Below are 72,089 nucleotides of genomic sequence, written 5' to 3' on the forward strand. Positions count from 1 at the left end.
CCTGATAGGGTAGGCTGTGAAGATGTGCCATCGTCCCTAGGTGAGCTGGACAACTGACGGTAAGCGTCTGAAGGTCCTTGGTCGCTCATACTGACAACTAACAAATTGTCAAATAACACACAACAATAATACATATATGCACGTAATTCCGTAGATAATTTCCTAACATATTGAATAATATTTTGGTGTCAGCGGAACACTGCTGAGGCTGAATCAGTGGCTTAGCTCTGATACCACATTCTGTCGCAACCCCCATCCCCTATTTACCCGGGAACGGGCGGCCGCGGCCAGTTTCAGTGGTATCGGTGTTTCATCAGGACCGTAGTTAGGAAATATTTTATCATAGTAAAATACCACACTTTTATAATATTAAACACGTGGGAAATTCCTAAGTTTTTAGTACACACATTTTCATAGGGATAAACCCTATTTTATTTAAATAAAAACATCTCTTTATTTTAGGTAACTTTATAGCCACTTTTCCAAGCCTTCAGTGCTGTCCAGATGGCTTCTATTTGGCTTTCACATTTTATTACCTGAAACGCGTTAAAAACATTTTGTCAGTGGGAAATACTGGTGAGTGAATCCCATTTAATCAAGACAGGTAAAAACCGTTTACAGTATTGAGGGCGGTTGTGCAATTACATTTGTTTATTTTCTACTTTAATTACCACCCACGGTACTGTCAACCCGACTTGTGGTCATGTTACTACTCACAGTGTAGTAACAAATTTTGTATACAAAACCCCAACATACCGACGATAATTGTAGAATACAAATAATAAATCACTATTTAATATAATGTAAATCAAGTGAGGTTTTGTAAAAACAGTTTGCAAAAAGGAGGATTACTCACATTGTTATCTTCGGGTTTTCCTTTGTGATTTCCCGGTGATTATCTATTAATTACACAATGCACATGCGTTAGTATAATAAACCAATATTTACATTAGTAATACCCTCCTCGAGACAGAATTCCAACGACTACGTCGGGCAGAACCTTGACAGCCGTTACGGAACCCTAGATCAATCGGGCAGCGTATCTAATACTTAATGGGGGTTTATGATACTTACAACGAGGCAGAACTTCGTTAATTAGGGGTATATTGCCTGGGTATAGTGACTACTATATATAAATTGAGAGAGAATTCGAGGGAAATTAACGACTGTAAACTGAAGCCTGAGCTCTCATTATATAGGCCTGATCGGCCATCCCTCGCGCCCTGTGAAAATTCAGGGGGGTCTTACGCGCCCCGCGAACTAGGGGTGTAGACCCTAGCCTCGTCGAATCACAAGCATAGCTCATCCGGGTTTCCTACCACGTGGCGGGCTAGGGTTTCGCCACCCGTCACTTGGTCGCGGCCCACGTAGACTCGAGAGTAGTCTGTCGCGCCCCGCGACAGACTCAATTTATTATTTTTATTTTATTTTTAATTGTATAAAGGTATTTTGGGCCTGATTTTCATATACGGAGTGTATTTTAGAACGTATAGGGGTACTTTAAATATTTTTAGGGTGTCAGAATTATTTTTGGAGGGTTGTTATAATGGGAGGTGAGTGTTTTGATGTGTCTAACTTTGTTAATTGTTCAAGTTCAGTCAGTTTTAGTACTGATTTTGGGTGGATTGTTGACTCATGTGTTAGTCAACACATGGTTAAAACAGATAAAAATATGATTAATGTTGTGGATGTATTTGAATTTAGTATTATTGTTTGTCATCCTAATGGGATAAGTGTTAAAGTTTTAAAAATTGGTGATCTAAAACTGACTGATGATATGTTGTTGAAGGATGTTTTTTATGTCCATGAATACTGTGTGAATTTACTATCTGTGTATAAGTTGAATAAGGATAATCATGTGTCTGTTATTTTTAATGAGAATAGTTGTATATTACAGGATTCTGGTTCAAAGAGAATACTGGTGAATGGTAGTCAGGATAGTGGTCTGTATTTTGTAGGATGTTGTGGTTATAATGTTAGTACTTGTTTCAATAGTTTTGTGAAATCTTATACTTGGTATAGTAGGCTAGGGCACCCTTCAGATAAGGTTTTGGCAGTGTTAAAACAAAATCTTAATATAAATTCTAGTGATCATGGTCGTTGTGATATGTGTCACATGACAAAACAAATTAGAGTCCCATTTCCTTTAAGTGAACATAAATCAAAAGTTGTTGGTAAGTTAATACATTTAGACTTATGGGGTCCTTATAATGTGACTAGTTATGATGATTTTAAATATTTTTAACTATTGTAGATGACTACTCTAGGTCCGTGTGGTGTTATTTTTATCCAACAAAACTGAGGTTTTTGAAAACTTAAAAGATTTATATGAACTTGTTTTGACTCAGTTTTAGAAACAGATTAAAGTTCTTAGAAGTGATAATGGGACTGAGTTTGTTAACAACCAAATGAATATTTTTTTTTTTGTAAAACGAAAGGTATTATACATCAAACCTCTTGTTCCTATTCACCACAACAAAATGGTGTGGTGGAGAGGAAACATAGGCAACTTCTAAACATAGCTAGGGCCCTGATGTTTAGGGTGGTCTGCCTTTAAGACTTTGGTCTGACTGTGTGGTAACTGTTGTGTATCTCATTAACAGGTTGCCCTCTTATGTGTTGAATGGTAGGAGTTCTTTGAAATGATGTTTGGATTTAGACCCTCTTTATCACATTTAAGGAACTTTGGATGTTTGTGTTTTAGTACAGTTTTACATGAATCTGATAAGTTTGCATATCATGCTGATAAATGTATTTTTCTTGGTTATTCAAGTGTTAAAACATGGTATAAAATGTGGAGTTTAGATAGTAAGAATTTTTTTTTTCAAGGGATGTAAAATTTTATGACAATGTGTATCCCTTTAAGATTAAATCATTTGATAACCAAGAATATGTTTCTGATAAAAATCTAAATCATATAATTTTTTTTTGAAAATGTTTCATCTGAAGTTCCTAAACCCAATGATGAAGATGGTACAAATGGTTCTCAAGATCCTATTAGTGATGATCAGCAATCATTGTCACCCTCTACATCAGCACCTGTGTCTGGTGTTGATACTGTTCAACAATCAGAACAGGAGAGCAGTAGTGGACAGGGTAACAATGTGGGGTAGAGGACACTATAGGCTCAAATGTTGAGACCAACCAGTCTGAGGGTAATCAAAATGTTAGAAGATCTTCTAGAAATGTTTCTATGCCTAGAAAATTTAATGACTTTGTTGTTGAGGGCAAAGTAAACTACGGTATAGAAAAAATTGTTAGTTATGCTAATTTATCATACGAAAATATGTGTTTAGTTGCTTCCTTGAATAAAACTGTTGAACCTACCACTTATAGTGAAGCTGTGAAAGATGATAGGTGGATAGAGGCTATGAACAACGAGATGGAAGCTCTTTATAGGAATAATACTTGGGTTTTGGTAGATCTTCCTAAAGGAAGAAAACCTATAGGTTGTAAATGGTTTTATAAAATTAAGGAGGAAACTACCATTTTGGTCCCTGTGGTTTGGGCACTTTTGCCATTTTAGTCCAAATCTCAAATTTTTTAAATCTGGGTCCTTGTGGTTTCACTTTTATTGCCATTTTGATCCAAATCTCAAATCAGGTCAGATTTAAAAAAACCTGGTTTTTGTCCTTTTCCTCAGGGGTAATTTGGTCATTTCTTTTATTATTTAAAACAATTTATTAATTAAATTAATTAATTCTAAAATTATAAAAGAAACTTAGCAGCAGATATCATCCCCCAACCCAATATTATCTTCTCCAACCAGAGAGAGAGAGAGAGTGACGGTTCTGGCAACAAAAACCTCATTTCCGGCGACGGAAACCCTAACGGAACCCTACCGGATGTTGTTTCACTGGAAAACCGTCGGAAATTAGCGGAAAATGATAAACGATCAGATGCGGAGGTTTCTAAGAAGCAGATTACTGGTGGCGAACAGGAGAAAAAGAAGACTGTGGTGAGTGGTGGTGATATCGATGATGATTGGGAAGGTGTGGAGACGACGGAGTTAGATGCGGCGTTTTATGCGCCGACGAAGTTTGTGGCGGCGATTGCAGCGGATCGGTCGGCGCAGAAGGTTTCGAATGATTTGCGGTTAAAGTTGTATGGATTGGGGGATGATATTGGGTGGTGATTGCAGTTGTTAGAGGCGGTGTTGATTGCAGTTGTTAGAGGGTTGAATTTAGGGTTTTGATTTTGGGTGGATTTGGTTGATAGAGGGTTAAATTTAGGATCTTGATTTTGGGGGAAAGGGGGATGATGATGGTGATTAGGTGATGTTGAGGAGGGGAACGGTGGTTATGGTGAGAAGAGGGAGATGGTTCCTGTGGTGAGAAGGAGGTGGTGGTGGCAGCTGTGGTAAGAAGGGGGAGGAGGTGGCGGTGGCGGTGGCGGTGGCGGTGGCGGTGGCGGTGGTGGAGTTGGAGACTTGGAGGTGGCTGTGGTTTCATCATCTGTCATCAGCGGGTTTTGCAATGGGGGTGGGGTGTTCGTTGCAGGCCGTGGTGGTGATGGGGTGTTCGTTGCAGGTCGTGGTTGTGGGGTTTGTATGACAGAGGTTTATGGTGTAGATGCAGGTCGTGGGGGTTATGCAGCGTCATGAATGGTTGTCTCAACGTCTCCGGCAATCATTTTTCTGCTCGTGGTGCTGGAATGATGGCGATAAATAGGTCTGATTTTAATTTAGGGAAGATCAGGGTTGGAGAAGATGATGTTGGGCTGGGGGATGTTATAATAAACAGGTCTGATTTGTTAAAATAATAAAAGAAATGACCAAATTACCCCCGAGGAAAAGGACAAAAACCATGTTTTTTTTAGAAATCTGATCTGATTTGAGATTTGGACCAAAATGACAATAAAAGTGAAACCACAAGGACCCAGATTTAAAAAGTTTGAGATTTGGACTAAAATGGCAAAAGTGCCCAAACCACAGGGACCAAAATGGCAGTTTACTCTAAAATTAAGTATAAATCTAATGGGGAAGTAGAAAGATATAAGGCCAGATTAGTGGCCAAAGGGTTTAACCAAAGAGAGGGTATAGACTTTGGTGAAACATTTTCACCTGTTGTGAAGATGGTTACTGTTAGAATTGTTTTGAAACTTGTTGTTAATAACAATTGGCCTTTGTATCAAATGGACATAAATAATGCTTTTTATATGGTACTTTGACCGAGGATGTGTTTATGACCTTGCCTCAGGGGTATTTTACAAATGATAATACTAAGGTGTGTAAATTAGTCAAGTCTTTGTATGGTCTTAAACATGCTCCTATACAGTGGAATGAGAAGTTAACTACTGAGTTAACTTCTATGGGGTTTGTTCAAAGTGTATGTGACTATTCTTTGTTTGTGTTGTCTAAACAAGATTTGTTTATTGTTCTTTTAGTCTATGTTGATGACATAGTTGTGACAGGTAATAACAAAACAGAAATAGAAAAAATTAAAACTTGTTTAAGAGAGAATTTTCAAATTAAAGATCTTGGTTTACTTAGATACTTTCTAAGTTTTGAAGTTTTATATTCAGATGGTTGTATTTGTTTGTTACAAAGAAAATATTGTCTTGAGTTGTTGAATGAGTTTGGTTATTTGGGATGTAAACCAGTTACAACACCAATTGAGCAAAGTTTTCTTGTTACAAATAAATGTGGAAAAGAACAAAAGTTTTTGGAAAATGTTAATGGTTTTCAAAGGTTAATAGGGAAGTTAATATATTTGTCGTTGACTAGACCAGACATCAGTTATAATGTTCAATTCTTGAGTCAATATATGCATAGTCTGTGTCAATCTCATCTTGATATAGCTCTAAGGTTGTTGAGTTACTTAAAACTATCACCTGGAAAAGGTGTTAGTTTTAAGAGGTCTAATAGTATGGTGCTGTCAGGTTATGTTGACTCTGACTGTGCCAAATGTCTTAAGACCAGAAGGTCTGTTACTTGGTTTGGTATATTTATGGGTGATACACTTGTGTCTTGGAAATATAAGAAACAAAGTGTAATATCCAGGTCTACTGCAGAAGCTGAGTACCGAGCTATGTGCTCAGCTACCTGCGAAATAATGTAGATTTTAAATGTGTTAACTGAACTAAAAAGTTAAATATAGTCTGCCTGCTAAGTTATACTGTAATAGTAAATCTACTATTTCTATATATCAAAATCCTGTGTTTCACGAACGAAGAAAACACTTTGAGATAGATTTACAATTTTTGAGAGAAAAAATTGAAGCAGGAATTGTTGAACCTAAAAAGGTCATACAGATGTGCAGATAGCAGATATATTTACAAAGGGTTTGAGTGCAAGTCAACATCAAACTCTTTGTGAAAGTCTAGGGTTATATGACATGTTTGCCACATGAATTATGGGGGCATGTTAAAATAAATAAGTGCAACTTATAATTCATGTTGCAACATAATTTTTGAACGTGTTATAAAGGTTGTTCAGTTTTCTGTTATGTTGTTATATAATAAGGGTGTTAAGTGTACAAGTGGAAAAGTTTGAGGTGCATCTTGATAGTTGTTGGGGACGATGTGATGGAACTGGAAACATGGAGGTCTAAAGTGAAAGTATCTTTTCCATTGATATAAAAAGGTTAAGATCTGTATTATTGTTATTCTTTCACCTCTAGATAGTTATGTTATGTGACATCTGTGCCTTCACGGCCATCAAACAAATACCAAATCAATGAAATATTGTGTTTCATACTTGGGATTTATATAAATATGTGTATCATTTGCACATATCAATTCTTGTTCGATTTCGAGCTCTGAATCCCTTTCTAGAAAGTTATACACAAATTGATGCGTAAACGTAATTAGTTTAATGTGACAAACACTACGGAACAGTGACATGGGCTTAACATACCTTAATTAACCTTTACATAACTTAGAAATAAGTTTTGGAAGGTTTAGTGTGTCGAAATCAAGTTTATTCGCTTACAGGGACTAATTTCGACAAACTGCGAAAGTATGCCGATGCATACTGTAACGAACATTCCGAAACATGATCATAAGTTAAACATGCCCTAAATATCCTTTACATAGCTTAGAAATAGGCTTTGGGGTGTTTGGTACGCAAAAATAAACTTATTTGATCAACAGGGACTAAAAGCGTCAAAAAGTGCATAAGTTTGCATTTTCGCGCATATCTTACGTTTTGAATATATCCGGACACCCAAAAATTGATGTAATCATTAAAATATTTTATTTTAGTGATTGGCATGACAAAATTCCATTCGTCGCATAATTTGGATCATTTTTCGCGTCCGTTCGTGTTTCATCGTAATTAACCGAACAACGCAACCGTACGGCCAAACGAACTGACATCCGAGATATTTTTGAGCATGTTTTATGTTCCCTATACTTTAACTTCATTTTAGAGCCTTGAAATGGGGTTAACTGGGCTTAAATGTGCCAAAAAAGCATCAAAAACCACGATTTACAACTCAGGAGGGGCACGTAAGACTCTTACTGAGTCTATGCGGGGCGCGAGAGCCCCCAGACCTGCAAAAATCAGTTTTCAGCAAAACCCAGCTGTTCCTTTGGTTTGCACATGGTTTCTTGAGTCTATGGGCTTGTTTTGGGGCACCCATGGTATTATAAAACAGGGGCTACACATGTAAGGCTTGGATTAAAGCTCGTTTATCGAGGAACGATCCTAACGGTGGCCCGAAATCTATAAATACCAACCCCATTTTCATTTCAATTCACACTTGATCTGATTTTATGCTCTAAGTTGAAGCTTTATGCTTCATACCTGAGTATTTAGATCAAGATCTTCCTAGCTTGGACCTCTTGTAAGTTTCTTTCATGTTTTTATGCGTTTTTAAGCGTAAAAGTCAAACAATGTTTGACTTTCTGCTTTGACCAGTCAATGGTCAACACGAAGTTCGTTTGAACTTCGCAACGTGAGCGTAATCACGATGGTTATACTCCCTTGTGACTATACCTACTGATTACCACGTTGATTAGGTGTAGTGACGAGTCATAGTTTCGGTCAAAATACACATTTATGCGTATTTTGCAACCAAACTATTCTTGGGTATCAAAACCCTTTGTTTTGATATCAAACTTGTGTTCTAACTTCGTTAAACATATTTTAACATGTTTAACTCGTCACTTTAGGTTTAGTGCTTACATAGGGTCGTAAGCTAAGCGGTCTAAACAACCGCTTAGACTTTCAAACCCGACTCGTTTGGTCGATCATTAGGATCCGACCAAACATATATTGTGACCATATTTGTATAGCGAATAACCTTCCGAGGTTATACCTTTGGGTATCCCTGAGAGGGATTAGCTTTGGGTAAATCGTGGGTATTCCTGCGAGGAATATGTCTTTTGGGTAAATCTGGAATGTTGGATAATATACTCATCCCATTAAAGACCCTCCGTGTTGTTTGGTTACCTGAGAGGTAACAAGGTATTAGTTGGTAGCGCTACTTAGGTTTGGCACCCTCACCCCGTACCTGAGAGGACGGGTGTGAACTAATGACCTAGTTATGACTAATGCTTTGATAGGAGCATTGGAGAAAGGGTAATGTAAATCAGGAGCCGTCTTGTATTCGGGGTATTATCAACACTAACTTCAATGGACTAAACTAAACACTTGGTAACCAACGTTTTCGTAAAACTATGAACTCACCAGCGTTGTCTGATACACTTGTTGCATGCTCGCAGGTCGTTAGGTACTTTGGATGGGAACTTGCTATCTGGATGGCTGGAGTGGTCATGGGTCGCAGTGCTTGATTACGCGTGTCTTATTTACTAAATTCATATACATTGAGTTTTGAAACATTTAACAATGAATTGTTATTTGCTTCCGCTGTCACTATTTAACTTGGATTATATTTTATGAACGTTTTATAATGAATGGAACTTTGTTAAACATATTATTGTTAGTTCAATGTGATTGGTGGCTAGATCCTTGTACGTCACACGCCTAGCGGGGGTTACCGCATGTGGTATTTTGGGGGTGTAACAGTTTGGTATCAGAGCCACTGGTTATAGTGAACTAGGTTTTAAAACGTTTTATAAAACCAGACTATAACCAAACAGTTCAGGAAGCGACCATGACACTCAGCTCCAGATTGCAAGGTTCGTCTTCTGTTTACTTTATTACTTGTTTAGTAGTCACACACTTACAGTTTGCATGAAACAAAATACTAGATACTATGGTGACTTGATGGTGTGACCATACTCTTCGACTTTTGTGATTCGTAATCCTGTAATATCTTTCATTGTGCTATTTGAATGTGGGGGAAACTTTTAGCGCAAGTTAAGAGGCACTGAGATAAGCATGCAAATTGTCTTGTTATTATGGGTGCACATATAATAATAACGTGAGGTGCATGTAAGTCCCAGTGAGGCTTAACGAGTGTGAGAAGGGTTCTGCCCTATTGTTTGGTGTAAACTTGGTAGTTTGTAGATGACAACGTGAGACTTGACCCTTACCTTATCTCGACTCTTAAATTTGTTCCCTCTCCTTGTATAGTATCATGAGTGGACGAGGTCATGGACGTGGTGACATTGCGATGACCCAGGCTGAGCTGACAAACCTGATTAACACGCGTGTGGCTGAGGCTTTGGCAGCCAACCAAGCTGGTACAATACGTGCCAAATCTTCTTTATTCTTGTGTCGTGTACACAACTCTTACCCCTGTGTTGTATTTCCTTTCGTCCATTATGTCACACCCCAACCGATGGCGGAATCATCGGGGCGCGACACTAGGCGAATCAGATTGCTCAAGAGAATCCATAACAACTGAATTGGGACAGTATTTAATACGTTTATTATCCCATACTAATAAACAATACATTCACATAAGTTATCACAGATTTCTTGTCCTCTCGAACAATACAAATCCGACAACGTAGATTTTAGGTGAGTTTCTAGACTTCCTAGCTTGATTTGATGTAGACTGCAACTAAACCTGCAACATACGTTAAAACAACGTCAATACAAAAGTATTGGCGAGTATACAAGTTTTGGTAAAAAGTGCTGCGAATTACCAAATACATAACAAGATACCTCAACATATATGCATGCAAGACAGATACTACCAGCTAAGTCACTCGAGCTGCTATTGCGATTGCTATTCATCCTAACTAGACCCTGTCGGGTGCTATAGTACTATACTAGTTAAGGCGGGACCTCGCGAGTATAAGTCCTAACACATATGTAACTAGCACCACGTGTAAATATGCATAACAGTTATTCGCAAGTGAAAACAGTTTGATTGATTAATTTGTTTTGATAAGTTCGATTTAATAGAAACGTGTGTTACACCCAAAATGCGATAAAAAAGGGTTCGAGTATACTCACAGCGATGATGGATTGAAGGGAGCGCGTCTGAGATTAGCCTGATTACACAGCGATTACGTAAGCGATGAACAGTGCGTTAAACGGTGGCAGTGAACCAAGTGTCGGATGGTAATCCGATCGGATGGCAATCTGATCGGATGGCTATTCGATTGGATTGTCACCTCGTTTGAGGATGTGTTTGTGTGTGATGGTTTGCCTTTTTGAAGTTTTCATTGTATCATTTTGAAAACAGAGAAGTATCTCTACCTTTCAGGTCGGTCGATCGGACAGCGGTCCGATTGGTAGGACACTTTAGTGAGAACAAGTTCACAACAGTTTGTCACTCGGTCGGATTGCAATCCAATTGGGTGGCAATCCGTTCTTACTGGTAATGCATTGAACATGTTGAGAATTGTTTAAGTTCCAAATGTCACACGATCGGACGATCGCTCGATCGGACGGCAATCCTATCGGGTGGTAATCCGTTTCAGCGTTTAGACCCTTTGAATAATTGGAGAAATAGTTTAAGTATGGAACCACGTGCAGCCCGATCAGACGGCCGGTCGATCGGGTGGCAACCCGATCGGACGGCAATCCGTTCTGATGGTCTGATCGTTCTAACACTTGTTTCTGTTTGAAATGTTGTAGCTTTGAATGAGACGTTTTGATATCTTGCTTGAACAACAGGACCCTCATCTCGTCCCAAGTGACCTGGCCGAACAGGAATCACCCTAGTCCGAACAGTTCACGGTTCGAGTCGGTTGTTCATGTTCAAACCCGAAATCAACATCTCTCCCAGATAGAATTAAGATCTGGAGCTGATGCATCACTAAGAATGAGTAGAGGATCAGAACAAGCTCCGATTCCATCAGGTTCGAGTGCATTGAGTGTAAAAGAGTTGAAAGAAAGTTAGGAAAACCATCTTTCAATCCTTTTCACCATGAATATGTTCAGATCTATGCAAGATCTTTGTTTATTCATGTGGAAATCATTCAGATCTAAGTTGTTCTTGGTGGGTTGAAGCCAAAACATGAAGTTCATAAGAACACCATGATGACATTATCCTAGAACACCTTAAATCTAGTGATTTCACGGTTAAAAGTTAAGACTCAAAGGTTAAAAAGATGAAGAAGTGTGTGTAGATGAAAGAAATACAATATTGGAGTTAAAAACTTACAAGAATGATGAGGAGTCGAGAGGAAAAGCCCCAAAAGCGTGCTGGTCGAGTGAGAGCTGTCACATCACTGTTCAAGTGATGTGACAAGTGTTATTTATAGGAGAAGGGGAGTGAAGGGGAAGAAGTGCAACGGATCGGATGGCTGTCCGATCGGGTGGCAATCCGATCGGGTGGCAACTCGATCGGATGGCCACCCGATCGAGCGGTTACTCGATCGGTGGTCTCCGGCGAATGGCGTTTTGATGTTTTGTTTTGTTCGCTAAGCGTCGCGATAGTTTGGTTACACATTTTCACACCCATATTCATATATTTATTATAATTAGTCACATAGGGTCGTATAAATATCCACATTTCAAAGTTGCAATACAATAACCGGGTTTCGTTTTGAATATGCGTTCTCTGCGACGCATCATAGCTATCGAGGAGGGTAGAATAGATCCTCACTCAACATCATCGTGAGCGTTAGTGTGTGTGATGCGATGTGTTATAGCGATGAAGTATGCGTAATATGCGAAAATACTGAGAAATAGCAATGTATGCGGTATAGCTACATTATGATCCGAATCTCTGGTGCTAGGCGTAACGAGTATAACGAGTAGTAACAACGCACGAACGTGCGGCTTGTTACACATTAGGTCAGCAAGCGAATCAGAATCAAAACAATCCACCTGCTTATACGTTCAAGACGTTCATGGATTGTATGCCACAGATCTTTAGTGGGACTGAAGGGGCTGTAGGACTCCTGCGTTGGTTTGAGAAGGCAGAATCGGTGTTTGCGATGTGTAATTGTCCTGCTGGGGACAGAGTGAAGTATGCTACAGGCACACTCGAGGATGGTGCCCTGACATGGTGGAATGCCCAGGTTCAGATGTTGGGCATTGAGATGGCAAATTCCACTATTTGGGATGATTTTAAGGAGTTGATGCGGGAAGAATACTATCCTCGTGACGAGATTCAGAAGCTTGAGAACGAGTTCTACGATTTGAAGATGGAAGGATCCGAGATCGAGGCTTACACTAAACGATCTCATGAACTAGCAATTTTGTGCCCTAACCTGTCTCGACCTCCACACCGACGAATTGAGTTGTATCTCAAGGGCCTAGCATCAGCTGTAAAGGGGTATGTCACTGCTGCAAACCATAACAATCTGCCCCAGATCATCCGTTTGGCACATAAGATTACTGACCAAGAGGTCGAGCGTGGCTCATTGCCGCCTCGTAAATCTGCTACTAACATTGCTGCTACAGCTACCACACCTGCTAGTGATAACAAGCATAAATGGAATGATGCCGACAAAGCAACCAGTGCCAGTCAATCTCAGAAAAGGCCCGACAACAGTACCAATCACAGTTTCAGCCGTCATCTTCTGTGAATCAGAATCAAGGCAACAACTCGAATCAGGGTTCCTACGATGGAAAGCTACCAAAGTGTAATAAGTGTGTGTTTCACCATCGCGGACCGTGCACCCGGGTATGTCCAGGTGCAACAAAGTGGGTAATATGGCCAAAGATTGTAGGGTCTGGCTTCCAAAACAGCCTCAGCAGCCGCAGCAGTCGCAGCAACAGGAGAGGCAGCAGCCTCAACAGATTAGGGAAATCGTAAGGGCTGTTTTTAGTGTGGTGATGAGGGTCATTTTAAGCGGGATTGCCCTCAGCTTAATCAGAATGCTGGCAACAACATCAATACTGGGAATGACAACAATGGGAATAATGGTGGGAACGGAGCACGTGGAAGAGTTTTTACTATTGGCGCTAGGGAAGCTCATAATGATGGCAACGTTATGACCGGTACGTTTTCTGTGAACGATCTTTTTGCTTCTGTTTTATTCGACTCTGGTGCCGATTGGAGTTACGTGTCTTTGGGGTTCAGTCGTCAGTTAGGGTTGACTCCCACACCTCTTGTAAATAAGCATGTAGTAGAATTAGCAGATGGTAAATCGATAGAAGCTTCTCATGTTCTTTTTGGTTGTAAACTTGATCTCATGGGTCAAGTGTTCGACATTGACCTACTCCCCGTTACCCTTGGAAGTTTTGATGTGGTCGTTGGCATGGACTGGTTGTCCAAGCATCAAGCAGAAATTCTCTGTAAAGAGAAAGTCGTGTGTATCCCTCTTCCCAGTGGGGAATCCTTGATGGTTCAAGGGCATCGTAGTGGGGAGATGGTTGGTATCATATCAGCTATGCAAGCGCAGAAGTGTCTACGCAAGGGATATCCTGCTACTCTAGCACTTGTCACTAATACTTCGTCTAAAGAGAGAAAGATCGAGGATCTGCCAGTCGTACGTGAATTTGCAGATGTGTTTCCTGAGGAACTTCTTGGTTTACCTCCTCATCGCCAGGTGGAATTTTAGATTGACCTTATGCCAGGAGCAGCTCCGATTGCCCGTGCTCCTTATCGTCTTGCACCAGGAGAGTTGCAAGAGCTGTCTAACCAACTTCAAGAACTATTGGATAGAGGTTTTATCCGACCCAGTTCATCGCCTTGGGGAGCCCCAGTTTTGTTTGTAAAGAAGAAAGACGGGACTTTTCGTATGTGTATAGATTATAGAGAACTCAACAAGGTGACAGTCAAGAACCGCTACCCTTTACCGCGTATTGACGACGTGTTTGACCAGTTGCAAGGGTCAAGTTTTTACTCAAATATCGATTTAAGGTCGGGCTATCATCAGATGAGAGTTCGAGAGGAGGATATTCCTAAAACGGCTTTTCGAATGCGGTATGGGCATTATGAGTTTTTAGTTTTGCCGTTTGGGTTGACAAACGCGCCAACAGTCTTCATGGACCTCATGAATCGTGTGTGCAAGCCATATCTTGACGATTTCGTTATTGTGTTTATTGATGACATCTTGATCTACTCAAAGAGCAAGGAGGATCATGAGCGGCACTTACGTCTTATTTTGGAGCTCCTGAGGAAGGAGCAACTTTACGCGAAGTTTTCCAAGTGTGACTTCAGGATTCGAGAGGTACACTTCCTTAGTCACATTGCTAATGAATCAGGGATTCACGTGGATCCTGCTAAGATTGATACTATCAGGAATTGGGCGGCACCAAAGAATCCTTCGGAGGTGCGACAATTCCTTGGTCTCGCTGGGTATCATCGAAGATTTATCAAGGATTTCTCGAAGATCGCTCAACCTCTTACCTCGTTAACACAGAAAGGCGTGGTATATTCTTGGGGAACAAAGCAGGAGGATGCTTTCCAACTTTTGAAACAGAAACTCTGCAGTGCGCCGATTTTGTCTCTACCTGAAGGAACGGAAGATTTTGTGGTATATTGTTGATGCAACGCGAGAAGGTGATAGCTTATGCTTCTCGACAATTGAAGGTTCCTGAAAGGAATTACACGACTCACGACTTGGAGTTGGGGGCCGTGGTTTTCGCGTTGAAGATCGGGAGGCACTATCTGTACGGTACCAAATGCACCATCTACACCGATCACAGAAGCCTTCAGCATATCTTCGACCAGAAGGATTTGAATACGCGACAGCGTCGCTGGGTAGAACTTTTAAACGAATATGACTGCGCACTCAAGTACCATCCGGGTAAGGCTAACGTTGTAGCAGATGCTCTCAGCCGAAAGGAATCGAAACCCAAACGTGTTCGCGCCTTGCAGCTCACTGTTTACTAAAATCTTCCTGATCAGATCCGTTCGGCTCAGACAGAAGCATTGAAGGAAGAAAACTATGAAGCTGAGTATTTACGGGGCATGGAGAAACTGTAGGATCGTTTGCACGACCAAAACGAGTCGTTCAGAAGAGTTCTAATTAATACGAGAGGCAAAACAAACGTATCGACTTTGAATCAGCTTGATTTACCCACAGAATCACTTTTAATGTCTTGTATATTGATATAACAATGATTTACAACGTATAGACACTTCGGCAGCACCTCGGTACCGGAATCAGATCGATACAAATGAAATCACCAAGGCACGTATTTATAGGCATACCATTCCGCACGAAACAGTTCACACGAAATGGCTAGTATCCATTTCGTGCGAAATGGTCATCTTCCATTTCGTGCGAAATGGCTATCACCTACATAATTCTTGTTTTCTCATATAACATGACCTGATCTATCATTCTATTTACAAGACTCGATACAAGACGAAGTCGACAGACATATGCACCAACAGACTTCCCCTTAGATGTTGACGAAGTCTTCAGTGTCGAGTCTTCAACGTCTTCAGTCTTTATCAGTCTACTTGCTCTACCAAAGTATCTGACAGTGTAAGCATCCTGAATCTCTCTCTTCTTCTCTCTCTCTTTCTCTCTTCCAGGATGTCAATCTGACTCTATCTTCTCTTGATCAGATCTCTTGATTCCTTAAGTTCATCAGCATCAGCAGCTTCTGTGAACTGCATGATTCAAACTAGCTCTCTATCATTCAAACTCCCCCTTGAATGTTGATCCATAATCTGTATCTAGTTCTTGTTCTAGGATCATGACCTGGCTTCTGTGAACTGCATGATTCAAACTGGCTCTCTATCATTCAAACACCACTTGTTGGATCGTTTTCACAACCAAAACGAGTCGTTCAAAAGAGTTCTAATCAATACGAGAGGCAGAAACAAACGTATCGACTTTGAATCAGCTTGATTTACACACAGAATCACTTTTAATGTCTTGTATATTGATATAACAATAATTTACAACGTATAGACACTTCGGCAGTACCTTGGTACCGGAATCAGATCCATACAAATGAAATCACCAAGGCACGTATTTATAGGCATACCATTCCGCACGAAATAGTTCACACGAAATGGCCTTGCCATTTCGTACAAAATGGCTAGTATCCATTTCGTGCGAAATGGTCATCTTCCATTTCGTGCAAAATGGCTATCACCTACACAATTCTCGTTTTCTCGTACAACGTGACCTGATCTATCATTCTATTTACAAGACTCGATACAAGATGAAGTTGACAGACATATGCACCAACAGAAACGACTTGAGAAGTGATCAGATGGCCTTTTCTATTTTATGGAGCAGATATGGATTCCGTTGTTTGGTAACCTTAGAGATCTTGTGATGGACGAAGCGCACAAGTCTCGATACTCTGTACACCCAGGTTCGGATAAGATGTATCAGGACCTCAAGGTTTTGTATTGGTGGCCGAAGATGAAGGCTGACATCGCGACATACGTGAGTAAGTGTTTGGCTTGTGCGAAAGTTAAGGTCGAGTACCAGAAACCGTCTGGGTTACTGCAACAACCCGAAATACCTATGTGGAAATGGGAGCCGATTGCTATGGATTTCGTCACTGGTTTGCCAAGAAATCAAAATGGAAACGATACCATCTGGATGATCTTTGACCGCCTCATGAAATCTGCACACTTCCTTGCGATCAAGGAAACGGATAAGTTTTCTCAACTCACTGCTGTTTACCTGAAAGAAGTGGTTTCTCGGCATGGGGTGCCAACTTCTATTATCTCTGACCGTGATCCGCGCTTCATTTCGGATTTATGGCAGTCGATGCACAAATCGTTCGGCTCGCGTCTCGACATGAGTACTGCTTATCACCCACAGACGGATGGTCAAATTGAGCGAACCATCCAGACACTTGAAGACATGCTGTGAACATGTGTAATTGATTTTGGTAAGGGCTGGGAGAAACATTTGCTGTTGATCGAGTTCTCCTACAACAACAGTTACCACACTAGCATTCAGGCAGCTCCGTTTGAAGCATTGTATGGCCGGAAATGTCGTTCCCCTCTCTGTTGGGCTGAGGTGGGTGACAGCCAAGTCACAGGCGCAGAACTTGTCCTTGAAACTTCTGAAAAGATTGTACAGATCAGGAACCATATGGCAGCAGCGCGCGACCGTCAGAAAAGCTACGCTGACAAGCGTAGGAAGCCTCTGGAGTTCGCAGTCGGTGACCGTGTCATGTCAAAGGTCTCACCCTGGAAGGGTGTGGTGCGGTTTGGGAAATGCGGTAAGCTCAATCCTCGTTATGTTGGGCCATTCAAAATTTTAGAAAAGATTGGTAAAGTGGCCTACAAACTCGAGTTACCTGCTGAGTTGGGTAACGTACATGATGTGTTCCATGTTTCACAACTAAAGAAGTGTTTGTCTGATGAAACACTCGTGGTACCGTTTCAAGAGTTGAAGATTGGCGACAAATTGCAGTTTGTCAAGGAACCAATAGAAATTATGGACCAGGAGGTCAAAGTCCGTAAGCATAGCCGAATTCCGATTGTGAGAGTTCGTTGGAACTCAAGGCATGGATCGGAGTTCACATGGGAACGTGAGGATCAGATGAAGCTCAAGTACCCACTTTTATTCCCGAACGACAAGTCCAAGTCTGGCAAATCTAAACCTGGTGCAACTGGTGAATTTCAGGACGAAATTCCAAATCAAGTTGGGGATGATGTGGCACCCGCGAAAAATCCACAGTCATCCTGAATTAACGTCTTGCTGTTTTGAACCGCTTGTCAAACTTCGGGACGAAATTTCTTTCAAGTTGGGGATGATGTGACAATCCGATATTTTAAGGTCTTTTCCTTGCACTCGATGACTTCACAAACCTGTCCTTACGATTCGATGCACGTGGTGTTATGTGTAGTTTGTTTGAGCGATTAATGTTTTATGATTGGGTGTTAAATGCTATGTGTAATGTTGGATTGCTTTTATGTATGAGTATGTTCAGTTATTAAAGTGTTGTGTTAAACAAGTTTCCTTATCACAAGTTCATCCCGACGAAAGTTGGATGTTTTGTCGAGACTAGTTTCGCCATAATGGGCCTTGGCCCAAACTCATTCGCGGCCCAACCTTGTTTCGTATAACCTTTTATATTGTAACCTAGTGCCATAAAAACAAACCCTAAGAATCTTTCCCCAGAAACTCTGTGCGAAGGCAATTGTAGAGAACCTCAAGCATCTTCCATCTCGATCTATCTAAACTTTTCGGCGTTATGGTTAGTGTAAAACCCTATTGTTTGATGTAATCTTGATGTGATGATTTTGTGTGTAAGGTTAGGGTTTTCATAAACATTATGAACTTAGAATCGTTATGCTAAGAATCGGGTGATTTGTATATGGTGTTGCTCTTATGAGGGTTGATAGATTCTGTACAACTTTATGATTCTATTGTGATTCACTGATTTCGTGTAGGTGGTTGATGTTTTTAAAGCTTCATGAAACTGTTATGTAAAAACAGTTTCAAATGACGATTGATTGTTATGATAGCAATGATAATACGATTAAGGGGATTGTTAATGCCTATTACATGTTAACTTGAGGATTGGTTGATGATTGTATTGAAACTGTTATTGTTACTGATGATTAGGGTTCTAGGAGAACGAGATGTTGTAACTGATTGAATCAGTTAATGCCTTGTTGAGTCTGTAACTGTTGTGTTCGATGAACCTGGGTAGACTTTCGTCATAGTTGAACTTCACGAAAGTAAGGAGTTTCGTCACATGGGATGTCGACGAAAGTAGGGGGTTTCGTCACATGGGATGTCGACGAAAGTTCAGTGTTCCGTCATATGAGATGTTGGTGAAACTTAGGGGTTTCGTCAACAGGGTTTTTGTCGGAGAGGTCTTTCGTCGAATGGTGACTTGTTTGGGTTGGGCTTGGTTAAGGAGCCCAGTTAAGTTAATTGTGATGATATATCTGTGTGTTTTTCATAAGATGTGAATCTGTATGATAATTCAGTAAGTGCTACATGATAACATGAATATTAAAGTTGGTTGCAAACTGTGTGATTTTCTGTGTGCAAACATGTAATGCGAATGATTATGAAACTGATATTGTCTGGTAACCACGGTAGGGTTGGTTGATTAACTGGATCGGGTAATTAAAACATACCGAGCAAACCAAGGTGAGTTCATTCCTCTTGAGCATACGTCCCGGTGGTTGGGACAGTCTTTGGGTATCCCTGAGAGGGATTGGCTTTGGGTAAATCATGGGTATTCCTGCGAGGAATATGTCTTTTGGGTAAATCTGGAATGTTGGATAATATACTCATCCTATCACCATTAAAGTCCCTCCGTGTTGTTTAGTTACCTGAGAGGTAACAAGGTATTAGTTGGTAGCGCTACTTAGGATTGGCACCCTCACCCCGTACCTGAGAGGACGAGTGTGAACTAATGACCTAGTCATGACCAATGCTTTGATAGGAGCATTGGAGAAAAGGGCAATGTAAATCAGGAGCCGTCTTGTATTTGGGGTATTATCAACACTAACTTCAATGGACTAAACTAAACACTTCGTAACCAACGTTTTCGTAAAACTATGAACTCACCAGCGTTGTCTGATACACTTGTTGCATGCTCGCAGGTCGTTAGGTACTTTGGATGGGAACTTGCTATCTGGATGGCTAGAGTGGTCATGGGTCGCAGTGCTTGATTACGCGTGTCTTATTTACTGAATTCATATACATTGAGTTTTGAAACATTTAAACAATGAATTGTTATTTGCTTCGGTTGTCACTATTTAACTTGGATTATATTTTATGAACGTTTTATTTAATGAATGTAACTTAAACATATTATGGTTAGTTCAATGTGATTGGTGGCTAGATCCTGGTACGTCACACGCCTAGCGGGGGTTACCGCATGTGGTATTTTGGGGGTGTGACAGTTTAAGTAGTCACTTTTTACTTGCCATACATGACATTTGTTTACACATTACATGATTTACATTTGACAATAGACATGGTTTACACATAAACATTTGACAATTGGTTTAAATAAGACATTTTTGGTGGTTGTTTGGGTAAGTGATTTAAGTAACGAGGCGTGTGTAATATGATAAAAGCATGGTGGACACGCCGCTGGTACTTCCTATATATAAGTGCTTTTATGATATTACACATCGTAGCGTTATTTAAACCATTTCAAGTTAGACATATTACATTTTACACAAATAACATATTTTCACATAAACATTGGTTTACAAACAACATATTTTATGCAAACTCATTTTTCTTGGTTATGTATTTATCTATGCATCTTTCTTTTATATCACCTGATTTCTTATCACTGTTTGTATGAATTATAAAAGAAAACATTTTACAAGGTTCATGACTAACTTTTGTTATACATTTTCTTTAAACTTACAAGTCATGAATCCTATTTTAATAAAACCTATGTATCTTACAGGTATTTTTATGCTGACGTACCTATTTTCACATGTGTTTTCAGGAGAGGATGCATAGGATTGATCAAGATACACTTAGGAGGACTTGGGCCTTAGTGACAATAAAAGATGCAAGACTAGTTAATTATGTTGTGTTTCTTTGTTTTTAAGACATTGTAACCTCTTTTAATTCAATAAAACAAGACTTCAATTTCCATGTGTTATGAAACAATGATTCTGTTACAACACTCCCCGACGATTCCGCCGCGATTTGTTGTTTTACGCAATCGGGGTGTGACAGAAGAGTTGGTATCAGAGCTCATGGTTATAGGGAATTAGGTTATTAGTAATGCTTTGACCTAGTCTATAACCTTCCTAGGACCCTAACGCAGTTTACTTACGTTTAGATTCTAAAACAATACCGTTACCTATCTTTAGGCGACAACCACAACAGGAACACAAATTTCAAATCCGCTTTGAAAACCAATCATCTGTTTTAGGATGATTTATTATAAGGTTTTGAACCTTCAAAGTTTTCAAAATCACGTCAAAGTTGGGTCTTATAATGTGAACATGTGCACTCTGGAAGGGTGGATGCCTGTACTCTGAGTTTTCTGTCTAAGGCTAGTGTGTTCGTACAAATCCAAATAATCGGACCAGTCACTCTTACCTGGGAACTCTTGGGGTGAGTGTCCACTTATAGGCTAAAGTATGTCTTCGCGATGCATTAGTATGACCCGCTTACTTTGATTAGTCCCCGTCTCATTTGTTTGCCTTAGGTAACAAACAAATGATCGCAATTTTTATGCGTTGTCATTCTATTTTGATTATCCGATAACATTTCACTTGTTTCCTCCTATGTCTTTCACTTCCTCGAGAATGTCTCTTCATCGCAGCAACACTTAGATGTCCAAGCAGGCTACCAAATTTGCCCAGCGAATAGGAATAGTAATCCTGAAGACTGCTGAATTGGCTGTCGCCATGTCTCGTCTCATGGATGAGACCACCCAAGAATCACCGAAGGAAACAGAAGCCAAGCCTTCACCAAAATCAAAGAAGCGTAAAGCTTCAAAGAAACCCGCAGCAGTTGCACCAAATCAAGCGGGGCCTAGCCAAGTGGCAACACCACCAGCCAAGAAGCCATACTTGGGAACTGCTCCATGGTGCAATCGATGCAACCGTCATCATCCGAATCACATACCCTGCTTCAAATGTACCCATTGTGGATGATGGGGACATTTGGTTGACGTGTGCCGCTTTGCTACCCAAAACAAAGTTGTTGCAAATCCTACTGCTGCTCAACTTCCTGCAAGGAAACCTTATGTCGGTACTGCGTCGATGTGCAACAAATGTAATGCACCTCACCGAGCTTACCTGCAGTGTCGTCTGTGTGCTTCATGTGGACGACTCGGTCACCTGGCAAATGCTTGTCAATTCAACCCAATCCAAGGTGGTCCAAACCAACCCCAAGTAAACCCTGCTCAAGCTCATTTACCGTCTGGTACTTGGTACAACTACGGCGAGACGGGTTATTTCAGGAACCAATGCCCAAGGTTTGTCAATACAAATCTGACCCAGGGATGAGCATTTGGCTGATTAGAAGATGCTGCTGCTTTGAATAATTTGAATCTTATGCTTTTGTTTCTTTTGTTTTTCTTGAACTGTGAAATAATCTGTTTTGTTTAATAAATAAATTGTTGTTCACAATTCTGATGTACAAGTGTAGTTACATGTGTGTATGGCATTTCCCCTATGATACCTACATCAAGGAACTATGTTCTTTACAAACTACTCTTGTGATTCTCCCTTTCAAGTGATCGCTCATGATTTCTTCGAAAATTTTAAGTACTCGTTTCATTCTAAGAAACGAAGTACAGAATATATCTGACAATTTTAGACGATTACTCAAAATGTCACTTTAAATCCTTGGTTAGATAACTAAGGGTATTTTTCGACCTCATACCCATATCATTTCATTTCAGTTCCATGATAACATACATAGTATATATTTTCAAAAACAACCTTCATGATTTCAGAATATTTCATATAGTTTGAAAACATTTTTAACATAGTATATTTACTTAATATATCAAATGCATGATTTCAAAAGCATCATTCATGTTTTCAAAAACCTTATACATAATTTCAAAATTCATCTCGCATGATTTTAAAACATTTTATAAATATACTTACCTAATACACCTACCTTATGATTTTAAAAGTATTATGTAAGGTTTCAAAAACATTAAACACATTTCTAAAAGAACCCCATGCATAGTTTTCAAAAACATTTTGCTCATACATTGACTTAACCTTCAAATTTTGCTTCATACGTCGCCTTGGCATATCTAGCGCCTCAACTTCATGAGCATTTTACCTCATGTTTTGACTTAAGCACGTCTAGTACAAGGTTTCAAAACATCTCCCACTATTCAAATTCCAAAATCCATATAGGATCTTCTTATCTTCACAATTAGATCCTTGTGGATGATTATCACTCAAATCGGAGTCCTTAATTGAATTCTTTGTATGCCTTAATACATATATTACGATTCAATAAGGACAAAGCCGAATTCCTATTAAGATCTTCCTATCTTCATAGTTAGATTCTTGGAAATGTTTAAAGTGCCAAATGAAATCCACGGATTGGATTCCTGGTGTGCTTTAAATACTCGTGTTCAAGTTAACAAACAAATTAACAAAATGATAACAAATTAAAGAACAAGATAAACAATTATGTGTTTTTGTGTTTTCTTTTATGTTTTGTGTTTTTGTGTAATCTAGATATTCGTTATCCAAATCCTCGTAGAATCTTCCCTATCTTCATATGAGGGATTCATAGTAGGATATTCAAAAGGTACTACCTTAAATCCTTAATGGGCTTCTACGTAATAGTTAAGACCCTTGGATTATATAGTACCATTCCATGATTCAAAAGAGACCCTTTGAGTGGTCTAGTCAAAAAGATTGATTCAGGATCAGGTTAAGAATGGCATGTGATGCTATAGCTGAAAAGACTCCTTGGTGGTCTATTTAAAGAGATCATTTATTGATTTAATTAAAAGAACCCTAGGGAGGGTCTAGTCACAACCATCACAGGTTCGTTCATTGTTTCTTCCCCAACACATTATAAAATGCACTGTGTGAACTATGCAAGGAATTACGTAATTATGGATGCGTACATAATTATGAAATTCAGTGCACGAAAACCACAGTAAGATTTATCATGTGTAAGAACCGATAGTGGCAATAATAACAAAACATGAACAATGTAATGGAGATACGGTGGACGTACCAATGGCGATTCATATACTTGTATATAAGTGTCCCTCTTACACTGCAAGCATGATGTTATATAAAGTTACTAGAAGTTTAGAACTCTAACCAGTGTTGTTTTATCTTTTCGACTTCATGTTTCGAGCTCTCATAAGCTTCCTCTAAATAAATTTCGGGACGAAATTTCCTAAAGTAGGGGAGACTGTGACATCTGTGCCTTCACGGCCATCAAACAAATACCAAATCAATGAAATATTGTGTTCATACTTGGGATTTGTATAAATATGTGTATCATTTGCACATATCAATTCTTGTTCGATTTCGAGCTCTGAATCGCTTTCTGGAAAGTTATACGCAAACTGATGCGCAAACGTAATCAGTTTAACGCGACAAACACCCCAGAATAGTGACATGGGCTTAACATATCTTAAATAACCTTTACATAACTTAGAAATAAGTTTTGGAAGGTTTGGTGTGTCGAAATCAAGTTTATTCGCTTACAGGGACTAATTTCGACAAACTGCGAAAGTTTGCCGATTCGTACTGTAATGAACATTCTGGAACATGATCATAAGTTAAACATGCCCTAAATATCCTTTACATAGCTTAGAAATAGGCTTTGAGGTGTTTGGTGCACAAAAATAAACTTATTTGATCAACAAGGACTAAAAGCGTCAAAAAGGGCATAAGTTTGCATTTTCGCGCATATCTTACATTCTCAATATATCCGGACACCCAAAAATTTATGTAATCATTAAAATATTTTATTTTAGTGATTGGCATGATAAAATTCCATTCGTCGCGTAATTTGGATCGTTTTTCGCATCCGTTCGTGTTTCGTCATAATTAACGGAACAACGCAATCGTACGGCCAAACGAACCAACATCCGAGATATTTTTGAGCATGTTTTATGTTCCCAATACTTTAACTTCATTTTAGAGCCTTGAAATGGGGTTACGGGGCTTAAATGTGCCGAAAAAGCATCAAAAACCAAGATTTACAACTTCAGGGACCTAAACTGCAAATCTGCCAAACATTGGCTCAGGAGGGGCGCGTAAGACTCTTACTGAGTCTACGCGGGGAGCGAGAGACCCCTAGACCTGCAAAAATCAGTTTTCAGCAAAACCCAGTTGTTCCTTTGGTTTGCACATGGTTTCTTTGAGTCTATGGGCTTGTTTTGTGGCACCCATGGTATTATAAAATAGGGGCTACACATGTAAGGCTCGGATTAAAGCTCGTTTATCGAGGAACGATCCTAACGGTGGCCCAAAATCTATAAATACCCAACCCCATTTTCATTTCAATTCACACTTGATCTGATTTTATGCTCTAAGTTGAAGCTTTATGCTTCATACTTGAGTATTTAGATCAAGATCTTCCTAGCTTGGACCGCTTGTAAGTTTCTTTCATGCTTTTATGCGTTTTAAGAGTAAAAGTCAAACAATGTTTGACTTTCTGCTTTGACCAGTCAATGGACAACACGAAGTTCGTTTGAACTTCGCAACGTGAGCGTAATCACGATGGTTATAGTCCCTTGTGACTATACCTACTGATTACCACGTTGATTAGGCGTAGTGACGGGTCATAGTTTCGGTCAAAATACGCGTTTATGCGTATTTTGCAACCAAACTATTCTTGGGTATCAAAACCCTTTGTTTTAATATCAAACTTGTTTTCTAACTTCGTTAAACATATTTTAACATGTTTAACTCATCACTTTAGGTTTAGTGCTTATATAGGGTCGTAAGATAAGCGGTCTAAACAACCGCTTAGACTTTCGAACCCGACCCGTTTGGTCGATCATTAGGATCCGACCAAACATATATTGTGACCATAGTTGTATAGGGAATAACCTTCCGAGGTTATACCTTATGGTCACTTCGTTTAGTTAGTTGTATGATAGGTAATTTGTATGCCTTAGGAAAATGACCAAAATGCCCTTTTTACGCATAAATTCATTTTAAGCATATGTAACCTAAACTTTTACATCTAAGATGGTTAGGTAACATTATTAGACATGTTAAGGCATATAATACTTGTCATAGGACTAGTTAGGCGGTCCGAACGCGTTTTACGCGAACGACGCGTTAAAGTAGCGTAAGCTACCTAAACAAGTTGTAACGGGTCGTAAGCACTTAGGTTAGGTTTCGATTTAGAATGTAGGCTTTGTTAAACCATATTACATGAGTCCCTATACTCATTTGGTTTACGAAACCTCATTTTATCTGATCTTTCGATTTAGGTCTGGTTATTAACATAGTTACCTATATTAGGTGCCGTTTGATTTCCGTGATCCCTCTAGCTTTGCTTGGTTGTTATTCAAGACTTCTAAGCATTCTCAGGTGAGTACATAGTCCCCTCTTTTACTGTTTTCAAATGTTTTGGGGTGAAACACATGTGCCTACTTGTTATTTTCGTGTTTTTCATGCTTTTGTATCATATACTTGCTATGTTCATTAGTACACATATAGTACATGATTTCATTATGTTTTGCTATGTATGTTCTCTTAGCATGCTAGCACATTGATTTTTATATTACATTTTTGTTGCATATGTTCACTCAGCATATGGACACAGTGATTTACATTGCATTTTTGTTGCATATGTTAACTCAGCATATGGACACATTGTTTTACATTTCTACTTTGTATGTTCATTTGGCATATTTAGTACATTATTTTCATAAAACATGCTTACACTTGGTATGACATTTGGTTTGTTTTAACGGGACATAAATACATTCATTAACACCGATCATGCCGCTCGGTAGTAGGTAGTGGTACCATAGGACTTGACAACTCCCGTTCCTGAAATCCTAGGTTTGTTTGGGTGGAAGGAATGACCGAATCCGAATTCATTGGTAGACCTTTGACTTGTTCTAGGGTTTACCTTACATTCGCAAGGCTTGGATGTAGGCGTTAGGACAATACCGCATAGATGTTTGTATCAGTAAAGCATGCATTTATTTTACAAAACATAACTTTTGATTTATTCAAATACTTTGTTTTGTGCATTTTTACATATGGTTTAAGTAGTCACTTTTTTCTTGCCATACATGACATTTGTTTACACATTACATGATTTACATTTGACAATAGACATGGTTTACACATAAACATTTGACAATTGGTTTAAATAGGACATTTTTTGTGGTTGTTTGGGTAAGTGATTTAAGTAACGAGGCGTGTGTAATATGATAAAAGCATGGTGGATACGACGCTGGTACTTCCTATATATAAGTGCTTTTATGATATTACATATCGTAGCGTTATTTAAACGATTTCAAGTTAGACATATTACATTTTACACAAATAACATATTTTCACATAAACATTGTTTTACAAACAACATATTTTATACAAACTCATTTTTCTTGGTTATGTATTTATCTATGCATCTTTCTTTTATATCACCTGATTTCTTATCACTGTTTGTATGAATTATAAAAAGAAAACATTTTACAAGGTTCATGACTAACTTTTGTTAAACATTTTCTTTAAACTTACAAGTCATGAATCCTATTTTAATAAATCCTATGTATCTCACAGGCATTTTTATGCTGACGTACCTATTTTCACATGTGTTTTCAGGAGATGAAGCATAGGATTGATCAAGATATACTTAGGAGGACTTGGGCCTTAGTGACAATAAAAGATGCAAGACTAGTTAATTATGTTGTGTTTCTTTGTTTTTAAGACATTGTAGCCTCTTTTAATTCAATAAAACAAAACTTCAATTTCCATGTGTTATGAAACAATGATTCTGTTACAACACTCCCCGACGATTCCGCCGCGATTTGTTGTTTTACGCGGTCGGGGTGTGACATGTTATCTCTCTCGTTGTACGATTAGGGTTTGTATTCTCTTGTTCAGATCGTTTGTGATCTGGTTGATCTCTTGTGAGATCCAGAGGTTATAGTTTGTATAGATCAACTGATTTTCATCATTTGATCATCTCTTTGTTTGTATTGGTCACAGATCTCACATATTGTGAGATCTAGGGTTTCAGGGGGGGGGGCTTCTGGTTTGGGTCAATAATAAAATATTTGTAACATTTTTGTCGCTATTTCTTTTATTCTGTGTTGATTTCATACCATTTTACACATACACTTGATCCCAACAAACAAACAAACACTTGATCCCAACGTGCATCGACCATTTTTCTTATAACTAGTTTAGTAGAAGACCCTTCAACCATGAAACTCCATTCGACGCATCTGAACACGATCCCTCACTTGGGGTGGACCTTTACTCTTTCTAGTAACTCTCTTTTAGCTATTTGGAAACTTGAACAGAACACGCTACTCCTCGCAACTTCATGGTGCATTGTATAACACTTTCGGGAACAAAGATCTATGCTCACAATCTTGACTAGCGATCATGCATCAGTTAGATGATTGTCATACCCGAAAATTTGAAAACCCTAAACTAATAAATATTGATTTGTTATGTCAGTTCCAAAAAAATTAAACACATTGCAAATTCGACAACACTATTATGGTTTTTTTAATTGTTTAATTTATATAGTGGAGACGATGTAACAATAATGTATTATCACTCTTTATAAATTAATTATATACTAAGTATAATAATTGAAGTTGTAACAAATTTAATTAATTACACATGATTCTAAGTTTACTTTATGTTTTAATTTAAAACAAATACCTTAAGGACTTAATGTGTAAATGTTCTAAACCTAGGGGTGAAATATAAAACTTGAATTAAATTCATTAGACTTTTAGTTGTACTTAGAAGGAAACCGTATGAATTCCGTTTATAACTTCCGTAAACGGCGACAATACACGATGGGGAATTTTGATTAAATTGATTATTGTTCGGATCTGTGACCTATGATTATGATGGCGGTCATAAACAAAAGGGGTCTCGCAAGTTTCAGACGCACTAATTCCGATCACCACAAATCGCCACAACCAGTTGCCGCCACGAATTGGGTCGCTACCACCCCTGTCGTGCTACGCCGCCACAGTTTCACATTTGTCATCAGCCCCGACTAATGTTGCCACCACTATCACTACTCCACCATGATCACCCTCGTACCACCCGCTTTTTTTTATTTATTTAGTATTCTTTATTAAATAAAACCTCATAAACCAGAGATGATTACAAACTAATGACAGGTAGACGAGCAACAAGTTGTGCCGCCACCCGCTTTCCGTTAAGTGAAACATGATTTACGAACAGTCGCGTCGCCGTTGTTGCATCTTCGCCACAAACCAGTCCATTGCCGCCGCCGTTCGTTTCTTATTAATCATCTGACAACTCTATTCGTTGACCTCCGGTCAACCCTGTTTGGTTATTAAGGTAATAAATCGATCCGTTTCGTTAATTTGTTAACGTACTCGCTTAGTTAGTTTTGTGATTGCTTTTAGTTCCCGCGACTAATATATCTAAATAAAAATTTGAAATAAAAGACATAGGAGCATTGTATGAAACAGGAACATATTTACGATCTCTTTGTTTAAAAAATGGCGAAACATGATATTTGATTTTGGCCAGTACATGGGTTTCTTTTGGGTTGCTAACAATAAGAAAATAAAAGAAATAGAAGTGATGTGTGCATTAGGGTGCATTTGTTGTTTGTGTGAACTGTATGCATGTCTGTGTTGCATGTGTCATATGTGTGTGTTAAAATTATATTAAATACTACGTGTGAGAATGTATTGTGCATGCATGTGAGTGTCTTCAATTTGTTATATATATTGTGTGAGTATTGTGTGTTATATATGTGTGCACGATGGGTAAGTGTGTATGTATGTCTTATTATTAGAGTCTTAATAAATTATAATATATAAAACAAAACAATTAAATTAACTATTATGAGTGTTAAACAGAAAGTGTATTTTACTATCAGGTAAATCTGGTTTGTGGTCGCCGGAAATTTAACGAACGTTATTTTAGCCTAAATGAATTTTAACAAAACTAATCAAGATAAAAATATATCAGATCTAGGTTGGCAATATTTTTAAGGAGGAATCAATTTTGGATTTTGCTTTACTTAGCTGAATCAAGGTACGGATTCGTGACCTTTTACATCGTAGTAAAATTTTATTTAACGACTTCTTTGTTTTTCTCCTCATAGTATTCATCTTTAACGTATCCGTTACTTTGTAGTGTGGATCTTCGTCTCTGTCTCAAAGTTTGATTTTCATGATTTGATACTAGTACTCGTTTGATATGCGATACATTATATGAGTCGGTTTGTATATGTTTGTTTAGTAGTGAGTTGTAACATGTCATACCTCAGACTTGTACTCATGGTCGCATGTTCCTGTCATTATTATTTTCAGTTGCGTGTAAATTATTTACAAGGCCTTAATATATGTACTCTGTCACCCAAGCATGTCTGGCTTGTCGTTTGGGCGTCAACGACATGGCACTTATCGTGACAGAGCGTAATAAAAGTTCACGGCGTCTCTAGCTTGTGCTTGTGTAGCACCTTGGCCACTAGAGGCGTATAGATCGATCTTAGCTCTGAGTTTGAGTTTGTTTGTCTGGAGATGGAATACTAGGTGCACGCCACACTCACCATCTCATAGGTGCATGGACTAGCTAGCTGTGTACCAGTCTGTTTGTTTGTAGCTTTGGGTGCTTCTATGTTACACGATTTGTCCTGTTGATACACATCTGTCATGTAAGTTAGTATATGTTTCTGTATGTGAATATGTTCAGTATTTGTTCGGATATGTATGATATGTTTGTACGCGTCTGATTACACTTCCGATCATGTATCGGGTTATGCTTCCGATTAGGTTCAGTATATGTTCTGACATGTCTGATATGTTTTGTACGCATCTGGTCATGTTTCCGATAGCGAGTTAATCATGCTTCTAATGATGTTCAGTATCCGATTATGTTCTTTATTAGTTATGTCTGTTTTGACTCAGTGTCTGTTTTTCTTTCATCCCAGTATGAATCTCAATTTGAATTTCGATTCCGTGTTATACGTATAGTTTGTATCTGTCAGTACCTGTATTCAGTATCTGATTCAATTATTTTCTATACTTGTCGTTGAATCTGCCTTTGTTCATGTCAATTCTCTCGATCAGTTTAATGAGTTTTGTAAGAATTAAATTATCCTACTTTTGAACTTAGGTTATCCAATTATTTGGTTATTGAATATAAACCTCCAAAGCTATAAAAATAATTGTTTTTATTATATAATCACTTATAAAGTATCGTTAATTAATAGATAATAATCTTAATCAAACATTTATTTAAAGGTGATAATTTCAACAGTTCTTTTCTTTTAAAGGTTAAGGGACTTTTAAATGGTATTCAAAATGTTTCGGTTTACGTATTTGTTTTCGTTTATGTATTGCTTTCCCACACCGTTTTACAACATTATCATAATTATTACATTTTGAGATCCAAGTTATTTGAATTATTCTATTTCTTAAACGTAAGTTTTCAGAGTTAGAAAATTTGTTACTTTGCCTAATAATGATCCGCTATGGAATTTGATAAATTATTTTATTGATTAAATTCATACGTTTATCTAAAGAAAATAGTTTCGCCAGGTATCTTTTTTGACAATTATAGTATTATTTAATGTTGTTCAAAATATTAGATAATCATTAGTATTTAATTTGTTCAAACGATTCATGTGATAGGTCAGAAAATCTTCTTATATGAATACTAGGTTAGTTAAACGATGTTTTAAAATAAGTTCGTTTATACAATATAAATTGTTTTAGTCATCATGGCCAACGATGTATTCAATCTCAACAACAGTTTTGTGTTTGGTTCGGTATCAGTGATGTATATCACTTACTTTTGTTTTCGTTTCAGTTTCCGTTACAGTTTCAGATCTGTCCGTGTGTCAGTTTTTGCATCAGTCATGTGCCTGCATTTGTTTTCAGTAATCGTGCCAATGTCTGTTTCAGTTCGGTCTCAGTTCTGTTGCTTCCGCTGATATGACTTTACTTGTACTGTTGATTTCTCCGTTAATGAGCAATTTTTGGCTCAGCCGTTTTTTTTTCTTTGTGTTTTTCCTATTTGTTTTTCAGGTAATATAGAATGATATGGGATTTCAGTGAGGAGATTTAGGAAGTTGCTGGTTAAGATTATTTATTTCAGTAATGTAATAAATGTAATTAGGACATTTTATTTAATGGTATGGATTAGTTTTTAGTTTTGATATATGTAAGAGTGACACGTCAGCCCTATTCGGGTCGGGGTGTTACAATGATACTCACCCGCCATCATTGCTCAACCATCTTTTAAGAATTTATAATAAAGTAATTTTCACACGCAAAACTACTAAAAGGGTTAAACTTGTAACAAACGACAAAATAACAGGTATTACGTACAACTAAATCACTATTTAACTATTTAATTTCATGCATTAGACTTAATTACATTATGATTGAGTCTCATAAGTCTAGAAATCCCCAGGAAATACATTACATTTTCATCTTACATAATCGTATTCATTGTGTCGCGATGTGATAAAAACTATTACAATAACCTTTGGTAGATTATCCAAATAAAGTATTCATGCCAGGAAAGTTCTGGTACTCCCTGAAATGTCAAGTATAGGACATATAATCATATCCAACATGAAACATATATAAAACCCTATGTGAGGAAACAAGTTTACAAGATATTATTTTCCGGAAATTGCATAAGTTATAAATTGTCCGAATCCGAGCTACAAAACTACAATTTCAATAAACCGACTACAAATTCATATTGATTAGAAACAAATATGATCATAAGCTAATATAATTATCCTAAAATGATATCAAGAGGATTGTGTATATTTTAAGGGTATATAAACGTTATTTACCAAGTAATGTTACATAAGTGACCGTTAATTATTCCGGAAACATAAATAGTGTCGGTTTAACATCCAATTACCAACTAGACATTAGTAAACTAGTTAAACACCATCACACCTTATTATCATCCTACATACCTAATTAACATAAACTACATAAATATCTAGAAATGGAATTCAACACATGTGCTAAAACAATGAACAAATTAAAAACCCACATCCTATACCCCCTTCTTATTTACGGTCATGGTGAGGGCCCTACAAGCCCTCACCTAGTGTTGATGTGGTATGATCTTGCAAGATTTGAGAGAAATGGTATGGTATTGACTAAAAGTAAACAAGACCACAAACCTTATCCACATATCATTCTCATTTCATGAAGATCAAAACACATAATTACACATTTCCCTCTCTAAATTTTGGCCTCTCCCTCTCTCTACTCTCTCTCTCTTCCTTTCAAGCTTCTTTCAAGAATCCTAAGGGTTAAAAGTGAATAACATGAAGATCTAAGGAGGTTACAAGTCTTGGTGATCCTCTAAGAGCTTTATACCAGGACTAGGAGCTTTTTATCTTTCTCATCGTCATCACAAGATCATCCCTAGCCTTAGTGCTAGCTGGAAGTCTTCACAATCTACCATTATGCTTCTTATCATGTGTAGATCCATAAAGCACAAGTTGATCATGTAAAAACCTTGTTTAAAAATACATGAAAAAACCTAATATAAACAACATAATCTAACTTATATAAGTGGTCTTGTGTTGTTTTTGTATTGATCTATGTTGTTGATGAAGTTGTAAACATAATGAACTTGCAAAATGTTGTTAAAATGTAGATCTAACAAGATGCATGAGTAGATCTAGCATGTTATATAATTAAAAGTTGATGAACTTGTTAAAATACAAGGATGATCTTGAAAAGGGCTTTTTTTAAGATGTCAAAGGTTTATGAAGTTTTATATAAGTTCATATTCATAATCTTTGGTTTTAAAAGTAAATAAAAGTTATTTAGCTTAGAAATGTTTTGAAGAGTAGATGAACATGGAAAGTGGTTTTCTTAAAAGTTCTAGTATTTTATAAAAGTTCATGTTCTTTAATCTTGTTGGAAAATGTATAAGTTGTTGTTGTGAAGTTATAAAGTTGTTGATAATGATTTCTGGACACTTGATGATGATTATTGTAACATTCTCATTTTTATTATGTAAGAATTATAGGTTTGTTTAAATTTATTAACCACTAGTAACTAGTTTTATTTTTAATATAATTATTCGACCCAAATAGTTTTAAAAACTATTTAATATATAGTTGGTTGGAATGTTATACTAATTAATTGGCTTGTATATGGGTGACTTTTCTATTAAAATAAAAGTATATAAAAACTTATATTATTAGACAGTTAGATTACGTGTAAGTTGACTGTTAGAAATATAAAGTACCTAGACGGGCCTAAAAACCGTTTAATGATTAAATTATAAAAATACATTATATTTAAACTTACTCCGTTTTTAATGAAACTTGGTTCAAAATGTAGATACAAATATTCTCATTCTAAAGACATATTCATTGTTTTATAAAACGTCATATTTTAGAAGTTATACACGCCAAATAAGTGAAGCAGCTGAATTAATTATAATATATAATTAATAAAATAATAATAATAAAACTTAACCTTTGAAACTTATCATGTACGTAGACATATGCTACGTGTATGTTGACTCAAGATATTGCGTGCTTTCAAAGTTGAAGAGTTTCAATTATAAATAGAACTAATGTGAGCTTCACTTTGGCTCACCAGTTTCTTTTCTTTCTTGATGTCGCCCTCACAGTCTCTATATTCTTTTTTTTTTCCTTTTTCTTTCTTTCACCCAAAATAATAATAATAAAATCCTGCCCCGTTTTAAGTGTTTTAACCCCTGATCACTGATATTCTTTTCGATTGATCGATCTGGAGCTCCATAACACATGTCAAGGCTCTGCCCGACTAAGTTCGTTGGGGTTCTGTCTCGTGACATAGGGATAAAGTTGAACTGGGTTATTATATTTAACGCGAGTGCATTATATATTTTATTAAATAGCTCAGAAGTTATACCCAAGATTCTACCAGGAGGCTTTTAGTTGAACCCTAAAGTTACAAAGTGAGTCCATTCTCTTTCTCACAGTTTGTGACTCATTCTCTTTTTCTCTCACTATTTGTGAAACATTATTTAAAATACTTTACAAAACCCTAAATGTTTATCAATGCTATGCTTACAGTGATCAAATCTTTGTAAGTGCACAACCTAATTCAGTCTTCATTTAAATACATTTTATATAGGTACTATTAATACATATTATCACATTAAAAGTAGGTATTATCACACTAAAAGCACCAAATATAGAATTTGTGCAAGCTAAAAATGTTTAAATACATTTTTATAGGTAAATGTAAAACACTATATACAATCTATCACTTAATAGTGAAGGTTATCTAGGTACAATAGAATCAAATACACATGATGATCTTAAGAACAACTTAAATACCTGTGTTCTTCGTAGGTTCCTACAGAAATTAAAATATACATATCAAATATGTATATAAAATATAATATATAATTCTAGGTTGTATATTGCAAACGTTACGTTAAATCTACATTTTGAACAAATAATAATATATTAAATATATTAAAATAGATTATGGCTTTGTTATTTAAAAATAGTATTATACTTAATGGTTAAATATGATTTAAATATTATATTTAATATTTAAGAGTGATACGACCACAGACACTAGTTGAGAGAATGATCAACAGTGTTATGACCCCATTCACTAGTTGAAAGAATGATCAACAGTGATATGACCACCGTCACGGGAATCGCCCAGTGACAGATACTTTGAATAATAGTAAGATATAATTACTAGATAAATTCACTATTGGACGAAAGTGAGCCAATGAGTGATATGACCACTGTCACATCGGAACTGTCATCATGTGACAAATACTGATTGAGTTGGGTAAATATAAACAAATATAAATAGTTTTAATGCTGTAAAGTATAACAATACTGTAAAGATAATAGAAGTCAGCTATGGAGCACTGAAGGCTTAAATAAAGTGGCTATAAATACCTGAATAAAAGAAGAAATTTATGTTTTATTTATTTATTTATTTGGGTTTATCCCAATAAAAACAATTAAATATGGGTTTTAGCCCACTTGTTTTATATTAAAAGTTTGGTGTTTTAAAACTCTAAAATCATTTGATGAAAAAAAATTCGCTGCGCATTTAATAAACACTGATACCATCTGACTGGCTCACGGCACCCGCTCCCAGGGTGGGGTCGGAGGCTGTGACAATCATAATAAAAAGCAAAAACATAATGTTTTAGGAGAAACTGTGGCAAAATTTTCTAAAAATATAAACATGATTAAGGTGTGATTAGCAAAAGGATTTGAAAGGTTAAAAATGGGTTAAATCACTAATCGTGTTTATATAAAATTTTGGTGGAAAAATGTAAGTAAAGAAATTAGTGTTTACAAAATACTAGAATGGATATATATATATATATAGGGGATCGCTAAAATGAAAACCACCTCTAGTTGTAAAAACCATGAGAACCACTTTATGGCCCTTAGATCAACTAGATGGATGGATGTGATTAAAAGTAGTTAATATTAATATTAAAATTTTTTTGTCTTATTATGTCTTTAATATTATAATCCAAAAGGGTATTTAAGTAAAATAACTCTATTTTGTCTTTTTATATATATTAATTTTAAATTACCTTTTTTGTCCTATTCATTAATTACTTTTTGTTACTTTTATTTTTTAAACATAATTTCTTTATTAAAAACATTTTTAAATTCAGATTTTTTTTTAAAAGATTTTTATACTTTTTACAATTTAAGTTTTACGTTAAACTTTTTACGTTTTTTTGACGCGCCGTTTTTAACGCCGTTTTTTAACGCGCCGTTTTTTTTACGTAACGCGCCGTTTTTTTACGCGCCGTTTTTTTTACGTAACGCGCCGTTTTTTTACGCGCCGTTTTTTTTTAAACGTAACGCGCCGTTTTTAGGGCCATAAAGCATTTAAGCGTAACGCGCCGTTTTTTTTACGCGCCGTTTTTTTTTTACGCGCCGTTTTTTTTTACGCGCCGTTCTTTTTTACGCGCCATTTTTTTACGCGCCGTTTTTTACGTTTTACGTTTTACGTAAAACTTACGAAAAAATTTACGTAACACTTTTTACGCTTCACGTTTTTACGTTTAACGATAAAAAGTTTACGGTTTACGTTAACAAGTTTACGGTTTAATTTTTTTTTTTACAAAAACGTTTTTACGCAAAACCGAACGCAACAGAAAATCACCGTTTTTTTACGTTAAATTTTTTACGTTTTAACGCGCCGTTTTTTTACGTTTTACGTTAAAATTTTTACGTTTTAACGCGCCGTTTTTTTACGTTTTACGTCAAAAAAGTTTACGTTTTACGATAAAAAAGTTTACGGTTTACGTTTTACGTAAACTTTTTACGTTTCACGTTTAACTTTTTACATTTCACGTTAAACTTTTTACGTTTTACGTTCTACGTAAAACGTTTAACGTTCTACGTAAAAACGAACGCACCCAGAAAATCGCTACTCGATAGGTGTCTCAGATAGATTGCTATCATCATCGACGCCTCAAAAAAAATATACGTTAAACTTTTTACGATTTACGTTAAACTTTTTACGTTCTACGTAAACTTTTTACGATATACACCACGGGGCACCACCAGCATCGCGCGGGCACCACGGGGCACCATCGCGCGGGCACCACGGGGCACCATTGGAACCACAAGTCTAGAACCGAGACCGAGCCGAAGCCAATGGCGGCTTCAATGTCCAGCTTGAATTCAAGTTACTCAACATCCCACTTGAATGATACACCGTCTCTGGAATCCAAATCCAATTTCAAAAATCAATATAAATCACACCCAATCTCAATTAAAAAATAACAACCTAAATTAGTAATTTTGCAACCCAATCTCAAAATTCAAGATAAATTATACCCATTTCAAAAAAAAAAAAAACTAAATTAATAAATCTGCAATCTCAAATTTCAAAACATATCATGCCCAAATTGCACAAAAAAAACCCACTTACTTTTTAATTGATGAAAACTTTGGTCGAGCTGGGCTCTACCGGTTTCAAGCATCTCAGACACTTGAGAGTAAACCCACACCTGCAAACCGCTCGTCGGAGATAGAACGTGCCGGCTCAGTCGGAGAAAGAACGTGCCGGTCACCATCCTCGATCTCTCTCGTCGGAGAAACAAACCCAAACCTGCAAACCGGTCACCATCCTCGATCTCTCTCGTCGGAGAAAGAACGTGCCGGCTCAGTCGCCATCACCACAAACCGCACCACCACAAAACCGCGATTCACCGTTCATCTCCGAAATATCTGCAGCCACCATCTCTTTTGCAGATCTGTGATGGGATTGCAAATCAGAGGGGTTTTGGAGGATATTAGAGATGGGTTGCAGATCGGAGGGGCGCTGGAGAAACGAGGGGGACGCCGTAGAAACGAGAAGGCAGCCGGAGGAGGTGAGGTGTTTGGGGTCGCCGGAGTGGGGGGTGTGGCGGCGGATGAGGGGCTTCAACATCATCTGTATCATCATCATCGTCAACGACGGGAGAGATGGGTTTGGGTTTGGGATCGCCGGTGGGGGTTTGGGTTCACCGGTGTGTGTATGTATGCTTGGTTCAAAAATGGAGTGACAAAAGAGATGGATGAAGAAATACAGTTGGCAAAAATGGATTAAAAAGAGGTGGAGAGAGACAAGTTCTTCTGAACGTAATAAATGAGGGGAGAGAGTGAAATGACATTTAATGGTAAATGACCAAATTACCCTTTTGAATGGCAGAATCTAATTGGTTGAGAGTGGTTCTCGCGGTTCTTACAACTGGAGGTGGTTTTCATTTTAGCGGCTCCCTATATATATATATATATATATATATATATATATATATATATAGAATTGCGCTAAAATGAGAACCACCCCGAGTTGTAAGAACCGCGAGAACCACACTATCCGGGTCGCCGTTTACCACGATTTTTTTTACAACTAGATGTGTGTATTATAAACACATCCGTAAAAAAAAAAATTTTAAACGCCGCGCCCGAGGGGGTAGTTTTTTACACCACAAGTTTGGTGTAAAAAAAAAAGAAAAAAGAAAAAAAAATAAAAACACCAAACTTGTGGTGTAAAAAACTACCCCCTCGGGTGCGGCGTTTAAATTTTTTTTTTACGGATGTGTTTATAATACACACATCTAGTTGTAAAAAAAATCGTGGTAAACGGCGACCCGGATGGTGTGGTTCTCGCGGTTCTTACAACTCGGGGTGGTTCTCATTCTAGCAGTCCCCTATATATATATAGAGAGGGGCTCATGCGAGAACCACTCTTATTGTGAGAACCGCGAGAACCAATGTGAAAACAACCTAAAATAGCTAAAAAAAACCTAACCCCCTCCCCCCCAAAAACCTAAACCCCCCTACCCCCCCAAAAAAAACCTACCCCCCACCCCACCCCCCAAAGCTAAAATGCTAAAAACTAAACCCCCAAAAAACCTAAAAAAATCTAAAAAAATAAAAAAAAATCTAAATTTTTTTAAATATTTTTTATGCTTAAATCGCTACTTTTAGTGGCAATTTTTTTTTTTTAAAAAAAATTTAATTTTTTTTTGCTTCGAAAAGTAGCGATTTTTATATAAAAAATATTAAAAAAAAATTTATGTGATTTTAGCTATTTTTAGGCATTTTTTGTTGTGTTCACATATGTATGAAAGTATGATTTTTTCTATTCTCCTTTGATAATTGGAGGATTTTTTATTGAGGGGAAAAAGAAGGATTTCTTTGTCTACCTTACTTTCTTCATTTTTCCTTATATCAATAACTCAATCAAAATGCAATTATCTCGACGGAAAAAAATGTCTGTTATGCTTAATATCTTTAGTTTGATCTGTCTTAATTCTGCCCTTTATCCGAGTAGTCTTTTCTTCGCCAAATTGCCCGAAGCCTATGCTTTTTTTAATCCAATCGTAGATGTTATGCCAGTCATACCCCTGTTCTTTTTTCTTTTAGCCTTTGTTTGGCAAGCTGCTGTAAGTTTTCGATAAGATCTTTAATAGTATACTAGAAAATTCATTTTTTTTTGATAAAAATGATAACAATCGAGAAGATCAAATAAGTCTGACAGTATGAACCTTCAATTCAAACATTGAAATTTCGGATAGCCGCAAAAAATCCGGCTCGCCCCATTTCCCGATTTTAATCCTTTTTCTCCTTTTTTTGGCGAAATACCTTATTAGCTTAGGGTCGCTTACAATATCTAATTGTCGGTATGAAAGTGATTTGTGGTAATCAAAGACTCTTATTAAAAATTTCAACTTCATTTGAATTTCTGAACATTCTTTTCTATTTCTATAATTCATTTATTGGTGTCAAAATAGGATATGTGATATAAAAAGGAGGATCTATTATCTTTTCTTTTCTCGTTTTTTTTTAAATGATCTTGGAGGTTGTGTAATGCTTACTCTCAAACTTTTCGTTTACACAGTAGTAATATTCTTTGTTTCTCTCTTCATCTTTGGATTCCTATCCAATAATCCAGGACGTAATCCTGGACGTGAAGAATAAAATAAAAATTTCGTTTTTGTTGCTTAATTTTACAATTTTCTTAATATTTTATTTTAGCTATTCCACACATTTCACTAGGAAAAAAAAAAATAAACAGGGATTTGCTAAATTTGAAAGAAAAAAAATAGAAAGTCATCAACGGAAACGGAAAGAGAGGGCTTCGAACCCTTGGTACGAATAACTCGTACAGCGGATTAGCAATCCGCCGCTTTCGTCCACTCAGCCATCTCTCCCAATTGAAAAAGATAATTACTATGTTACATTACACATCAAATAAGGATTAAAGAAAGTATTTCTTTCACATTCTTTATCGTTATTATAGAATTAGCAATTCCATTTAGATGCCCGAAAGATCCAAATAGAAAAAGAAATAAAGAAGACCTTCTTGCTTTTATTTTGTTCGAAGCGCCCTTTTGGCCTGTCCCGGTCAATACCCAGCCGGGCCTTTTTTTGTTCCAAAAAATTTCTTTTTTATTTATAGGCAACATACTCTAAATAGCCAATTTTGTATCTTTATAACAATTTCCGTTCTGGGGTTTACATATACTTATCATTTTTATTATAATGGAAATTGAGAAGGATTTTTGATTCAAAAGAATCAATTAAGTATGTATCAATTTGTATTTTCTTATGTCATTAGGTAAACCAAATTTTAGATTCAAATCCAATAATCATTCACGAATTCTCAGTCAACGAATAGTTAATGGTTCCCATTTGTCATCAATTTTGGTTTTTTTGAGTGAAAATATACATTTTCTTTTTCAATATAAAAGTGAGGGGAAGCTTTTTGGCATTGTGTGTTTTGAGATACTATATAATCAATCGAAGGGGTAGATCAAAGACAATCAAAAGGGGAAAAATGGTTTCTTTTCTAATTTTTCTAAATTAAAAAAAGGATTAAAAACAGGATGCAATTACAATAAACTAAAATTTAGTAATACAACCCAAAAGGGAAATTTTGATCCTATTGTGTATCGTTTTGGCGGCATGGCCGAGTGGTAAGGCGGGGGACTGCAAATCCTTTTTCCCCAGTTCAAATCCGGGTGCCGCCTCATCAACAAACGAATCGAAATCTCTTATTCTGTTCTGCTGATATAACTCAACCAAATTTTATCCAGTAGAACAGAATTAGGGGACTATTAATACTTGATTGATTCTAAACATCCGTTCTGGATATTTTGTAAATCAATTTTTGAATCGAAAATGAAAAGAAAGATTGTCATGGTCGAAGCAAGACTTCCCGATTCCTTTCTACTATTAATGTAATGTCTACTGATTGGGTTTGGATAGCCGGCAGATAATTTAACTACTGGTTGGGGGAAGTTCTTTCTATACTATAATCTACATATATAGACTCGCGAGAATCTCTGAGTGTTAAGGCATTCAATCACTATTAGATTAGATTGAGATGGATAATTTCCTTTTTTATCGAAAATAAAAGGTGAAAAATTTTTTTAACCCCTTGTCAAAAGTATAATATACTATCTCTCAACTCCTTCAGAGAGACAATCGGGAAAGGGTACGTATTAGATCAAATAGGAAAATTTTGTAATAGATAGCAATTGATCTATTTTTACTTTGAAGGGCAATAAAAAATGAATGGACCCTCTTATTTATTTTATTACTAGATGTTCCATTAGTAACATTCCTTTGTAATGTTATTTTTTATTTTACTTGTGTTTAGTCTTTCCCGATTAGAAATAATATAGGAATTTTTGAAATGGATTTATTTGATTGGTTCATCAATAGTGTTCGGCCAGAATCCCTTTTTGACTCTGGACCATTAATTCTACTATTATTAGTGAGCAATAATGGAATAATTCTATCATAGAGATAAGTGACATAATTCACATGGATATAGTAAGTCTCGCTTGGGCTGCTTTAATGGTAGTCTTTACATTTTCCCTTTCACTCGTAGTATGGGGAAGAAGTGGACTTTAGAAGCACTCCTAATTTAGTTGAGGAATGAAACGGTATCAATTGTTTTATAGATCGTTCTGCAACGCATTTTTTATTTGAAAATTATTTCAATTCAAATCAAAATATCTTCATTTTCAAATTCCATTGGATTCTAGTGGAGAAATATATTCTATAATAGTAAAACAATTATTTCAGATTCATCGGAATAAATAGATGTATCAAACGAACTAGAATTGGGTTCTACGTCAATTACATATATGGATTAATAATTACATCTATTGAAGATAGAAGCTAATATTGAAGATAGAAGCTAATATAGTATACCAACTTTATTAGAAACAATTTTATACACTATTATAACACTAATAGAGAGTATGGTAAGTAAGAAATAAATTTCTTACTTACAATACTCTCGGATCTCATAGAAGACCCCCGATGATAGCCCGTTGATGTCATTTAAGACGTAAAAATAGAATACTTTTCATTTGATTTCTTCAACTATTGATAAGAATTCAGAAGTCAAGTTTCATTTAAAGTAATTAATCATTTTGACTGACTGTTTTTACGTAAATTATAAGTAGAAAAGCAGTAGGAACTAAAATGAACAGTGCAGTAGCAACAAATGCAAGAATATTTACTTCCATAATCTCATCGTTTTTTTTATTTCACAATAACTCAGGATTTAATCCCATAGAGATGATAAATCTTTCACCTGTCAATTCAATGATGTCACACCCCGATTTCCACATGTTACACCGGTGGGCCCGGTGGGGGATTATCGTGACGTAGTTGGCAACAATACAGTCAAACAACACAATATTTAAATGCACAGCGGAAGCAAAAGATAGATATATTTCAACTAAATATTATTGTAATATCATGTATCACAAATAGTTGAAAATAATCCACAGGGGATCAAAATAAATAGGAACATTGTTCAACAGTTTGACGTCCAAGCTTGCGAGACTTATAGTGGACGCTAGGAGAAAGCCAACCTAGTTCGCATAGTACCTGCAGTTAACCTTTTTGGGAAAATACATCAGTTTACACTGGTAAATACATTCAACCGACACTTTTGAAAAAGGTTTAATAAAATTGATTTGAATGCACGTGGCACAAACTTTCATAACTTGGGATAATTATTTAATATCATACTTGTAAACGAATTACATGTTTCTTATGCGTTCAGTAGCCCGATCCGTAGTTCGGATTAAAGATCAATAGACACCACATTATATATATTCATTTATGCACTGACGGGTGTACGCCTACACCCCGTGCTCAGGTCGTGGCCATCTCGTAAGATGATGCCAAGGATATCCGGGACATGGTCATTAACCCCCCAAAGGCTTTAAGCAAACAAAACATTTCAAAACAGAGCATATCAATAATTTAACCTCTATTCGATTAAAGATTCAATGCTGGACCAAGCGGTATTCTATATACCGTACACCAAGCCCGTATAAGGGAAATTAAGTTAAAAGTATTTACCTTTGCAAGTATAATTCACAAACAGAAAGTGCAAGTAGCTTTTACCGGGTCTCCTATTCTGGAACGAAGGTTTATAATAACCTATTAGAATCCTAACGGGACTTTAATTAAGCCTAAACTTAGACCGGTTAGTTTAACGAAAGATAGGTTCGAACGCGAGATTTAAGCGAAACCGGAATGGAAGGTGATTTAGACCCGACAAGTCTGAAGACTTGCATAATATGGGTAATCCAACCACATTCTGGATTTTTGAGATAAAAACGACAAGGTTTGACCCGTTCCGGCTAATTTATGTAAACTAAATACATAAATCGAACCGAACGCGTAATTGGCGTAACGGGTAACCGCAAGAGTCTTAAACAGGTTTCCTAAGTCAATATGCTCTAAATATGTTGTGATATCAGTAGGATACCTTCCATTATGCCCATAACGAGTTTAATCCCATAATGCACTCCGTAGGGGTATTTCGGTCATTTAAAAGATTATAAACAAGATTATTTATGCTTCTGATGTTCGGGTCTGAAGAAAATCAGTAAAACCACTTATTTTAACAAGTTACATCAGTAGGTAATAAGTCTTTATGATAAAAAATGGTTTTAAACCCAAACTATGCGTTTAATACGCGTATAAAGTCGTTTTAAGCGATTTCCGGGTTATACAGGAAATCTGAGTTTTCTGATCAGGTTATAAAGTTCAAAATACTTTATTTATTATTTAAAATCAGTAGCAACTGGATTCGTGTCAAAATACTATGTAGAACTCATTTTATGCCCGAAAAGGGTATATTCGGTATTTACCGAATCAAGGTCATAACCGTAGGTTACGAGCAGGTTAAAAATAATTAAAAATCTTTAAAAATCCCAAAATATTATATTACATCAGTGTGTAAAAGGTTTGGTGTCGAAATTGGGGTTTAGATAGGCTTTATGCTAAGTGCGCCGTTTAATTAACAAAAGTTTCTTAATTGCGTTATTTAGCATAACTCCTATTCTAGACCTCGAATTGACATGAAATTTTAAGGACATGTTTAGAAATTAGTAACTAAGGTTATTGTTCTTTCACATATCCAAAATTCTCGTTTTAAGGTCAAAGGGCATTATGGTCAACATTTAAGCATTTAACGGAAATGTGCAAATGACTCGGACCAACATCGAACCAGCCACAGAGGGTTATACCATCATGTAACCTGGTCCTAAGGGAGTCCTAAGGCATTTCTAAGTCATACTAAATCGGGTCAGAACTGAAGTCAAAGCAAAAGTCAAAGTTTTGCGACTTTCGGTTCCGAACCGGGTCAAAACAGTAAATGGTCGGATCAAACACGCTTAGACCAGTTCTTATACTTATTATCAAGTTATATGAGTGACAAAACAGGTTACATGACATCTAAATTGTTAATTATGCGTTAAATCGAAAATTAGCATTCTGTTAACTTTTTCTAAACAACTTTGACCTGACATTTGAACTAGTTAGAGTGGGAATCAGAGGGTGCCCTTTTAAGGGTTTAATGCCCACATAATTACCAACATATAACTACCTTTGATTCGACTAATCACTGGACCATTTGTGATTAATCGTTAAGTCAACCGTTAATTACGACGGATTGACTTTTAAGCTAAAACTAAGCAAAAACTTAACTAAGAAGGGTTAAGCACACTTACTGAAGTCTAATGAACGACCAGAGATGCTCAGAGAGAACTCTTGAGCTCCAGAGGTGATCAAGAATGTAGAATGAATGTGTGGTTACAAAGGTTGCACTTAATGGCCTTTTATAGTGATCTTGGATGCATTAGATCATGCCACACAACTCTACAAAGGATCCCAGATCATCAACAAGTGTCTCTGAGGCCTAGGGGTCGTTTAGGGGGCGCCCATGCTGTTGCAATAATGTTTAAAGTCGGTTAAAACACCAAACAGTGCTGCCGCCCACGTATCCTTCATCTGGGAGTCTGACGCGGCCCGCGTAAAGTCCTTCTAACCTTTACGCGGCCCGCCTGAGACTTGCTGTAAGATTTTTCAAATCTCTTACATTATTGCAGTTGGCTCTTGGTTTTACGGAGGGGTAACTTTGCATTTTGGGCCTTTCTTATTTACGTATAAGGGCCTCGTGACTTTTACCCGTTGTGTTAAGTCCTCGGTTACTTTATTATTACCCGAAAAGTCTTAACTTTCAACGTTGACACTTTCAACCCCTCATGTACGAATTCGATCATAACTTTCTTATTTGATAACGAAACTTTATGAAATTTATATCGTGCATTCTAGTGAGCATAGTTTACCATTACAAAGCCTCGGGTTTGATAAAGGGTCACTAAGAGGTATGACTTAAACATGTTGACACATTTAACCCCTGTAGTTTGTAATTCCTCACTTTCTTCCACATTTAGTTCCGTATGATCCATAATTCATTCGTTTGAAGGTACGAGCATCATGTAGGGTTACTGTAAAGTATATTTATCCCTTGTTGACATTTTGAACCCTTGAATTCACATAGTTTCTACGTTTGTCAACTTTAGTCCCTCTATAGTATTCATTAACACGTTCCAGCTTATGACACGTGTCAATACATTATAGGACGTAAATTTTCGAGGTGTTACATCCTCACCCCCTTAAAAGAAATCTCAACCTCGAGATTTACTGAAACAAATAAGGGTACTTTTCTTTCATCGTGGACTCTACCTCCCACGTGTACTCGGGACCTATACGGGCATCCCATTTAACCTTTACAATCGATATATACTTCCTTCGAAGCTTTTTAACCTGTCGATCCTCGATCGACACAGGTTTTTCAATAAACTTCAAGCTCTCGTCTATGTGCACATCTGTATGCGTTATAACTAGTGATTCATCAGTGAAACACTTCTTCAGATTGTAGATATGGAAAACATTATGAATACTACTGAGCTCTTCAGGTAAGTTTAACTTATAGGTAACTGATCTGACATGTTCGATGATCTCGAAGGGTCCTATGTATCTCGGGCTTAACTTGCCTTTCTTACCAAATCGCATCACTCCCTTCTAGGGTGATACTTTAAGCAATACCTTGTCACCTACCTCGAAGTTAAAAGGTTTACGCTTCAAATCTGCGTAGCTTTTCTACCGATCACGGGCAGCTTTCAGACGGTCATGAATCTGGACAATCTTGTCCGTCATTTCAAAGATTATTTCAGGTCCTGTTAACTGGACATCACCCACTTCCGCCTAACAAACGGGCGTTCTGCACTTTCTACCATACAAGGCTTCGAAAGGCGCAGCCTTAATGCTCGTATGGTAGCTATTGTTATACGAGAACTCGATTAGTGGTAGGTGGTTATCCCAACTACCACCTAAGTTGATCACACATGCACGAAGCATGTCTTCCAAGGTTTGGATTGTACGCTCACTCTGTCCGTCCGTCTGAGGATGGTAAGCTGTACTGAAGTTTAAGCGCGTGCCCAAAGATTGTTGGAAACTTTTCCAAAAATGTGACGTGTATCTGGTATCTCTGTTAGAGATGATAGACACAGGCACGCCATGCAGAGATACAATCTTATCTACGTACAATTGGGCTAGCATGTCGGAGCTATAAGTCTCCTTAATGGGTAGGAAATGCGCTGACTTAGTGTTGGTGCACTTGTGTCTGTACTTTGTCTGTATTTTGTAATGATATAAAACGATGTCTTTTGTTAGTCTTGTTTACGTCTTTTGTTGGTTTGTATATGTGTTTTGATGTAAGTTTGACCAAGTCAACCATCCTCCTGGTTTGACTTGGCCAAACAGTTAACACATGGTTTGTAAGTTGTTTGTGTCGAAAGATGAGTCATCGAAGGATTGTTTATATCCTTCGATGAGCTCGAAGGATAACCTTCGATGGATGTAGATGGACCTCGAAGGATATACCATCCTTCGAGGTATATGTGGATCCTTCGGTAGGTGTCTGGTCGATAGATGATCCTTCAATCTGTCTTTCTGATCCTTCGACCAGACAATCTGTTATGAGTATATATAGTCTTGTAATGGGTTCACTTCACAGTTAGACAGAAAGACAGTTAGACAGAAAGACAGAAAGTGTGTGTGTGAGTGAACTAAGTCTTGTAGAGAGCATTTTCAGTTTGGTCAAGGGCTGTAACCGTGTCCACTGAAATACAAGAGAAAACTTTGATATCCCGTGTGTCTTCCTTTCTCTTTGTAGCTTGTGTTCTCATAGAAACTACCAGTTTGCATTCTAGCTTGGATTCCGCACTTGCTAGTGTGTTAAACATAACAAGGATAAGGTTTAACCTCGACCTCCGGGGGACCTACAAGTGGTATCAGAGCCGTGGCTCTTTTCCTTGTTAAAAACCGAGTTTATACAAGACTTTGGAGTGTTTGGACAAAACTCACATGGTTTAGCACCCGTTTTTAGTGTTTTTCTTGCATTTCTAGACGTAAAAACGTGTTCTAAACTAACCGGGTGTGTTCAAGGACGGGTTGGGTAACTTAAAAACTTGTTTTTAAGAAGTTTGGTAATTTTCCGGCCAAAATTCCGGCTTACTCCGGTGAACGGTTTTCTGGATAAGAACTTTCTTTTTTAGGCAATATTTTATTGGTCTAATCTGAGTTGGTAGAAAGTATGGACTGAACATACCTTCTGCCGAAAGTTCTCTACCAACCAATCACCTTTTCACCAACCTGTCACCTTTTGTCTGCAGTGTTCGTACAGATCGAAGGATATCCTTCGAAGTCGAAAGATCATCTTTCGATCAAAGGAGGTTCGATAGATAACCATCCTTCGAAGTCTGTGACTTATCTTTCGATCCAAGGAATCTTTTCGAAGGATATATTGTTCGATCTACAGTTCTTATTCGAAAGATAAGGATCCTTCGTTTTGGAGAATCTTTCGAAATCATTGTTCGAAATTCAACGGTGATCTTTCGAACACTGTTGATCCTTCGAACAAGTATTGATCTTTCGATCCTAGTCTGTTTGAGTTTAACAAGTTTGTGTTTTTCAGGTCTTTCGATCAAGGATCTTTCGGCTGTCTGTTCTCATTCAAGATATTAACATAGTTTGTGAAAATTAAATTTAAAAAAAAAAGAAAAAAAAACTTGTTTTTCAAATTTTAAATCAATTTTCACTTAATATGTTAATTGTTATAAAATGGGAACAAATGGTCAGTGGGATCCAACCGCGTGGACTCAAACAACTTTGACTCCACAATCATCAGCTACGCAATCATCAGCCACGCAATCTGCGTCAGAGTTCAACAAAGCTGCATGGATGCAGGCCATTGCCCCACCTCAAGCTGCAATGATAACTGCAAATCAATGGGCATTGGTCACAAATCAAAGCAGCAGCATTCAAGCAATGATGCAGAACGACAGTGAAACTGGTACAAGCACAAAACCGCCAAAGCTAAATCACATCAATGATTGGGGATGGTGGAAAGAAAGGCTGAGAACTTATGTTCAGGGGCAAGGTCAAGATCTATGGATGTGCTTTTTCACCGCATTTGACAATGATTTGGAAGTTGCAGGATCTAATCCAGAAACTTACAGCACTATGTCTGATGATGATAAGAAGAAATTTGAGTTAGAAAAGAAAGCATTCATGATTCTCACACAAGCTCTTCACAGAGACATTTACCACCAGTTTGTTTACTGCACGACTACTAAAAGCTTGTGGGATATGCTCACGTTACGATGTGAAGGAAATGCTCAATCTAGAAAGATCAAGCAAGAATTACTGAAGAAAGAGTTTGAAGGATTCACGTGTATGGAGAATGAGACTTTGGCAGAGTTATCTACAAGATTCCATCATTTGTTGAGCGAGATGTTTGCTTTTAGAGTCACTGCCACTCCACAAGAAATGGTGAAGAGATTCGCTGATAGCTTACCATCAAAATGGAGCAGTTTTCTTGAAATTCTCAAAGAAAATGGTGTTCTAGACACAATCACCGTTTATGAGTTAATTCAAAAATTGGAGAACAAGGATGTAGAAGAAAAGCTTAAGGCAAAAAGAACACTAACTCCTCAAAATCCAGAGATGTACTATGGGATTGCAGGAGGTATCAGTGGAGAAAAACCAGCCTCTCAACACGCGAAGCTTCAAACAGCTTTCATCTCAAACACCGGACCTTCCACAACAAATCAGTTTGATCCTTCAGCATACACGATGATGTATTCAAGACCAGATTCTTATTCTCAACAACAGTATGTGCAACCGACAGCTCAGCAATTCACACCACCGCCTTTCTTAGACCCAAGCAGAGCTCAGCAGCAACAACCGCAACAGCAAGGGTTTTATGGAAGCTCTTCAAACTTTCAAGCCACTTCCAATCCGAACACAGTCAGATTAGACACTTCCAACTTTTCCAAAGTCACTGTCGAAATAGCCAAGGAGCATATGGAGATGTTGAATACCTTGGTTAGTGCTTATTGTGGATTGGTCGCAGGTCAGATTGGGAATATCAATCTAACCAATGAAGATTATCAGCAAGTGGATAAAGAAGAGTTTGAAATGATGGATATCAAATGGGCTCTTGCTAGTGCAATTCGAAGAGCAAAGGAGTTTATGGAAAGGACGGGGAGAACCAACTTGGAAAGCAACAACAACACCAAGTATGGTTTTGATAAGAATGCTGTCACTTGCTTTAATTGTGGTGAAAAGGGTCACTTCAAGCGGGAGTGTCAGAAGCCACCTAAGCAAGGAAATCAGAATCCCTTCAGGAATCAAGGACAGCCACAACAGCAACAGAACAACAATTCTGTCAGATCAATAGTTCCTGTTGGAGGAAATGCATCTGGATCCACAAACACTAATCCCCACAGAGGATTGGTTGTTCAAGCTGATGAAATCTGCAACTGGAACCTTCAGCTTGGAGAAGGAGGAAATGGTGGAACAGCATGTTATGCTAAAGTGATTGAGAAGGTAATAGAACCCGTGTCTGCTGGTGAATCTTCAGAAGATGAAGATAGTTCGGGTTATAGTGGGAGCATGGATGGGGAATCACTTGATGCTGGTGATTTATCAAGTGATGCTTTAGATTTGGAGGTTGATGAGCTTTTGGCTGAAGCTGAAGCATTATGCAAGAGGAGATCTATTCTCTGCCAGAAATCTGCTGGAACTTCCGAGAAGCTTGCTCAGTTCTTCTCTGAAGATGGATCTTTTTCTTTTCATACAGCCTTTATGGCTCACGTAGAAGGTCAGACTTCTCAGGTATGTGATACTAATTCTGACTCTATTTCTGTTCCTATTGAATGTGTAAAGTGTTTAAAATATGCAGAAAAGGAAAGTCAGTTTGAAATCACACACAAACACAATCAAGAATTGATTGTAGATCTTTCTAAAGCAACCGAATTGTTTTTAACCAGAAATGAAAAGGAATTTAAAGCAACAATTGCGTCATTAAGACATGATGTTTCAGAATTACAAAAGGCTGTTTTGCGAAAACAACATGCTAACAATAATCTTATTGACACAATTGAAAAGCAAATGGTAGAGTTAGCAACAGCTCGATGTGAATGTGAGACAATTAAGCAGAAATTGGAAAGCTATTCCAATTCCCGCTATGTATTGGATCACATCATTGACGTTCAAAGGAAAAAGGGGGATGCAAAATGTATTGGATTCAAATCATGTCCTCCCCCAATGAATCACAATTACTCCAAATTGCCTGATGACGAGGATATGCCCCGTTTTGAACCTACTGTGCCACTCGGTCTAGATGACTTTGCAGCAGGCCTCGGGTTCACAACTGGTACATCATCCTCGGGTCAATCAGAATCTGAGAATGTGACAGATTCATCGTGTGTTAAGGAACAGAGTCCTCCCATTATTGAGGATGCTGATTCTTCGGACGATGAATCTGAAGAAATTGTGAAACAACAGTCTAACTCGGTTACAACAGATATTCCTATCGAGAATCACATTCTGTGTGATCCACCAGTGAAACCGAGTAAGACTGAAATGTCAAAAGCAATGGAGTCCCTTGTAGTTAGCCCTGAAGGGAATAACTTGTTGTATACGCTCAAAGGAGATAGCAAAATCTACTCTAACAAAGATTTTCCAATTAAAAATGTAAATCAAGATTTAATTGAGCAAATTTTTGAAGGATGCACTGATAAGTTTTTGGGGAACAAAAGTGGCAAAGTTACCGTCACTCAATGTGATCCAATTCCGTGTGAACAAATTAGAAAACAATACGGAAACCAAAAACTACCAATTGAGCGAAAACAACAAGTCAACTCCGGAAAGGGTAAGGTACAGGGAAAGAAGGCTCAGAACAAGAATGTTCAAGCACCTAAAGTTCAGCAGCCTAAGACTGAACAACCAAAGGTTAAACAACCTAAAGTGGAACAGTCTAAGGCTACTCAACCTAAGGCTGCACAACCTAAAATTCAACAATCAAAGGTTGAGCAACCTAAGGTTCAACAACAAAAGGTGCAAAACAAAAGAGCTCCTGTTAAGAAACGAGAACCGAAAATGAACTTTGTTGGATCCACGGGTTCAGACAAACTTGAAATATTTCAGGATAAATCTAACGTTGATTTTGTAAAACAAGTTAGAATTTTAAAACGAAATGATCAGAATAATTACATCCAACACACCAACGGATGTGATTTAGGTCCAAGCACGTCTAGATCACAAAGTTCATCGTCTGGTTCTCCGTCTGGTCATCAACATGTTTCTTCGAAGTTTGTAGAGCGGAGAACATGTTTTGAATGTGGCACAGTTGGGCATATTGTAAGATATTGCCCATACCTGCAAAAGCTGAAGTCAAAAACGAGTGCTCCCCAAGAAATCAATTACCAAAAACGACCAGTTTCCCCGAAACAAGACCCACGTATCTTGAAAGAAAAGGAAAAGAAGTTAAAGCAAAAGAATCAAAATGTAATTGAAAAGGCCTTAAAATCAGAGGTCAAAGAAGAAAAACCTGTACAAGCAAAACCTGAAACTGTAAAACCAGTAAATGCTAAAACAATAAATTCAAATACTGGTAAAAGACAAACAGCTTGGAAGAAAAGCAGGTAATTCAATCAGGGGGAGCACCACAGGTTCTTTTTCCTAATCATCAAGTGATTGAAATCACCTTCCTTGATGATCAAGGACGACCCAAGTCCACAAAGGCTTGGGTCCCCCTCTCAAACTGATAAGTTAGTTGCATGTGCAGGCGGCTCCAGGAGGAACTATTAATAGTCATTGGATTGTTGATAGTGGGGCTTCCAGACACATGACGGGCGACTATCGTCTTCTTTTCGATGTGCGAAGTATAAGAGGAGGTTATGTCGCGTTTGCTGGAGACAAAGGAGGGTATATCACCGGCGAGGGAATGATCTCAAATGGAGTTGTGAGTTTCGACAAAATCAATTATGTGCAACAGTTGGATCACAATCTCCTGAGTGTTTCTCAGATTTGCGACAAGAAGTTCACCGTGCATTTTGATGACGCCGGTTATTACGTGCTGAAGCCAGGATTCAAGATTCCCGAAGAATGGATTCTCTTATCAGCACCAAGAATTAATGATTTGTATGTCCTCGATATGAGCCAAGCAATAACTAAGTCCAAACAAGTTACTTGCTTTATTTCAAAAGCCACTGAAAAGGAGACGATCTCTTGGCACAGACGGATGGGTCATATTCACCTCAGAAAAATGAATCACCTTGTCAAAAACAATCTGGTGAGAGGTGTCAATGTGAAGAATTTTCAACTTCAAGATGTCTGTGTGCCGTGTCAGAAAGGGAAGCAGATCAAGAAATCACATCCATTGAAGAAGGTTAACACTGTAAACATGCCACTCGAACGTCTGCATATGGACCTTTTCGGCCCAGTCAAACACAAGAGTGTGCACGGGGAGGTTTTCTGCTTGGTAGTCACTGATGACTATTCAAGATTTTCATGGGTTGATTTCATGGTCCACAAGAGCGAGACTCCAGAAATTCTAAAGAATTTGATCACCTTGTTGGAAAATCTTTATAATCTAAAGGTGAGGCGAATTCGAAGCGACAACGGAACCGAGTTCAAAAACAGAGTTATGGATGAATTTTGCACTGCAAAAGGAATCCTTCATGAATACAGCTCTCGGTACACGCCACAACAAAACGGAGTCGCTGAAAGAAAGAACAGAACCTTAATTGAGACTGCAAGAACCATGTTGGTTGAGTCTTAGCTTCCAGTTCGATTCTGGACTGAAGCTGTTGCCTCGGCTTGCTACACGTTAAACAGGGTTCTCACAGTGAAAAGACATGGCAAAACGTGCTTCGAACTCCTACACAAGAAGACTCCTGACTTGGAATATCTAGAACCTTTTGGTGCACCATGTACCATGATTGAGCCTGACGGGAAGTTTGGTGCCAAAGCTATCGAAGGTTACTTCCTTGGGTATGCTACTCCTAATCTGCGAGTATGGAACCTGACTACCAAGAAGATTGAAGAATGGGGTGAAGTAAGAGTTCAAAGATATTCTAATCCACCGAAGCCTTCTGGAGATCCATGGATGTTCGATTATGATGGTCTTTTCGACTCATTCAATCTGCTGACATTTGATGATGACAATGCAATTGCTCAAATGTTGTCTGAAAGCGAGAATGCGACTGGCTCTCAGTTAGTTCGCCCAATCATTGTTGACTCACAAGCATCTTCTTTTGTCAACAATCTCGTTTCAAATGAGGTGTTTAATGATGCTGTCGACTACAATTTGTCATCGGAAGATGAGGAGTATGTTGATGCAAATGATGGTGAAGCACTGCGTCCGGTTCAAGGTACTTCAGAAGCAACGGATCCAGTGTCTGTGCCAATTGTTCAAGAAGAAAATGCATCATCTTCTACAACTCAACAGCTTCAGAATGATATCGGGAATTTAAATATCAATAACTTGAGGACCAATGTTGAAATTCCTCTAGTTCCTGAAACCCGAATTCATAACATTCATCCTCAGCAGAATATTATAGGTGATGTTCTCAGTGGTGTAAGGACAAAGAATCAAATCAGAAATAATGAAAATGCTGGCTTGTATGCTGAGATACGAGAATCGGGACAACAAAATGATTGGTCTTTCGCCTGCTATGTTAGCCAAGAAGAGCCTAGATCTTGGAAGGAGGCATTGAAAGATGATTCCTGGGTGGAAGCCATGCAAGAAGAACTTCAGCAGTTCGAGAAGTTGGGCGTATGGAAATTGGTTGATAGGCCCGACCACTACAAGAAGATCGAAACTCGTTGGGTGTTTAAGTGCAAAAAGGACGACCGTGGGATTGTTGTCCGAAACAAAGCAAGGTTAGTTGTTCAAGGCTTCAGTCAGATAGAAGGTATTGACTACAATGAAGTGTATGCACCTGTTGCACGTCTGGAGGCTATTAGAATCTTTCTAGCCTACGCATCCTTCAAGAAATTCAAGGTGTACCAGATGGATGTTAAAACTGCATTTCTTCACGGAGTAGTCGAAGAGGAAGTATATGTAGAGCAACCACCGGGGTTTGAAGATCCATTACATCCTGACAGAGTTTTACTACTTAACAAGGCGTTATATGGTCTTCATCAAGCACCCCGAGCCTGGTATGAGACACTGTCTACCTACCTGCTGAACAACGGGTTTAGACGGGGTTTGATCTATTGTACCCTCTTCATCAAAGAAAAAGGTGAAGATCTTCTGTTGGTACAGGTATACGTGGAAGACATTATCTTTGGTTCTACCGATGATAAGTTATGCAAGGAATTTGAGAAGGTGATGCAAGATCAATTCGAGATGAGTGCGATGGGTGAAATGACGTTCTTCTTGGGTTTGCAAGTTAATCAGTCCGAATCTGGAATTTTTATCCATCAAACCAAGTACGTCGGAGACATCTTGAGCCGGTTCCAGATGTCTGATTCGAAGCCAATTTCTACTCCTCTTCCGCAGAATCACGGGATTACTCCGGATGAAAAAGGGGAAGCTGTGGACTCTTCACTTTATCGTGCTATGATTGGATCTTTAATGTATCTCACCGCATCAAGACCCGACATTATGTATCCAACGTGTCTTCTCGCCAGATACCAAGCGAATCCGAAGGTCTCTCACTATGCTGCTGTCAAAAGGATTTTTCGTTATCTGAAGGGTTGCCCTGACACCGGGTTATGGTATCCTAAGGATGATAACTTCGATCTCAAGGCTTAGAGTGATTCTGATTTCGGCGGCTGCAAGAAAGATGGAAAATCAACTACAGCAGGATGTCAGTCCTTAGGCAATCGCCTAGTCACTTGGCAGTGCAAGAAGCAGACATGTGTGGCTACGTCTACATGTGAAGCGGAATACATTGCTGCATCTAGTTGCTGCTCCCAGGTTCTATGGATCCAACAACAGATGCGGGACTACGGTTTTGAATTCCTAACTACTCCTATTTATGTTGATAATGAAGCTGCTTTACAGATCACTAGAAATCCTGTACAGCACTCAAAAACGAAGCACATCGATATTAAATATCACTTCATACGTTATTGCTTTGAAAAGAGACTTATCGATGTGGTTCACATTCATACCGATCACCAACGTGCCGACCTTTTTACCAAAGCATTTGATAAATCAAGATTCGATTATTTACTTTTGGTAAACGGCATAAAGGTGAAGCAAGAGTAACCGACATCGGGAAATCGTTTTTGTAAATATTTTTCTAAAACCAAAAATCCAAAAATATGTTTTTACTTTATTTTATTTTTGAATTTTAGGGGGAGAAAGTTTCAAGAAAAATACAAAAACATTGAAAAACCACAAAAATACAAAAATATGTCTTTACTTATTTACTTTCTGCATTTAAGGGGGAGAAAATTCAGAAAAACACAAAAACAATAGAAAAACAAAAATGAGTTTCTTGGTAATATAAGGGAAAATGATATTACATCAGAGGTCGGTCGGAACATGTTTCTAGAAATCAAAAGAAAAGAAAATGATAAGTAGCTCTACTAATGATGTACCGGTAGACTCACGATCATTTTAAAGTATGCAGGAGATATAAATATAACGAACTGAAAACCGCGTGGGAACCGCTCATTGGCATATGGTCTCGGTACCGAAATTTCGTTTGATAGATTGCCGAGGTTCTGAGATATTCGGGGTTTATGCTGTTTATCATCTGGGTATCATGGTTGTTTCTATAAAAGACAAAGTCTAGTTCTTCCATGATACCATACATACGTGTACATACTGCATACGACCTCAATAAGTGATAAACAATCACATGTCCAAACAAAATAAGTGATAATATATCACATCTTTCCGGGAGTCAAGTTCGTCTCTCTGCTGTACGAAAGTACTGACCTGTTCACGGACTTGCTCCTGTGCCCTCATGCATATGAAAATCAAGTTCCTCATCAATAAGTGATTCTATCACATAGGGCTTGTTTTCAAATCAAATAAGTGACTTGTTCACATTTTATATACGTTAAAAACGGATGATAAATGGTATACTCCCCAGTAAGATGAACTCTCGTGCATACCTTGATACGGGAATGTGTCGTGAGTGGATGAACACCGGTCGGTAAGTATAAATCATACCTTAAATGTATCTCAATGTATTATGATTACACTTGATCGTTGAGTTTAAGTGGATAACAATATCGGTAATTGTGGTAGAATACTTATCCGCTTCTGTAAAAGAATCTTAAAAGGAAATGTGTTTTGACAAAAGACCGCGAACTGATATGATTCTCTTCGCCAGAAACTCGCAAAAATATTGTTGTGTTTGTACATATTTATTTACTGCTTAATTTTTATTGTCTTATTTTAAACAGTTTTGTCGTTTGGTGTATATCAGCACGACATTAGCGGTGATGTCGTTTGATAACATTCAAAGGATATTAAAATTGTTGTCTTTTATTTTATCAAAATCCAAAAAAAAATTTCAATTTAATCTTATTTTTGATTAACTGATGTTGGTGCTCGATCCGATACCTGGCAAGCCGAAATACTTCATAAAACTGACCTTTGCAGAACTTCATAACGGGCAATTTTTCAAAACGGTCGTTTCTGAAAACTTTTAAGAATTTCAAGGGTTGAATTGCAAATTCCCAAAATCCAAAGTGTTGGTGAAAATCTGATCCTTCGAGGAAGCAATGGCCCTCGAAAGATCAGCTGGTCAATGAAAGTCAATCTTGATGCTTGAAAGATGAACTGGTCAACGAAGGATTTGACCAATTGGATCCTTCGAGCTGATCAGACTTTTCGAAAGATAGATCAGGTCGAAAGATATCCTTCGAGGGTCCCCACAAATATCTGGTATCTTTCGATCCAGATCCACAAATATCTGGTATCTTTCAATCCAGATCTGGATCCTTCGACCCAAAGCTCATCTTTCGAAGCACCTTTTCATCTTTCGAAAGGTCATTGATCCTTCGAGACGGTTCGAGTTTCGAGGTCAGAGTATAAAAGTGGGTCATCTTCTTCATTTCAACATAACAGTTCAAAATTTCATCATACAAAATCCTCTGATCCTACCAAAACTCTGCCAAAATCAAAACAAAAGATTCATGGTAGGATAATCCTAATACTTTAACAAACAACAAAATGAACTCCTCATCTGATCATTTGTTTTTATTTTTCTTGTTCTCATATTTATGATAATGATGGGATGGTAGTTCATGATGTCAGGGGTTTTGGGTTTGGATTACTGTTTTGGGGTTTTGTTTAAATCGGACACCAAATGTGATATATATGTAATATGAGATTTTTATCTTGACTGATGTTAGTGTGTTCTTGGGGTTAATCAGTACCTGTGTTTGTGTTTAGTATCCGGGTTAGGGTTAGTGTCCGGGGTTGGTTTTGAGATTGTTGTTGTTAAATGATTTGATGTTGATGATTTTAAATGGATTAAAACACACTTAAAACTGTCACCGGAAAACACACTTAAAACTGTCACCGAAAAACACTCCGATGAACAGTGTCACCGGAAAACACACCGATCTCGAAAGATGATGTCACTTAATCTCGAAAGATGGACTGCAAAGTATCCTTCGAACTGAGACTCGAAGGATACTAAGCTTCTCGAAGGATTCATCCTTCGATTGATCAGATCTTTCGATTGACCAAGACATCTTTCAAAATTAATGATCTTTCGTAAGTTGATCCTTCGATAAGGCCTTTCATCTTTCGAGGAAAATAACATCTTTCGATCAAAGTGTCAATCCTTCGATGTCTAAATGGGATCCTTCGAGGAAACAACACTTAGAAATTTTTCAAGAAACTGAAATTTTTCTAAGTGTGAAATCCTTGTTGACTGTTTGACAATTTTCTCATTACGTGTCTTTGTTTTTCATGAACAGAAATGGCACCGAAAGGGAAGAAGGAACGGGCAAAACCAACTAAGAAAGAAAAGTCTGAAGTTGAATCTATGTCCGAGCCAAGACACAACATGGCCGCGTATCTGCAACCGGAAGACAAAGTTAGTCCGGAATACAAGGGGATAATGGAGTATCTTCATCGAGCACGAATCAACTATGCAATTACTACACAACACACCGCTTACCAGTCCCAGATCAAGGAATTCTGGAATTCTGCTGTGGTTGAGACAGTGAATAATCAAGAAGTGATTAGAGGATTCGTTACTGAGAAACCCGTGGTGATCACCGAGAACACCATCAGAGCGCGTTTGCAATTGGGAGATCAACCAGAAGATTCGACTTCTATTGATTTACAGTGTCAGCGTGGTTTATTGATGAGGCTACGTTACAGCGACAATGTGCTAGCAAATCAGATAAACAAAGGGTTCATGCCGTTACGATACAAGTTTTTATTGCATATTCTTATTCACTGTCTGAGCAACAAACGGTCTGGATACGATTTGTCACCTATTGAATTGACGGGATTGTTTACGGCTTTAATTCTGAACAAGCCGTTCAACATATCACGTTACATCTTTGACAATCTGAAAGAGAATGCCCGCAGGCCACTTCCATCAGCAAATCAACGGACGTCAACCAAGTTTTGGTTATATCCAAGATTCTTGCAAATGATGATAGATGATCAGATTCCGGATCTTCCCAAGGTTGAAGCAGATGTTCTACCAGTTAATCCGATGAACGAGCGTACATTGCTGATCTTCAAGTCTATGTCTAAGTATAAGGAATCCGATCCAGTCAGAAAGCTTATTGGTTACCTCGATGTTCCGGCCTACGAGGCACCTCAGAACAACAAGTGGCGTCGAGATGCAAGTGATTCTGATGACGAAGAGCCCAGGTTAATCGCGTTGGCTAACACACAACTCGGGGCTAAGCACGGAATTAAAGCATCGAGCAAGAAGTCTGCTGGAAGTGCCAGTGCTGCAACACATGTTGAAGTTGATGTAAATGTTGCTGCGGAAGAAGTTCAAGGAGTGTTCATCGAATCTGATGTCCGTAGTGATATTGGTGGTACTGTAGTTGGAGATACAGGTGGTAGTGCAGGTGGTGATGGTGGTACTGCAAGTCGGTTAGGCGATGATACGACCGACAAAGGTAAAGGTAAGGTGGATGAGCCAAGGAAGTTGGTGGATGAAAGCAGTTCGTCTTCTGATGATGAAGGAGGTTCTGGTAATGATGATTCGTCTTCTGAAGATGATAATCCTCCTCCACCAGGGATGCAAAAGGTTTATGATCAGCGCGGGAATTTTCGTGGCTTTGAACGTATAGAGAAACAGGTTAGAACCGCATAATCTGACAAAGATGAGGATTATATTCCTGCTGCTCCTGGTTTGATTAGAAAGAGGAAAGCAAGAAGACAGGGTACTCGTACTTCAAAGAAATCAAAGGACGGATCAGGGTCAATGGGTGAAACTGCTGGTGATGCCCCTATACCTGATTCGATCCAGCATTCAACGCCTCCAGAGCATCAGCTACCTCCTGTCAGTGATCAATTAACTACATCAGAGATGCTAGCGCTGGTCTCTTCTCCTCATACGTCTTCTGGGACACGCACGGCGACTGTTGATCAACAGCCGCCTGCAACTCCCGTCTCAGGTACACACGTACGTCCTCCTCTTGTTATTACTGGTCCAACAGGTACTTCCGGTCCATCTGTTCAGTCTGGCTCCTCAGGACCTGAGCCTTCACGGCCGACTCTAGCAGAAACATTGTCTAGTTTGTCTGAAGCTGAGAAAATTCACTTCCTGATCGAACAAATCAGTGAATTGGGTAACTTAGTCGTTCGGAATACTAGAAAGATTGAAGAGTATCGTGTACAGCGAACTCAGGATGTGGAGGCACACAACAAGTTAGTCTCAATTGTTAGTGCACAGAATGTTAAGATAAAAGAACAAGCTCTAGAGATTGAAAGGCTAAAAGAAGCAAACAGGGCTCGTGATAGGGAAGCTGAGATAATGAAAGGGCGGAGCGATGTGTTAGAGCATGAGGCAAAAGTGTTAAAGCAGAAGCATGAAGAGCTGTCGGAGCGCTATAAAAATCGTGATGATCGCTTAATAGAAGCCTTCAAGCCTGTTCATGCAAACTTCAAGAAAATTGATCACAAAGTAGGTACGCTTTGGAATGAAAGGTGCAAAGCTTTAGGCATCGTTCCCTCAAAGCGTGGCGATGACAAAGACGATGATGCAGCAAATCCTGATCAACCAGCTGCCTCAGGTTCCGGTGCAACTGCATCTGGTGCTGCAGGTGGGTCTGGTACGTCTCAAGATGCTCCTACTGCTCCTCCAACAGCTACTACTGGTCCGTCTGAGCAGACTGAAACGTTGGAAACTTCGGCAGGGCTTGAACATGTTAGTCTTGAACCGGAAGCGTTTGCCGATCTCCCTGAATCCTCAATTGTTCAACAGTATCATCCAGTCACGGGTGAACTATTAGAAGAGGGAGAACATGTTACAGAGATGTCTGATGAACGTGTATTAGCTCTGAAGGAATTGGATGAAGTTGATTTGAAGATGATTGATGCTACTCCGTTAGTTCCGGATGAAACCGATTTCTCTACGATTGATGAAATCTTCATCGGTTCGGATCCGGAACGTTCTGTTTATGTTGGTCAAGATAATGCGGAGTTTAACTTGATGATGAGTTTGTGGCGGCGAAGACAGCAGAATTTGCTAATCTGGCTTCAGATTCTCCTACAGCTCAAGAAAGCCGTGGAAGACCGTGAACGAATGGCGAGCGGATTTCCTAGCTAGGAATCCTCCTCCGCTCCCTCCGTTGGATCAGGCCAACTACATGAATCTGGAAAAGAATCCGGCTCGGGGTCGTATTATCAGCTGGATGTTCATCAAGGAGCTTCACTGCATGGTTGTGAAGCGAGAATGCGGCCTTCAGTACTTCAGGACTCTTCTAAGCATTCTTTCACTTCCTTATTATGATGTTGCGGTTTTGGCTCAGCTGGAGGTTATTAATCGAGTCGAAGACAAGATGGTGGATCTATTCGCCAAGAAGATCAGGTTGGAACGAAGAAGGGGTTGGAAGGATCCGCTATACAAGCCGCAGTTTCCTCGATACGAGCAGATCAGGTTTACGCTTGATCCAGACACAAATACTGCTCGTTATCGTTTGGTTTATGATCCTCCAAAGTTGATGAAGAAGATACCGTTGTTGAAGATGAGGACAGATTTTCTGGGTTCACTTCACAGTTAGACAGAAAGACAGTTAGACAGAAAGACAGAAAGTGTGTGTGTGTGAGTGAACTAAGTCTTGTAGAGAGCATTTTCAGTTTGGTCAAGGGCTGTAACCGTGTCCACTGAAATACAAGAGAAAACTTTGATATCTCGTGTGTCTTCCTTTCTCTTTGTAGCTTGTGTTCTCATATAAACTACCGGTTTGCATTCTAGCTTGGATTCCGCACTTGCTAGTGTGTTAAACATAACAAGGATAAGGTTTAACCTCGACCTCCGGGGGACCTACACTTAGTCAGTCTATCAACTATTACCCATATCCTATCATTTCCTTTCCTTGTCTTCGGCAACTTGGTGATGAAATCCATCGTCACCTTTTCCCACTTCCACTCGGGAAGTTCAGGCTGTTGCAGCAAACCTGACGGCTCTTAATGTTCAGCTTTGACTTGCGCACAAGTCAAACATTTAGCTACATAGGTGGCTATAGACTTCTTCAAGCATATCCACCAAAAGTTTGCCTTCAAATCCTGATACATCTTGTCAGCTCCAGGATGAACGGAGTATTTGGAATTGTGGACTTCCTGGAGGATAACATCTCGTAGTCCCCCATAAACTGGAACCCATATTCGTCTATTTAACCTTAGAATTCCGTCCTTTCCGTAGGATAACTGTTCTTCAGTTACTCCTAGCTTTTCATTAGGATAGTTAGCTTCTAGCACAGCTTCCTTCTGTGCAGCTAACAACCTTTCATTCAAACTGTTCTTTATCTCGATGCTCTTGGCATTGAATCTTATAGGCTTCACCCGCTCTTTTCGACTCAAGGCATCGGCGACTACATTCGCCTTGCCAGGATGGTATCTTATCTCACAATCATAATCATTTAAAGTTTCCATCCATCGTCGCTGCCTCATGTTCAAATCCTTTTGGTTGAACAGATGCTGGAGGCTCTTGTGATCAGAATAGATCACACATATAATGCCATATAAATAGTGCCTCCATAGCTTAAGTGCAAATACAACGACACCCAACTCCAAGTCATGGGTCATGTAATTCTTTTCATGCACCTTTAATTGACGTGAAGCATAGGCAATAACCTTGCCTTTCTGCATAAGCACACATCCCATCCCGGTGTGTGATGCATCACAGTATACCACAAACTCTTCTATTCCATCAGGCAATGTCAACACAGGTGCATTGCTCAGCTTTTGTTTAAGGATATCAAAGGCTTCTTGCTACTTGGGACCCCAGTTAAACTTAACATTCTTTCTAGTCAAAGAAGTTAGGGGTGCAGCAATCCTTGAAAAATTTTCAATAAAGCGCCTGTAATTGTGACACCTCGTATTTTCAATCTTTCCATTTTTGGCAAGTCTGCTTGTACTTTCTATTTTTGTAAGTTGTACCTTTGTGGTATTTGATTCTATTCCCAAATTGTACTCGAGACTTGAAATCATAATGAAAATGCATGATTTTATCCATATTTGTGTTTGAATACTATGTATTGTCAAAACAATTGATAACATGTTAAACTATGTTAAACACGTAAAAACAGTGAAATTACATCATAATCTCAGCTCTCAAATTCATCATTGCCAAGAGATTACCCTAAACCGTACAAAAATCAGGAATTTATGCGTTAATTCGGTAAAAATATCGAAATTTGGGTTAAAATAATTTTTATATTATTTTATTAATATTTTAAATAAGTAAATTAATAATTAAAATTAAATAAATAAGTATTTAAAACTAAATTTTTATTGATTTTTGATGATTTTGGTTAGTTAAACTAACCTGGTTAGCTAAATCCTGGTTAAATCAGCTAACCAGGTTAATTTTATTAAAGGGCAGCACTAACTGAGTTAGAAAACCCGGTTAGTGACTAACCCAGTTAGTCAAGTTCAGTTATTAAAAAAAAGGGGTTTGAACGCGTGGGAACAGGATTCGAACTCGTGACCTCAACTTCAACATACGACGCATTAACCACTCGGTCGGGAATACCACATCCGACAAACATTGAATCCGTAATTCATTTAACATGATATTAAATGCGGGAATTTAAAAACAAGGAAACCGCCAGTGACTGTTCATCATCTTCAACCCTCCGACTATGTACCAGAACTGATGACCCTCCGTTTTCTCGTAACCGGCCTGCATCTCCCTATATAAACTCGACCACACTTTCTGAATTGTTTCCTTCACACTTCGATCCAACCGAACAAACCACGACCCGACTCGAAATCGTTCACTTCGTCGCCGGAACCACCTTCGCCGGAGTTCATCACCTCCGACCACCACTTGTCGACGTCTGCCGTCTCCGGTGACCCCGTCCGGTAACTTTACGATTCCGTTTCTTTTTTTTATTATATTAACAGTTTCCGTTTCCTTATTTTTATATAATTTCAGTTCTTTTATTATTATTATTATTATTATTATTATTATTATTATTATTATTATTATTATTATTATTATTATTATTATTATTATTATTATTATTATTATTATAACAGATTTATTAATATAACTGTTATTTTTATTATTAAAACAGATTTATTAATATATTTTTAAAACCTGAAATTTAATTTTATAACAGAATTATTATTCTGTTTTATTTATAAAATCAGAATTTATATTTTATTATTTTAATCAGAAATTATATTATTATTCTATTAAAAATCAGAATAATCATTTTTATATATATTATTATTTTATTATTTAAATTCGAATTATTAATCAGATTTATTTTATATAACCAGAATTTATTATATCTAGATCAGAATTATTATATAATTAATAGACTTACTATTTATTTAGATTAGAATTGTTATTTTATATATATATATATATATATATATATATAATCAGATTTATTATCAGAATTATTAATCTATATTAATCAGAAGTTATTATTTATATAATCCAAAATTTTAGTAATAGTATTTATAATATTATGGTAAAATCAGTAATATTATTCAGTATTTATCTTTCTCACATATTTATAAACAAATTGTCATATATTTCCTAAAATACAAAATATGAGGCATATGATTATTATTTAGGAATGTTAATTTTATTTTATAAAAGTCTTGTTATTTCAATAATCTCTAAATTCCCAACATTTAACAAATCCTCAAAAATTAATAGGGTAATCCTCTTGTGCACATCCTCTTGGGAAATCCCCTGATTCTTAATCTTTTCCAAGAAAAAACGCAACGCAACCTAAGGTGAGTATACATAACCCATTTTCTATTTTACACTTTTGGGTGTAGTATGCATTTCTATATCAAACACACTATGTTAAACATTTTTGCACTATCAATCCACATCTCATGTGAATCTATTTGACTCATGTTAATCATGTTATGCTACTGTTGAACATTTATGACTGTGTGTTCATTAACTTTGCAAGCCTCCCCTAACAATGGCAGCGCTGTAGGTTGTAACGCCCCTCCCATAATATTACGGGTATTGTTAGGTTTATTCTATGTTACTCATGTTACCACCCTTCTAGGGTTAGGCTATGTTAATTGCGTTAAACTTTGGTTTGAACACATAGATTCATCGTTACGAGTATAACTGTTAATATGAAATCATGTATTCACGTGGATTTGATCATGTTAAACTATTTTAATCATATTATACTATATTCAAACTTGTATACTCGCCAACATGTTTTGTTGACTTTATTTTAAATGCATACTGCAGGATGAGGAATCAAGATTTGAAGAAATAAATAGGATGGCTTAGAAACCCACCTTGAAATAATCTATGTTTGATGTTTTGTTATTTCCTTTCTTATGACTATGTATGAAACTTTGGTATTTTAATAAATGAAATTTTAATTATATTGTCACATCTAGTGTTATGATGTCTTTGAACAGTTTGTACGTCTCATCCCGATGTTTCCGCCATCAGTTGGGGTGTGACAGATTGGTATCAGAGCCATAACTATAGGGAATTAGGTAGAATTCCTATACTTTTCCCTAGTCTATAGTAGGAGTACTCTGATACCAGATTGGTATCAGAGCCATAACTATAGGGAATTAGGAAAAGTAGGAATGCTTTTACCTAGACTATAGTTTAGGAGCTTTCTCATTTATTTGCTGTTTAAGACAATATTCTCTTCTCTCTTCCTTGCTTCCCTCTATTCTTTTGGACTTCTAATATACAAGCCTTTCCTAAGGCTAACACAATACACACATGGAAGCTGTGAAGGCACTCATGTAACACAATCGAAATGATTCATCAAAACAGGGGTGATTCCCATATTTGGTGAGGATTTTCATTCAGCTTAAATTTGCTTTTTGCACGAAATCTACCCTCAAGTTAGGAGTGACATCCAAACCTTGATGGGAGTTTCCATTTCATATTCTAGTGGACCCTCATCTTTGGATGAGTACCAACCACATCAGGGTACGATGTTATCAAGTTAGAGGTGAAACTCGCATCTTGTTAACTAGTCCCATTCCTTGATTTTCGATCTCGCCAAAGTTTCGATTTTCCCAATCGATTAAGGACGTGTAGTAACTGGAAGGACAAACATCGTTAGTCGCTCCTCGATGAGAGTGTTTGTCTATTAGGCCAAAGCATGTCTCCTTAATTCGAAAAGGATTTCGATTCACTTTGGAATAGTCTTATGTTACGTTCCGTGACAATCCATGTTTTTATGATAAATCTCTTTTTATGTTATCTCAATTATTATGTTTTACGTTAAATCTCTTTTATGCTATCTCATTTTCTTCACGAGTTCTACATTTGTACGTTATATAATTTCAATTTAATACATGCATACTAATATGTTATACTGGATTCGTGATTACTGGGTTATTCTTATGTGATGAACTTGTCTTTTAACCCACACCTTAACATGTATAGCACTATGCGTAGTGCTATAGGAGTAGCGCCCGCCCGTATTCTAGTGGTCATGTTAAGTCTTTCAATTGCGGTACACGATGGGTTGACATGTTTATTCACATGCCAGTGATACGTTAATCTTGTTAACTAAGTGTGTCATGTGGATTGTTCTAAATCTTATGCTAATATCATCAAGATAGGAGTGATTTCCTTACCTTGACGATTAGCTTCTCTGAATTTTCAACTTCACCAATGAGCCATGGGTGATTTCCTTACCTCAGAGGTAGTTGCCAACTCTTTTTCGTTTTCAACGAAACTTTATATTTGAGCGTTATCTTCATTTCAAGTTTGGGAACACGAATCAGTCTTCTTCTTAAGATTTCGAGGACGAAATCTCCTAAAGTAGGGGAGACTGTGACACCTCGTATTTTCAATCTTTCCATTTTTGGCAAGTCTGCTTGTACTTTCTATTTTTGTAAGTTGTACCTTTGTGGTATTTGATTCTATTCCCAAATTGTACTCGAGACTTGAAATCATAATGAAAATGCATGATTTTATCCATATTTGTGTTTGAATACTATGTATTGTCAAAACAATTGATAACATGTTAAACTATGTTAAACACGTAAAAACAGTGAAATTACATCATAATCTCAGCTCTCAAATTCATCATTGCCAAGAGATTACCCTAAACCGTACAAAAATCAGGAATTTATGCGTTAATTCGGTAAAAATATCGAAATTTGGGTTAAAATAATTTTTATATTATTTTATTAATATTTTAAATAAGTAAATTAATAATTAAAATTAAATAAATAAGTATTTAAAACTAAATTTTTATTGATTTTTGATGATTTTGGTTAGTTAAACTAACCTGGTTAGCTAAATCCTGGTTAAATCAGCTAACCAGGTTAATTTTATTAAAGGGCAGCACTAACTGAGTTAGAAAACCCGGTTAGTGACTAACCCAGTTAGTCAAGTTCAGTTATTAAAAAAAAAGGGGTTTGAACGCGTGGGAACGGGATTCGAACTCGTGACCTCAACTTCAACATACGACGCATTAACCACTCGGTCGGGAATACCACATCCGACAAACATTGAAACCGTAATTCATTTAACATGATATTAAATGCGGGAATTTAAAAACAAGGAAACCGCCAGTGACTGTTCATCATCTTCAACCCTCCGACTATGTACCAGAACTGATGACCCTCCGTTTTCTCGTAACCGGCCTGCATCTCCCTATATAAACTCGACCACACTTTCTGAATTGTTTCCTTCACACTTCGATCCAACCGAACAAACCACGACCCGACTCGAAATCGTTCACTTCGTCGCCGGAACCACCTTCGCCGGAGTTCATCACCTCCGACCACCACTTGTCGACGTCTGCCGTCTCCGGTGACCCCGTCCGGTAACTTTACGATTCCGTTTCTTTTTTTATTATATTAACAGTTTCCGTTTCCTTATTTTTATATAATTTCAGTTCTTTTATTATTATTATTATTATTATAACAGATTTATTAATATAACTGTTATTTTTATTATTAAAACAGATTTATTAATATATTTTTAAAACCTGAAATTTAATTTTATAACAGAATTATTATTCTGTTTTATTTATAAAATCATAATTTATATTTTATTATTTTAATCAGAAATTATATTATTATTCTATTAAAATCAGAATTATCATTTTTATATATATTATTATTTTATTATTTAAATTCGAATTATTAATCAGATTTATTTTATATAACCAGAATTTATTATATCTAAATCAGAATTATTATATAATTAATAGACTTACTATTTATTTAGATTAGAATTGTTATTTTATATATATATATATATATATATATATAATCAGATTTATTATCAGAATTATTAATCTATATTAATCAGAAGTTATTATTTATATAATCCAAAATTTTAGTAATAGTATTTATAATATTATGGTAAAATCAGTAATATTATTCAGTATTTATCTTTCTCACATATTTATAAACAAATTGTCATATATTTCCTAAAATACAAAATATGAGGCATATGATTATTATTTAGGAATGTTAATTTTATTTTATAAAAGTCTTGTTATTTCAATAATCTCTAAATTCCCAACATTTAACAAATCCTCAAAAATTAATAGGGTAATCCTCTTGTGCACATCCTCTTGGGAAATCCCTTGATTCTTAATCTTTTCCAAGAAAAAACGCAACGCAACCTAAGGTGAGTATACATGACCCATTTTCTATTTTACACTTTTGGGTGTAGTATGCATTTCTATATCAAACACACTATGTTAAACATTTTTGCACTATCAATCCACATCTCATGTGAATCTATTTGACTCATGTTAATCATGTTATGCTACTGTTAAACATTTATGACTGTGTGTTCATTAACTTTGCAAGCCTCCCCTAACAATGGCAGCGCTGTAGGTTGTAACGCCCCTCCCATAATATTATGGGTATTGTTAGGTTTATTCTATGTTACTCATGTTACCACCCTTCTAGGGTTAGGCTATGTTAATTGCGTTAAACTTTGGTTTGAACACATAGATTCATCGTTACGAGTATAACTGTTAATATGAAATCATGTATTCACGTGGATTTGATCATGTTAAACTATTTTAATCATATTATACTATATTCAAACTTGTATACTCGCCAACATGTTTTGTTGACTTTATTTTAAATGCATACTGCAGGATGAGGAATCAAGATTTGAAGAAATAAATAGGATGGCTTAGAAACCCACCTTGAAATAATCTATGTTTGATGTTTTGTTATTTCCTTTCTTATGACTATGTATGAAACTTTGGTATTTTAATAAATGAAATTTTAATTATATTGTCACATCTAGTGTTATGATGTCTTTGAACAGTTTGTACGTCTCATCCCGATGTTTCCGCCATCGGTTGGGGTGTGACAGTAATAACCTGCCAATCCCAAGAAGCTGCGAATTTCTGTGGGTGTCTTCGGCTCTTGCCAATTCATGACAGCTTCCACCTTAGCGGGATCCACTTGGATACCACGTTCACTAACCATATGTCCAAGGAATTGGACGTCTCGAAGCCAGAATTCACACTTCAAAAACTTGGCGTAAAGCTTCTCCTGTTGAAGTAGTGAAAGAATACATCGAAGATGCTCTTCATGATCAGCTTGGTTCTTTGAGTAAATCAGGATGTCGTCAATGAAGACGATAACAAATTTGTCCAAGTATGGCTTGCAGACACGGTTCATGAGATCCATGAATGTCGCTGGTGCATTAGTGAGCCCAAAAGGCATCACTAGGAACTCGTAGTGACCATAACGGGTCCTGAATGCCGTCTTGTGTACGTCTTCATCTCTAACCTTCAGTTGGTGATAACCTGACCTCGGATCGATCTTAGAGAAGTAGCTTGCCCCTTGAAGTTGATCGAGCAGATCGTCGATCCTGGGTAATGGATACCTATTCTTGATAGTGACCTTGTTAAGTTCACGGTAATCGATGCACAGACGCATCGATCCATCCTTCTTCTTGACAAACAAGATTGGTGCTCCCCAAGGAGACGAACTGGGTCTAATGAAACCTTTGGCTAGTAATTCATCCAGTTGTGTTCTCAATTCCTTCATCTCTGTTGGTGCCAATCTGTAGGGTGCTCTTGCGACAGGTGCTGCCCCAGGGATAATGTCGATCCTGAACTCCACTTGCCTATCTGGGGGTAAACCAGGTAGTTCTTTGGGAAAAACTTCAGGGTATTCTGAAATGACAGGGATATCTTCAATCTTGGGTTTCGGCTCGTCAATAGTCACTTGTGCCATGTAGATGACACAACCCTTTTTCAAACACTTTGAGGCCTTGAGCATAGTCACATGCTCAGGCAGTCCATACTGGGTATCTCCCTGAATGGTAAGTGGTTCACCAAACAGAGTCTTGATCACCACTTGCTTCTTATTGCAGACAATCTGGGCCTGGTTATGAGACAACCAGTCCATACCCAACACTATGTCGAAACCAGCTAACTTCAAAGGAAGTAGGGACAAAGGAAAAGAGTGGTTCTTAATGGATATGAAACATCCATCTAATATGGTTGAGGCGGTTTCTAAGGTGCCATCAGCTAGTTCCACCTCATACTTCACACTTAAAGTTTTGACAGGTATATTCAGCAATTTGCAAAACTTATTGTCTACAAAAGATTTATCAGCTCCTGAATCAGATAGTATTCTTGCATAGACATCATTTATAAGGAAGGTACCTGTGATCACATTATCGTCCTGCACAGCTTCCTTTGCATCCATTCTGAAGACTCTAGCATTGGTCTTCTTCCCTTCATCAACCTTCTTTGCATACTTTGGGCAGTTTGTCTTAATGTGCCCCTTCTCGTTGCAACTATAGCATGTCGCGTCTTTTAGTTTCTTGCACTCGAGGGTTTTATGTTCCGTGGATTTGCAAATCCCACAAGGTCTTGTCTGAGATTGGGATTTTATGTCAAGTCTGCACATCCCATAGTGATATTTCTGACAAGTCTTACATTTGGGCTTATCTCTAGACTGATGCCCATCTTTCCTTGAACCAGATCCTTTCTTGTGGTCATTGTTTCCTTGGTGCTTCTTATTTGATCGACGCGAGTTGTCATCATCATCATGCTTCCTCTTCTCGGCATCCTTGTTCCTCAGCGATCTCTGCCTGACCGCATCCAGTGTGAGGGATAAGGATATATCAGCTACTGACCTGAATGTAGCTGGCCGAGAGGCTTTTACACTCGCCTTTATTTCCGGAGCTAAGCCCCCTATGAAACGAGCTATTCTTTTAGGTTCCGGGGTCACCAGATAAGGAACCAATCTTGACATTGTATTAAAGCTCGTAAGGTAAGCTTGGCAATCCAGATTCTTCATCACTAACGACAGAAAATCCGACTCAATCTTCTCAACCTCATGCTGAGGGCAGTAGTTCTCTCGAATGAGGGCAACAAATTGTTCCCATGACATACTATATAGTGGAACCTTCCCAGTAGCCTGAATCAATGATCTCCACCAGGCCAAGGCCTCACCCTTTAATGATTGTGATACA

The 72,089-nt window shown here is 37.6% G+C and overlaps 1 non-coding gene across 1 annotated transcript; it reads left to right on the forward strand.

The window, feature by feature from the left end:
* Positions 1 to 41,259: 41,259 nt before the first annotated feature.
* TRNAC-GCA lies at positions 41,260 to 41,330 on the forward strand. Its single transcript has one exon. It is a non-coding gene; the product is annotated as a tRNA-Cys (tRNA).
* The last annotated feature ends 30,759 nt before the right edge of the window (positions 41,331 to 72,089 follow it).

Source organism: Helianthus annuus, chromosome 11 (assembly GCF_002127325.2).
Source record: "Helianthus annuus cultivar XRQ/B chromosome 11, HanXRQr2.0-SUNRISE, whole genome shotgun sequence".
Lineage (NCBI taxonomy): Eukaryota > Viridiplantae > Streptophyta > Magnoliopsida > Asterales > Asteraceae > Helianthus > Helianthus annuus.